General features: G+C 38.5%; 1 protein-coding gene across 3 annotated transcripts; it reads left to right on the top strand.

The window, feature by feature from the left end:
- Window positions 1–21,348: 21,348 nt before the first annotated feature.
- Window positions 21,349–28,313, top strand: LOC104233346 (meiosis-specific protein ASY3). 3 transcript variants are annotated; one of them, XM_009786738.2, is made up of 12 exons: window positions 21,349–21,576; window positions 22,104–22,150; window positions 22,521–22,934; window positions 23,010–24,347; window positions 24,443–24,581; window positions 25,550–25,684; window positions 25,831–25,891; window positions 26,032–26,181; window positions 26,256–26,314; window positions 26,839–26,973; window positions 27,304–27,395; window positions 28,022–28,313. In XM_009786738.2, the coding sequence occupies exons 2-12, from the start codon at window positions 22,118–22,120 to the stop codon at window positions 28,091–28,093; spliced, it is 2,628 nt and encodes an 875-aa protein (XP_009785040.1). In that variant the 5' UTR covers window positions 21,349–21,576; window positions 22,104–22,117; the 3' UTR covers window positions 28,094–28,313. The 3 variants fall into 3 exon arrangements, with proteins under 3 accessions (XP_009785040.1, XP_009785039.1, XP_070012808.1); XM_009786737.2 differs by having other exon boundaries at window positions 22,521–24,347; XM_070156707.1 differs by lacking the exon at window positions 21,349–21,576 and having other exon boundaries at window positions 22,067–22,150; window positions 22,521–24,347.
- The last annotated feature ends 32,635 nt before the right edge of the window (window positions 28,314–60,948 follow it).

Here is a 60,948-nt window from a genome sequence, read left to right as displayed (position 1 = left end):
CAGTGGGGCGTCGGGGCGATGGGGAAGGTGAGGGAGTTGGTGTTTTTGCTGGACGTGAGGAGGAGGGGGTTCGACGAGCAGGTGGGTTGGTTGAAGGTGGTGTTTGGGAGCTGAAGGTTTGACGACGAAGGCGAAGCAGCAGTACTCGCCGGATTTAATGGAGGATGGAAGCGATGGTCGTTCGGACGTGAGGGAGTGGCGTCGCGACTGGTTTTGGGTTGCGACGGGTGTGATGGAGCTGGGTGGCGTTGATGGTGACTTTGGACGTGGGGGGGGGTGCTGGTTATGGAGTTCGTTTGGTGTTGGGTTTGGACGCGGGGAGGTAGGGTTTTTGGTCGTCCGTTTTTCTGGTTTTTCCGGGGTAGGGAAGAAGAAGCCGGGGAAGGTGATGGACTGGTTGCGGACGTGAGGGAGGAGGTGGTTTCCGGTGGGTTTTCGACGCTGGGTGGGGGGCAGTAGGGTTTTCTTCCTTTCTTCGTTTTGAAGAAGAAAGAGGTACAGTAGCTTCTGCCTTTTAAAAATTTTCCAAATCCTTTTTTGTTTTTCCTTTGCCTTTTGGCCCTTGTCCGTGTTTTGTACTGGGTTTTGCCCAGAAAAATGAGCCCCACGCGTGGTGGGGTTCAAGGTTTATGTCCCCCACGCGTGGTGGGGTTCCCCATGTGTCCTGGACACGGTTTATTATGGGTTAGGTCCGAAATTAGGCCTAAAACCGGGTAGTTTGAACCCGAATATTATTCTTTTGCCCGGACCCGAGAAATAGGAACACGTTGCTTAAATAGTCCTATGTAAGTAAAATAGCTACTAAAACAAGACTAATTATTTAAAACAAAACTATATTATTTTCTTAATATTTTTCAAGATTTAAAATAACTACAAAATATTAATAAAACTATTTTTTGTAATTTTCGTTTTTTATATAAAGATAAAATATAAAGTAATATTTTTGTATTTTTCCAAAATTAAAACGACTATAGAATATTAATAAAACTATTTTTTTTTGTAATTTTCGTTTTTTAATAAAGACAAAAATATGAAGTAATATTTTTTGTACTTTTCAAAATTATAATGACTGCAAACATTAATAGAACTATATATTTTTTATAATTTTCGAATTTATATAAAGTACCAAAATAAAGTACAATTTTTTTTTGTATTTTTCAAGTTTATGAGAGATACATAAACTAAAATTATATATATATTTTGTGATTTTCTTTTTTTGCAACGAAATAAAGTAAAAATAGTTAAAATAGCTATACTAGTCCTAAATTAGATATTTAAACTTAAGAACGTAAAAATTCCCGGGGAAGGTCAAAAATCACGTGCTTACAGATAGTACTAATATATCGTCACTTGGTGCTTTCTTGAGCCGAGGGTCTCCTGGAAACAGCCTCTCTGCCCCTCGGGGTAGGGGTAAGGTCTTGTACATATTACCCTCCCCAGACCCCACTTGTGGGATTATACTGAGTTGATGTTGTTGTATTAAAATTAATATCTTTTCTAAAGTATTTTTTAAAAAGCACTTTTGAGAAAAATACATTTAAAACTCGTTTGTCTAACCTGCTAAAAATTACTTATTTTGATAGTATTTTTGCTTAACAGTACTTTCCAAAAAAGTACTTTTGAGAGTTACAGTTTGTGTTTGGCCAATTTATTTAAAAAGTATTTGTTATAATATTTGATAAGTAAATTGTGTTTGGATAATCTTTTTAAAAAGTTACTTTTGAATGTCAAATTACAAAAAAAAAAAAAAAGAATAGTAAATGTTGAGTTCACAATTAGTATATTATTTAAAAGAGAGAAATCAATTTACATATTTATTATTAAAAGTTAATTTTTCTTCTTATTTAATTAGAATATAAAACATAAAGTAAAAATATATATTAAAATTTTTAACTAATTTAAAACATAGTTATCCAAAGCAAAAACATTAGGTATCCAGTATTACCTAGTTTAGATAACGATTTAAATATATCAAAATATAATCATTCAGTTTGCATTAATACGCTATATAGCGAGATTGGTGTTTCCTTTAAGCTCTACACCGTGCTGGAATCTACTTCATTGATCCTATATAAAAGAAGAAATCTATTCATAGTATAGAGATTATTTCAAAGAAGAATAGGAAAAGGAGAATAAAAATACGATAGAAATATAATAAAAAGGCAAAATAAATGAAGGATAACTTGAAAAATATAAATCTATAGTAAGAATACTTTTATCATAAAAAAATATTTTTTTGCTTCTACTTCTCCATCTTGGAAGAACCTAGAATTTGTAACTTCTTCCCAAAAGCAGAAAAATTGCTTATACAACTGCTCAAAAATACTTCTCCATCTTGACCAACACACATCAAATTTTCAAAAAAGTACTTTTTCTCTAACAAAAAGTACTTTAAACCTTTGAAAGCTTGGCCAAACAGGCTATTAGAATCACTTTTAAAAGCTGGTTCAAAAACAAATTGTTGTTCAAAAATACATTTTAAATTAATTAAGCAAACATAAATTATTTTAATATTTTTTTAAAAAAAGTATTTTTCAAAATAACGTGATTTTAGAAGTTTAGCTGAACAAGCTACTATTAGTTATTAGTTTGACCCGAAAATTCAATGTTCAAACCCAAAAAGCTATTTTTAATAACCAAAAATTTGCATAACCCAGTGTGATAATGAAACAATCCAGTAATCTACAATATCCGTGAAAGATTCAAAGTTCATTTGGGTAGAGTTAGAGCAATTGCCATTTGTGCTTTGCCTATTTGAGCCTAGCCAATAAGGTAGCAGGCAGTCAAAATAAGAATATTAGGAAATCGATAAGTCAATTTCTGACGCTCAAGTAATTAATGATATCAACAAGACAACAACAATGATAACCAAGTGTATAGGTGGGGTTTGAAAAGGGTAGTGTATACGCACGTCTTGCCCCTATCTTGGAAAGGTAGCGAGAAATCATTTCCGATAGACACTCAACTCAAGAAATAATAAAAATAAAGCAACAAATAATAATAACAATAATATAATAGAGTAACAGAAGCGAATGATACAACAAATAATAATAAAAAAACAGAAATGAAAAAATACAAGAATAGTACTAGTACTACTGATAAGTCTAGGAGTAACTCACGGTTATCTGTCAACCTTCAACTCTAGTCCTCGACCTCCACACCTTCCTACCATGGGTCTTGTCCTCGGTAAGCTAAAGCAATGACATGTCATGCCTAATCACCTCTCCCCAGTACTTCTTTGGCAGACCACTACCCTTTCTCAGACTCGTCATGGTTAACCTCTCACACCTTTTAATCGGGGCATCCATGTCTCTCATCTTCACATGTCCGAACTATATCAGCCTTGATTCCCCCGACTTGTCCTCCACAAAGGCCACTCTCACCTTGTTTCTAATAACTTCATTCCTAATCTTGTACTACTAAAAAAAGAGGAAAACCGACCGATGTTGGTCGGTAATTGGCAAAAATCTATCGAAAACCGACCGTTTCATGTAGGTCGGTAATCGTGTGGTCGGTAGAGCCAACCGACCGACTTTGGTCGGTATTTTTTGACTGATTTCGGTCGGTCAATTATTTTCACAAACGACCCAAAAAAGAAAAAATCTGCCGAAAAAACGATTGAAGCCGGTCGGTATTTTTAATTATATAATTTAAAAATACACTATCTGAGAATCAAACCGGGTCTACTATCTGAGAATCAAACCGGGTCTATACTGTGGCATAATATTATTCTACCACTAGACCATTGTTGTATTTTGGTTTAAGACTCTCTTTTATTTTATTTATACTTTTTAATAGTATTTTCGCACGAAAATAACAGATCTATTTCAGTCAGTTTTATTTAAAAATAAAATTATCGATCGAAATCGGTTGGTTTTATAAACTTACCGACTGAAATAACCGACCGATATTTTTTTGAATATTAATTTTAAGTTATTTTAAATGAAAAATCGATCAAACTTGGTCGGTTTCTTGAAAAAAAAAATTTGGGGGATGCAAAAATAGTTTTCCACATTTTTGCGCCCAAAAAAATCGACCGAAGTTGGTCGGTTTTGTAAAAAAAATTGAAAAATAAAATATTTTGAAAAACGACCGACTTCGGTTTTTTGACCGACCAAAGTCGGTCGGTCAGCCACGGTTAGTTTTGGATGAATTTCTAGTACTGTCGTCTTTCCTAATATGCCCACACATTCATTTCAACTTCATCATTACACTGTCGTCTTTGGCTGAATCTTTGTTTTCTACCGATTCAACTTGAAATCTTTAGACTCCAACGTCTATCTCCAAACTTCCAACCTAGCACTAACTCTGCCTTATGCCTCGTCAATCAGTACTATATCATCATCCAATAGCATACACCATGACACCTTCCCTTGTATGTGTCGAGTCAGCATATTCAACGCTCGGGCAAAAAAAAAAGGGCTAAGAGCCAGTCCCTAATATAACCTCATCTCTAGTGGGAAATGTTCCAAGTCTCCCCCCGCAATACTCACCGGAGTCTTAGCTCCCTCATACATGTCCTTAATCACCTTAATGTACTATGTCATCATCCAATAGCACTAACTCCGCCTTGTGTCTCGTCAATCAGTACTATGTCATCATCCAATAACATATACCATGGCACCTTCCCTTGTATGTGTCGAGTCAGCATATTCAACACTCGGGCAAAAAAAAAGGGCTAAGAGCCGATCCCTAATGTAACCCCATCTCTACTGGGAAATGTTCCGAGTCTCTCCCAGCAATACTCACCGGAGTCTTAGCTCCCTCGTACATATCCTTAATCATCCTAATGTATGCTATCGGAACACCGTTAACCTCCAAACATCTCCACAGAACCTCCCTCAGGACTTTGTCATAGGCTTTCTCTAGGTCAATGAACACCACATGCAAGTCATTTTTCCTCTTCTTATACTACTCCACCAATCTCCTCACAAGGTGAATGGCTTCTATAGCTGACCGTCCTGGCGTAAATTCGAGCTGGTTCTCAAAAATAGATACACTTCTTCTCACTCTCATCTCCACTATCCTCTCTCAAACTCTTATAGTATGATTCAATAAGTAATTAGTGATATGTGAATAAAATTGTAGTGATGATAACAAACATGTAATGGGAAATTGATAAAAGCTTACAGAACTAGATGTTTACCCTTAAAATCGGATAACAATTAAACTTATAAATGGTTTTAAAGATATGAAATTTCACTTAGCACCAGTTGATAAATGCGATGATTAATAGTAGAAATAAACAACAAAGTAAAGCAAACCAATATCGAAATGTAATTTAGCCCTAGAGCTAGGTCGCCCTCGAACTGAGTGAGTGAGAGTATAATTATGAAATAAGCTGATGAACAAGAGAGTATGAGAGAAAAAGAGTATTGTATTGCTTTGATATGCATGAATGTAAGATGATTAGAAATTGTTAAGACCCTATTTATATAGTAGAGGAAATCATATTTACGGTATAATTCTAATCTCATAAGGAAATCCCACGATTAGCTAAATAATCATTCTTGATTTGAACTATTCTGAGATTTCTGCCGCGATTCTCGACCAATAATGGATATCTCGCCTTTTCGTTATTATGTTATCTTCGATCTCGCTTGATGTCTATCCCGTTCGACCTTTATCATTACTGATCTCGACCTCGAGTCCCGAGCTAGTTACTTTATCATCATTCCTCAGTCTGATATGATATGAGGCTAATCCTCAATCTGTCCCCCTGGTCTCGGTTAATCGGTAAAATCGGGCCGTATACATATAGTCCCCTCATTTTTTGGAATGTAATGACAAGAAATGAATTAAATTTACGAATGAGACCTTGGTTTATCATTGCGTAAGCATTGTGACGTAAGCAGTAGAGGTGACTGAAACATCCCATTAGTTCAATTTCCCAGGCATTTAAGGCGCGTCAATTGCTAGTCGGTCACTAGAAACGTTGAACTGTCGCCGTGAAACCCATAAATAGTCCTTTTTTCTATTCTTTCAAACTTTACTTTAATCTCTTCTACTATAATCTTCTAATCTCTTTGCATTCTTCAAGTTCTTCTTTTGCAAACCTTCAAGTTTCATCGCTAGCCTCTTCTTAAAATGCCATATAACCTAACCCTTGTTCTTCCTCATTCTCAAAAATGGCTATGACCTCTAAAACTTTCCCCTACAAATAAATCACCTCTTCATCACAGTCCGCCGCCTCCGCGGCGGAACATCCCCTTGCATACTTCGTTCCGACGAAATGTCCCCCTGCTGACGATTTCAAGGTGGAGAATACACCCCCCCGACACCGGGTCGATATGAACCAATGTCGAGGTACATGTGTACGATCACCAAACATCTTCTCGAGAAGGTGGAAGAGGAGTGCAACTGGGTAGGCAAGGATGTAGTAGTGCCTAGCTCCGAAGAATCCATCACAACTTACAAGGAGGGGTATATGAGTGTCTATACCTACCCCTTCACGATAAGTCCTTTAGACCCTATCAACGTTGCCTTTTGCAAGATGTACGATATCACTCTAGCCAAATCCACCCGTCGTTTTAGAGAATCGTGATTCTCCTTCGATTCTTTGTAAGCAAGATCGAGGGGCACCCTTTTACCCTCGCCTCATGCGCCTCTACGCCCCCTTCTTTATCGTGGAGGCATGATCAAGCTCCAATGTCGAGCTACCAAACCCCCATTCTCGAGTATAGATGAAACTCGAAACAGAGGATGGATGTGCAGATTTGTCCGAATAAAGACTTCGGATCTAATTCCTGTCGAAGACATGTCGTTCCCTGAAAAGTGGAACATGAAACGTAAGTACCGTTTTGCCTCTGAATATTTATTTTTGCCGTCTTACTTATTGTCTTCCCCTTATCTAAATTTTTGTGTTGCAGATGTGGTTGTTGTGCCGGAAGTGATCCCCGACTTGAGGCAATGGGTCGAGTGATTGGTGTCACAAAAAACTTATTCCGAGCAAGCTTGGATGGAGTTGTCAAGGGGTCGATGGGAGTCCCGTAACCATGGTAAATTTCTTTCCTTGGAAAGGTTTTCAGTCGGGCTTTGTTAGTGTACTTACTCGTCTTTTTCATTTTGTAGGCCTTGGGAAGGATGTGCCAATGAGGCCTTCCTCTACTGAAGAAGAGGCACTCCTTCCCTGTCAGCCTCGAAGCAGGGCAAAAAGATGAAAATAAAGAAGGCTCCGAGTTCACCAAGCTCGAAAAAGAAAAGGCCGACCAGAAGGCCCCGTAAGCCTAAGGGGAATGTTATCCACGTAACTCTGGAATCCGCTCACCAACTATTGGATGAGACCAAGGATGAAGACGTAGAAGAAAAAGACTTCGGGTTGGTGCCTCGAGTGCGAGCTAGCATCGAGGTTCAAAGTACCATTGGACAGGCGGGAGCCGTAGCTGCTTCGCCCCGATCTGATGAGTTCGAGCCAGAAAGAGTTGAAGATGCCTCATCTCAAGGTGGGGAGGACAATGAAGAGGTGGTTGAGACTGGTGTAGAAACCAAGCTCGAGGCTCCTCGGAATGAAGATGATGCCTCTAAAGACCCACCTGGGGCAATAGTGATCGGGGACTCCTCCTTGTTCCCTCCAGTTCCAGATTCGATGATACGTGACACTCAGGCTGCAGAGTCTTGTCACGGAGAGGGGGCCCACAGAGGGGAAGATTTTTCCGTGGCTATTTCGCTGATGTGGAAGATATCATCGGTTTGGGTGATTTGAACATACCAAGGAAGAGCTCGAATGAGGCTTCCTCGAGCTATACACTAACCAACCAATTCCCGACTCCCAACGTTGACCCCGATCGTAAGCAACCTCTTATTATCTCGATCCTGGAAGATACTCATGTTTTCTCTGCCCCCACAGGGGTGGTGAGCTATCTTCAATGCTTGGTCACCGAAGAGGATCAAGCAAAAATGGGTGCAGTGGACATTGCATGTTTGTTCAACGAGTCCTGGTATGCTATGAATCGGGTAAGTTCAAGGGCCGTTATCTTTTTATGACTTTGAATTATATGTATCTCTAACACTTTCTTTCTATCTCGTAGGCTTCGGTGCTGCATCATGAAGCCTTTCTCCGAATCCGAGAGGAACGCAAGGTCGAAGTCCAGGGTCTCACTGAGAAATGCAATACTTACAATCTTCTTTGTGAGAAGTTTCAGGTAGACCTGGTGGAGGCTCGAAATGCACGTGAAGAAATGGCTGAGCAAGTATTCTGAGTTCTTCATGATAGTGAAGACGAGATGGAGATAACAACTAATAATCCCATTATGCAGGTTCGATAGAGGCTAGAACAGATCAAGGGCCTTCAAGAGCAAATAGATAAAGTGTGAGCCGAGGCCGAACGGTTCAAGGGGTGTATGGATATTTTGGTTGTAAAAAAGAAGATCGTTCAAGCAGATCTGGATTCCGCCAAGTCACAACTTCAATATGTAAGGGACAATGCCTCGATCCAGGCAAAGAAGGTCGAAGAGCTCGAGTCCAATTTGGCTAACTTGGCCAAGGAGCTCGAGGTTGCTAGATCTGAAGTGGCCGCGGCAAATACTAAGGCCCAGGCTACTACGACTCAATACAAAGTCGATGCCGAAGCCACCCTCGATCAGGCTAAGGGCATGGTAGATCATTCGAAGTGGAAGGCTCGAAGGGAGACTCTCGAGGGAGTTCTTGCTTAGAGTTTCGACATATATGTTGAACTCGAGATTGCCAAGGATGAGGAAGCAAAGACTCAGAAGTTGGCATTTCCCGATGAGGATTTCGAGGATGTGAGGGGATATGGTAGAGAAGACTATGAGGGTGAAGGAGCTGCTCCCGAAGAAGACTAGGCCTTTAGGATTAATAATATTTCTTTTAAGGTTGTTTTGGCCTTTGTAAAGGGTTCAGATCGGGACATGCCGCCCCTGTAAATGATTTTTGATATATAAAAGATCTTTTATTTCCCTTTATGTCTTGTCTTTACTTTATTTTATTTATTCCTTATGAAATTGCATTCATAGGTTCGAGGTTTAGGCAATTTGGACCGAAATCAAACTAGTGTCGAGTGAGTACTTGCTCGAACTCGAAGTAGGGTAACCTTTATGTTTTTATTGAGCGAGGATGATTCCTCGAACTCAAAACAAAATATTGCCCTTAGGCTTTTGTATTAGGCCGATGTGGCCTTTGTAAAAAAAGACTGGATTTTCCCCATTTTCGGCTTAAAAAGTTTATTGTTAGTTATACCAAATTTGTTATGCCTTAGCATGAAATAAGGAATTGTTCGAGAGTTCGAACAATTTTGTACCCTTTAGGGTTATTGAGGTTTGATATTATCGAAGTCCTTTGTGATTTTGCCGAGGGTAACCTTTTTAACAAGTTTTTGATAAAATTTGAAAGCCTGTTTTATTATAGAATTCGGACGTCTCTGAACCGTGTTAATTCGGCCGTAGACTTTTTATTTGGGACTTGCCCTTTGGGCTTATTTTCCCATTTTACTTCGAGCTTGCCCGAAGTGTCAGTACCCGAGTGGGGTACCGTGGCCTGTAAAAATCGAGGGTCGCCTATTAAGGTCTTATGGTCTCGAAGTTTTTATAATTCGATCTCATTTGTTTTTCGGACAGCAGTCCCCGAGCGTGGGGTTCTGTTATGATCGACCCTTAAGCCTTTTTACACAATAGATTAAGAGTATGAAAGTAGAAAAAAAATTCTAAGGCATGAGATATTGGCAAGGGAAAATACTTCTTTCAATAGATGATTATACTTGCGTACATGTTTGATGTTAGGGCTCGGGTAACCTATATGAGCATGGTTCATTCAACTGTTTGGCCATTACAGAATTTACCTATCGAGACCCCGCTATTACGAAGTAATTTCCTTGCAACAAAGTGACATTCGAGGATAATGCCCCCAGTATTCGAGGTTAATTATAAAGAAGTCTCGGATACTGTTGAATTATTTTAAGTTAGCATGATCAATGGTTGTCTCTTTAAAAACCTCGCCGGAAAACCCAATTGGGACAAAACCAGTCTAAGGAAAAAAGAGTGTAACGTGTGCTTTCAGACCTAAAGACTTCGTGCTGAAGGATCCATCGTCATTCCTGATCGAATACCTGCAATTGGTTAGCTTAAAATATAAATGAAAATAGAGAAGGTCGTACCTTATCAGTAGTATCACTTTAAGAGTGATACGTTCCAATTGTCTGGTAGCTGCTCGCCGTTCATCGTGCCGAGTTTGTATGATCCCTTTCCGATAATATCGAGGACCTGATATGGTCCCTCCCAGTTTGGACCCAGTTTTCATTCTTTCTGGTTTCGAGTGTTGAGGGTGACTTTTCTTAGCACCAAGTCTCATATTTTAAAGTGTCAAAGATTGGTCCTTCGATTGTAGTTAAGGGTGTTAAACGACTGGCCCGCTGGACGGTCCGAGTTAGGAAAAAATGAAACCGGCCGGGTTCCAATCCGGGACGGTTACGGGTTAGGGTTTATCGGGTAAAAAATGAACTGTAAGGGATACGGGTCCAAGAGGCCGGGCCGGGCCGGGTTAGTGTTAATTATTTTTTGTATTTTGTATAACTATTGTAATTTATATTAATATAAAGTAAAAATATAAAGAATACAATAAAGATGGGAAAACAATTGCACTTATAAATTGCAAGTGCTACATTTATTTTAAAAGTCAAACTTATAAATTGAAAGGTTTACATTTAACAAGTAAATCAACGAAAAAAGAGTAAATTCAAAGGTTTTGCATTGCCTTAGTAAGTTCTTCATAATCAATATGAACTGATTGGCCTTCTTCTGGAGTGTTAAATTTAGACGGGTTACCATGTGTTAATATATCTCCAAGTTCCTCATCTTCTGGGCTATCAACATCGTTACGTCCTTGATTTCTTCGTTCTGATCTAATCCAATCTTTGAAACATACTAATACTTTCAAAGCATTGCTTCCCAATAATAGTACTTATAAACACAACAGTATGACTCTGATCTTCATCATATTTAAAAGCGATAATACGTTTTTGCATACAATAATTATCATCTATCCAATGACATGTAATTTCCAAATAATCATTTCCATTAACAGCATGGCCAATATCAGAAGTTAGAGAAACTTTACAAGGAAGGTGGCTAAACAAATAATGTATGTATGTTTGATATTGTCTATGAAGTCTAACGATATCAGATCTATGTAGTACCTATTTTTCTATTTCCCCGATTAGTAACCTTATTAGAAACTCTTTTTGCAGCATTAAAAATATCGTGAAAATTTAATTACTAGCAAAAATTAAATATGCAAATAAAATAGTAAATAAGAGAAAGAGTTGGAGCGAGTGCACCGAATTCGGCAATAAATTGAACACTTGATGATTTCGCAACTCCAATGTTACCACGAAGAAACGTCAATTGTTCAAACTTCAAACTTCAAATAATAAATAATAAGATAAATTAAATTCCAAAAAAATGAGACCCAAATACTTGATTGCACTTTAGGAGAAGAATGAGAGAATGATAATTGAGAATATGAGTTTGAAAATGAGAGATGAGTGAAGAAATGAAGAAGAGGGGGATGTGGTGTATTTATAGTTTTTCAAATGGCTAAATTAGTAATTACAAAAAGTGTTAATTTTAAAAAAAAAATGGCCCAAATAGGGCTATTTGTGCAAAACAGTCATTGGGCAACGGCCCTTTGGCCCAGCTGACCGTTGCCAACGGTCAGAAACATTTTTAAAAAAAGTTTTGAAAGAATAGCCGTTAAACCGGTCTGGGCCGATTCGGGCTAGGCCGGTTAACTGGTTCTACAGTGATTTAAGTTGACAAGGTTTGACTGGTCCGGTTAATCGGTTGAACTAATGTGAATGGACCAACCCCCTTACCCTAGTAACCTAGCCCACCCGGCCCCCTATGTACCGGTCCGAGCCAATTCGAGTTTCAACCGATCCGGGCCGATCTAGAAACTGGTTGACCCGACCTATTTAACACCCTTAGTTGTAGTACCTTTTGATCCGCTATTTTTGTCTGGCCAATCAAACGAGGGCGGCCTCACGTCTTTCATCCAACAATTCTAGGCTCGTGTTCATAGCCTCGTTATTTGATTCTTCTGTCGCATATCAAAACCTGAGGCTAGGTTCCCCGACCTCGACCGGGATAAGAGCTTCATCACCATAGACCAAAGAGAATGGTGTTGCCCCCGTATTTGATTTCGACATCGTGTGGTATGCCCAAAGAACCTCGGGCAATGTTTCTCTCCATTTCCCTTTAGCGTCAGTCAATCTTTTCTTGAGATTTTGAATGATGGTTTTGTTGGTCGATTCAGCTTGACCGTTCCCGCTGGGATGGTATGGCGTCGATAGAATCATTTTGATCTTGTGATCCTCGAGAAATTTAGTTACTTTACTGTTGATGAATTACTTTCCGTTGTCGCACACAATCTCGGCAGGCATCCCGAATCGACATACAATGTGGTCCCAAATGAAGTCTATGACTTCTTTTTCTCTAACTTTCTCGAAAGTCTGTGGTTCAACCCACTTAGAAAAATAATTAGTCATAAATAAAATAAACTGAGCTTTACCTGGGGCCGAAGGTAGAGGGCCGACGATATCCATTTCTCATTTCATGAACGACCATGGGGATAAGACCGAGTGGAGCTGCTCCCCGGACTGGTGAATCATCAGTGCATACCTCTGACATTTGTCGCACTTTTGAATGAACTCTTTTGCATCCTTTTCCATATCATCCCAATAATACCCTGCTCTAATAACTTTGTGGACCAGTGATTCGGCATCAGAGTTGTTCCCACAAGTGCCTTCGTGAATTTCCCATAGGACGTAGTCGGTGTCTTCTGACCCCAAACATATCACCAATGGCCTATCGAACATCCTCCTAAATAGCGTTCCATCTTCGGCCAAAGTGAATCGTGTTGCCTTCGTGCGTAGAGTCCTCGACTCATTCGGATATTATGGGAGCTTCCCATTCTTCAAATATTTAGTGTACTTGTTTCTCCAATCCCAAGTCAAACTTGTAGAGTTTATTTCGGCATGGACCTCTTCGATTATTGGTCTCGAGAGTTGTACGATTGTCCTCGAGTTAAGCTCGTCATCTTCGACCGACGACCTCAAGTTTGCAAGCGCATCGGCCTCGTCGTTTTGCTCTCGAGGTATGTGTTGTAAGGTCCACTCCTTAAATCGATGTAAAGTTACCTGTAGCTTGTCCAATTACCTCTTCATTCGATCTTCTCGTACCTCGAAGGTTCTGTTGATTTGGTTTACCACAAGTAGGGAATCACATTTGTCCTTGATGACCTCTACTCCCAAGCTTTTAGCCAGCTCGAAACCTGCAATCATGACCTCATACTCTGCCTCATTGTTAGCTAACTTTGAAGTTTTGATAGATTGTCTAATTATGTTACCCGTGGGCGGCTTCAAAACGATGCCCAACCCTGACCCTTTCACGTTCAAAGCCCCATTCGTGAAGAGGGTCCATACCCCTGATGATGTACCTGATTTTAATAACAACTCTTTTTTGACCTTGGGTATGAGGGCTAGCGTGAAGTCATCCACGAAGTCTGTCAAGATTTGAGACTTGATGGTTGTTCAGGGTTAATACTCAATGTCGTACCCGCTGAGTTCTATGACCCATTTGGCCAATCGACCCAAAAGTTCGGGTTTATGCAAAACATTTCGAAGGGGATAGGTAGTTACAACACATATCGGGTGACATTGGAAATACAATTTTAATTTCCTAGAGGAGCTTATTAAAGCAAACACTAATTTTTCTAAGTGAAGATACCTAGTTTCGGCCTCGTCTAAGGTCCGACTAACATAGTAAATAGGGAATTGCGTACCTTGTTCTTCTCGGACTAGGACCCCACTTATTGCTATTTCCGAGACCGCCAAGTATAAGTAGAGTTGCTTGTCCGCCTTCGGGGTGTGAAGCAGTGGAGGGCTTGACAGGTATCGTTTTAGTTTTTCTAAGGCTTGTTGTCATTCCGGGATCCATGCAAAATTTCTCTTCTTCTTAAGTTGTGAGAAGAACCGGTGACTTCTATCTGAGGACCTCGAGATGAATTGCCCTAGGGCGGCTATGCGCCCGGTCAGCCTTAGCACGACCTTCACATTATCTACGACTTTGATATCCTCGATAGCTTTGATTTTGTCGGGGTTGATCTCGATCCCCTGGTTTGACACCATGAAGTAAGGGTGTTAAACAAGTCGGATCAATCCATTTCCGAACTGAACCAGACTGGTTAAAACCCGGCCCGGGCCGGTACATAGAGGGCTGGATGGACTGGGTTACTAGGGTAAGTGGGTTGGTTTGTTCACATATTTGTGCGGTCTGCACTTCCTTTGAACTGGATATGCAACTCTCTGAACTTTTGCTCTCGCTTAGCTTCTGCGGTCTCACATTTCATGTGCGGACCGCAGAAAATGAGAGATGCGGCCGCAAAATCCAAGTCCTGTTAAGCTGAAGCAAAGTACGGACCGCACATGGAATTATGTAGACGCTGAACCTCTAAAAGGGCATTTTTATCTGAAAATTCCATGATTGTATAAATAGAATAGTTTCACTTTTTAGGTCAAGTTTTAAATATTCAAAGTGCTGTAGCCGTTTCTCTTTGCTTCTTTAGGCAACTTTAGCTTATTTTGGTGATTTAACATTGGATTTCTCTAGTTTAATCCTTTAATATGAGTTTTATTATTTTTTCTTCTATACCCACTATGAGTAACTAGATTTTTACTAGGGTTGTGACTCAACCCTAGTGAGTGAACCTTATAAGTAATTAATTTTATGCTTGTTTATGAGTGAGTGTTTGTTATTTAGCTAGGTTTATGCTTCAATTGTGAAATTAATAATTGCAAACATTGGTTTATCCTTATTTGACTTAGTCTCTTCTTGAGAAAGAGAGACTTAGTCTAAGTTAGCTTAGCTACAAGAAATTGAGTCAATTGAGAGATTAATTAACTCAATTAAAGTGTTTCAACCAGTTAACCGGACCGGTCAAACCCGGTCAACTTAAATCACTGTAGAACCGGTTAACCGGCCCCACTCGGACCAGCCCAGACCGGTTTAGCGGCTAGTCTTTCAAAAAAAAAATAATTGTTTCTGACCGTTGGCAACAGTCAGTTGGGCCAAGGGGCAGTTGCCCAACGATTGTTTTGCACAAATAGCCCTTTTGGGGCTATTTTTTTTTAATTAACACTTTTTTGTAATTAATAATTTATCCCTTTGAAAAACTATAAATACACCTCCCTCTTCTTCATTTCTTCACTCATATATCATTTCTCAAACTCATATTCTCAATTATCATTCTCTCATTCTTCACCTAAAGTGCAATCAAATATTTGACTCTTATTTTTTTGGAATTTAGTTATCGTATTATTTATTATTTGAAGTTTGAAGTTTGAACAATTGACGTTTCTTCGTGGTAACATTGGAGTTGCGAAATCATCAAGTGTTAAACTTATTGCCGAATTCGGTGCACTCTATCTAACTCTTTCTCTTATTTACTATTTTATTTGCATATATAATTTTTGCTAGTAGTTAAATTTTCACAATATAGTTAATACTGCAAAAAGAGTTTATAATAAGATTACTAATCAGGGAAATAAAAAAAGAGGTACTACATAGATATGATATCTTTAGACTTCATGGACAATATCAAACATGCGTACGTTATTTATTTAGTCACCTTCCTTGTTGAGTTTCTCTAACTTCTGATATTGGTCATGCTGTTAATGGAAATGATTGTTTGGTAATTACATGTCATTGGATAGATGATAATTATTGTATGCAAAAACATATTATCGCTTTTAAATATGATGAAGATCAGAGTCATACTGCTGTGTTTATAAGTATTACTATTGGGAAGCAATGCTTTGGAAGTTTTAGTATGTTTCAGAGAGTGGATTAGATCAGAACAAAGAAATCAAGGACGTGAAGATGTTGATAGCCTAGAAGACGAGGAACTTGGAGATATATTAACATATGGTAACCCATCTGAATTTAACACTCCAGAATAAGACCAATCAGTTTATTGATTATGAAGAACTTACTAAGGCAATGCAAAACCTTTGAATTTACTCTTTTTTTTGTTAATTTACTTGTTAAATGTAAACCTTTCAAATTTGTAAGTTTGAATTTTGAAATAAATATAGTACTTGCAATTTATAAGTGCAATTTTTTTTCTATGTTCATTGTATTCTTTATATTAATATAAATTACAATAGTTATACAAAATACAAAATACAAAAAAAATTATACTAACCCGGCCCGGCCCAGCCCGACCCCTTGGACCCGTAACCCTTACGATTCATTTTTTACCCGGATGGATCCGGACCCGTTAAGCCCGGTAAACCCTAACCCGTAACCGGCCTGGATTGGAACCCGATCGGTTTTATTTTTTCCCAACCCGTCCCGGCCCACCCATTTAACACCCTTACCATGATGCCGAGAAAATTGCCCGAGCCGACCCTGAATGCACACTTTTTTGGGTTGAGCTTCATGTTGTACCTCCTTAGTATATCGAAAGTCTCCTGCAAATGTTTTAAATGGTCCTCTACTCGCAGGGACTTAACTAGCATGTCATCAATATAAACTTCCATAGATTTCCCTATTTGTTCTTCGAACATTCGATTAACTAGGCGTTGATAAGTTGCACTAGCATTTTTTAATCTGAATGACATTACGTTATAACAATAGGTGCCGTATTTAGTGATAAAAGAAGTCTTTTCTTGATCCTCCGGGTTCATCTGTATTTGATTGTACCCGGAGTAGGCATCGAGAAAATTGAGAATCTTGTGGCCGGTCGTGGCATCGATCATGCGATCGATGTTCGGCAAAGGAAAAGAATCCTTAGGGAGGCCTTGTTCAAGTCCTTATAGTTTATGCACATTCTAAGTTTATTTCCCTTCTTAGGGACTACCACTACATCTGCTAACCATTCGGAATATTTTACTTCCCGAATGGACCCTATTTTGAGAAGTTTGGTTTCCTCGTCCTTGATGAATGTATGCTTAACCTCGGACTGGGGTCTTCTCTTTTGCTTTGCTGGACGGAACTTCGGATCCAAGCTTAATCGATAGGTGGTGATCTCTGGTGGGATCCCTATCATATCGAGATTGGACCAAGCAAAACAATATATGTTAGCTAAAAGGAATTGAATAAATTTTTTCCTGAGCTCAGTAGTTAACCCCGTGCCCAGGTATAGTGGTATACCTTTCGACCGGGCAGATGCTCGATCAGTATGATTTGTTCCAGCTCTTCGACCGTCGACTTCGTTGCGCCAGAATCATTGGGGATTATGAAGGTTTGAGGTATCATATAATCATCGTCCTTGATAGTTTCATGTTCCTCCGATCGGGCTGAGGCTGTGGCTGTGGTTGCTATTTGACTTCCTGCTTTCCCTTTGAATTAGATCCCTTTTTTGATGAAAGTGTTGACACTGGTATCACTTTGTAGATTGCGAACATCTCCTTGGCGGCAGGCTGCTCTCCGTATACCGTTTTGATTCCCTCAAATGTCGAGAACTTTAGAATATGGTGAAGGGTCGAGGGTAGCGCCCTCATGTTATGGATCCAAGGCCTTCCGAGTAGGGGGTTGTACCTCATGTCACCCTCGATTACATGGAACTTTGTTTCCTGTATGGTTCGACCATGTTTACCGGCAAAATAATTTCCCCTTTGGTGGTTTCACTTGATGTTGAAGCCGTTAAACACTCGAGTTGCGGGCACAATTTGATCTTGTAGGCCGAGCTGCTTTATGACCCTTAATCGAATAATGTTGGCCGAGCTACCTGGATTTAACTTGAATTTTATTTATCAGGATAGATATTACCAGTGCGTCGTTGTGAGGTTGTTCGATCCCTTCTGTATCATCGTCATTGAAAGATAAGGTCTCTTTTGGTAAGTAGTCCCGAGTTCGTTTTTCTCCTGTGATTATCACCTTGGTGCATTTGAATATCGGTCCTTAAGGAATATCGACCCCTATAACGATCATGTGAATCACGTGTTGTGGCTCTTCTTGCTCGTTCAACCTATTTGAATCTCTATTTTTGAAGTGGTTTTTGGCCCGATCACTTAAGAATTCTCGAAGGTGCCCCTCGTTGAACAGCCGGGCTACTTCCTCCCTTAGTTGTCTGGAATCTTCCGTTTTATGGCCATGGTGACATGATACTTGCATCTTGGTTTGGGTTTATCTGGGCCGGATCAGTGTGCAGAGGTCGAGTCCATCTGGTATCTTTGATACGCCCAATGGCCGATACTATGGCAGAATCATCTACGTTGAAGTTATATTATGACAGTCGAGGTGCTTCTTTGGACCCGTCATCCCTATCGAAACCACTTTTGCTCATGAGCCCTCGGAAGCTTTATCCTCGATCATTCCTTCTATCATTCCGAATGGGGTTGTGCCCAGACCCGCTATTTCTCCGATCTTTCTCGTACGACTGATATCAGTCTCTGTTCGATCGTGGTTCTTGATTGACATCCCTTTTAACTCTGTCTACGGGTCTGTTGCTATACATCGAGCCAATTGGAGCCCCTAGTTGATCGTCTTCGACCCTAATCTTCGACTGATAGCGATTATGTACATCGGACCAAGTGACGGCTGGATATTCGATCAAGTTCTGCTTTAATTATTGCGAAGCTATGGAACTCCGTTCGTTGAGACCTTGAGTGAAGACTTGAACAACCCAATTGTCGGTGACCGGTGGCAAATATATCCGTTCTATTTGAAATCGAGATTTAATTCCCTGAGCATCTCGTTTTCTTTTTGCCTTACCTTGAATAAATACGATTTTCTAGTTGCAACCTTAATGGCTTCAGCGTGCGCCTTCACAAAAGAATCTGCAAGCATATCAAATGAATCAATAGAATTAGGTGGTCAATTATGGTACCATATCATGACACCCTTTGATAGAGTTTCTCCGAATTTTTTCCAGTAACACAGATTCAATCTCGTCATCTTCCAAGTCATTTACCTTAATGGCACACGTATATGAGGTGACGTGTTCGTTTGGATTTATAGTCCCGTTATACTTCGGAATCTCGGACATACAGAACTTCTTTGGGATTGGCTTCGAAGCCACACTGGGGGGGAGGCTTTTGGACAAACTTTTTGGAATCAAGTAGTCCTTTTAATATTGGTGGTGCCCTTAGGATCTGGTCGACCCTAGAGTTATAAGTTTCCACATTCTTATAATTTTCCTCGATCTTCTTTTCCCCTGACTCATTTCTTTTCATCAATTCCTCGAGCGTTTTTACGATAGTGGGATTAGTCTCCGTTTCTCTTTCGTTTGATCTCTTTGGCACCAATTCGGCTCTATGAACAACTTCTTGCGATGGCTCGAGTTCAATTCTGCTTGGTACACGATTCTGATTTTGGAGTTGTGCTATTGCAGCTTGTTGAGTCTGCAACATCTCGAATATTATTCGAATGATAATTCCGCCTTTTTCACCGCTCTATGCATTTTGAACGGTTGATTGAGCATCTCTGTGGATGCTATTTGCAGGGTCGACGCCCAAATTCCCATTAATGGCAATATGGGAGCTGGCGGCAATTGGGTCCATGGCCGGGGGTCCATCGGGGTTAACTGGAGGCACTCCATTTACCGGGGCGATTAAGTTGTAGTTTTCACCGTGGAAACCAAGGCCATTATTTGTATGTGTGGGTGCTACTTAAGAGTTTAATATGTTAATCCTGAAATCAAATACACTTACGAGAACAAGTGTAAAGCAGTGTGTGTTATGAGAATTAGGCAATCACTATTACCTTAGCCCCACGGTGGGTGCCAAACTGTTTGCCCTTAACAATGCGATGATTAATAGTATAAATAAACATCAAAGTAAAGCAAACCAGTATCGAAATGCAATTCAGCCCTCGAGCTTGGTCGCCCTCGAATTGAGTGAGTGAGAGTATAATTATGAAATAAACTGATGAACAAGAGAGTATGAGAGAAAAATAGTATTGTATTGCTTTGATATGCGTGAATGTAAGATGATTACAAATGGTTAAGACCCTCTTTATATAATAGAGGAAATCCTATTTACGGTATAATTCTAAGTACAAAAGAAAATCCCACAATTAGCTAAATAACCGTCCTTGATTTGATCTGTTCTGAGATTTCCGCCGTGATTCTCGACTAGTCACGAATATCTCGCCTTTTCGTTATTATGCTATCTTTGGTCTCGCTCGATGTCTATCTCGTCGATCTCGATCATTACTGATCTCGATCTCGAGAAGTACCTCGAGTCCCGAGCTCGGTACTTTATCTTCATGCCTCAGTCTGATATGCTATGGGGCTGATCCTCGATCCACCCCTGGTCTCGATTAATCAGTAAAATCGGATGGGCCCGGTTTTAACCGTATACACTGTACATGAGGTTCGTTGCGTGTTACAACAAATTTATGCACTTGTCTTTCTCCTCCCTTCTTATGATCAAAATTCTTTTGTGATTTGATACAGCCAATTGCATGCTTAAACGTCTATGTAAAAAACATGGAGTTTAATTATTCAGCTCTCGCAAATCTTAAAATGTTTTATGTAACATCATGTATTCTCATTTTATAGAGATGTAAAAGTAATTCAAATGAATTATTCTTGGATCTTTAAACTTAAAGCACCTAACCTTTGATTGAAGATGCGAGATTAAAAAAAAGAGATGCAAGAGAGACATAGACCATTGAGAATCTCTTTTGGGCACTTATATGCTTGTTTACTTATGATGAGACTCCATATCCAATTAGTTATTTAGGGCGGTAAGCTAATATGATACTTTTTGTCATAACTAATATGATGAAGAGCTATAGGAACTCTGGATAGTTGTTTGAACAAAAAACTTTTATTTATTTACCATTAGTGCTATAATTGACATTGATGAGACTTGTAATGGTCATATTCTCCTTTGAAGAGGGAATGACCTGTCTTCTCAATGTTTGGTATAAAAATAATAACAATTGTGGTATAAATAATTTCTAACTATTTATATTGGAATGAGAAATTCATTTATATGTAGGATAAAATAATCCATATTTTATCATGAAATTATTATCAATAATTTCTAACTATTTATATTGGAATAAGAAATTCATTAAATGTAGGATTAAATAATTCACATTTTATCACGAAATTATTATCCCAGTAACCAAAGTCCTAAACATGATGCTCACGTTAGTGTAAAAATATTCAATGATTACATCAACTCTATGTTTGTATTTTTGGTCATCTTATTTAATTAATTTTAGTAACAGTAAAAGTGCTCTGTCAAATACTCATGCACGTTTACAAGACGTGATTATAATTATCAATTTCCAAAACACCAACAAAAGAATTAATGAAACAAAATACAAACATTTGAAGTGCTTATACGAAAATTTGGATGCTCAATTTCCAAAAACACCAAACCGGAGACGTCAGAGTTAGTGGGCAGTGTGAAAGTAAAAGGGAATGCTCCGTACTTTCGTTTTTCCCGCCTTTTCCTCACACGCGAATTCACCCGTACGCTACCCATTTCCTAAATTTCAAAAAGCACCCAAAATCCTCTGCTGATTGTGGAGCGTCAACTCGAGCTTATTTTCTCACAAGTCGGAAACGAAAGGAGGCGCGCATGGTAAATCTCGTTTCTATTTAGTGGTAAGGTTACAACTCTATGCTCAATTTCTATTAGTAGTAGCCGGCTGGCTATATTTGATTCACCAGATTTTGGATCATTCACTGATAGATTTGAAATTTTTAATCTCTGATTCATCTTCTTCTCTAATAGAGCTTTAGCGTTTCGTTTTTGAAAAAGGAAGTAGTAGTACCGGAAATTGTTCTAATAAAGCAATTTGGAATTCGGGGTGGATATTGAACTTCTGGAAGTTTCATCTGTAATCTTCTAGAATTAGCGTTAACTAACTATTACAAGTTCTTTTGGAAGATCAGTTCTAAAAGTTGTGTGTGAGAGAGAGACGCAAAGTTATTCTGTGCTCTGCGTGTGTGTGTGTGAGAGAGAGGTGTTTGTGTGTCCGTGTGTGAGAGAGAGAGACGTGTTTGTGTGTGTGTTTTGAATGCAAGCAATAATTATAAAAGTTTGACGGTGGAATTTGTTGCTAAACTTGATTAATCTCTCTTTCTGCTTACATATTCGGCACTCACGGAATCGGTTCATTTTGGATCAGCTGAATTTGCGACTATGGAGGTCAACAGGAAGCCAAATTCACGAGATGTAAGTGGTCAGCTCTGTAATTGGAGTCTGAGTTGCTTAATTGAAGCAATTTAATTTGCAGATTTTCATCTGAATGCTATAATGGGATCTCGCTGAAGCATATTTGCTCTGTCCCTACTGATTTTTCCATAGTTTTATCTCTCTAATTTCGTCGGTGCTCTGTATTTTTTACCTGCTACCTCAACAGGTAGATAATTCCGTCCGGTCAAGGCTCGGACAGATGAGAAGAATCACCTAGTGTTTTGACTCCATTGGGGTTTAAACTTGAGACCTCATGGTTCTCAAGCCACTTCATTGAATGAGTGCAATTTTCATAAAGTTTTAATTAGTAAGATAGATGTTAGAATCACTTTTATTTTTTCCTTGATAGGACCCTATGAGTGACGCTTGGAGTTTTGGCAGCAATTATCACCCATCGAGTCAATCTAGAAAAATATCAGTTGGAATTGTGATAGATTCAGTTGCAAAATGCAGAACACAAAAAGCAAAGCAAGCTGAAAATCACGCGCACGTGGCTGCACTTAAAACTTCTAACAAAGGGACATCTGCTGAAAATGGTGGGACAACAGTGGCTCGAAACAAGCGGAATTTTACGAATGACAGAAAGAAGAAGGAAATAGGGAGCACTTCTGCTACCAGAGAGCCCACGGAGCAGCAGATATCTCCTTGGATATCAACTAAAACCCTCCACCATGAATCAACTTTAGAGCCTGTTACTCCAGCAGAGAAACCTTCAATTGTTCAGGGCGTAGTTGAGATGTCCAACAGATCAAACAGAGTGGAGGTAGGACCAGTAGAGTGTTCTTTAAGGGCTTTCTTAATCCAGACAAGGACTTTACAGTTTGACAAATCAAAGCAGGTGAAGGAGAATGCTGCAGTGGAAGAAATGCCTGAGAAAGAAGTCAAAGGAAAAAATGCCAAACCAGAAAATGCAGGCAGTGAAACTTTAAGGTTGAAGCTTTGGGAGATCTTAGGAAATGTTTCTTCCCAAAACAAGCAGTGTCCAAATTCTCCAGTTCTCGAGCAGGATGCAAACGCCTCTCACCCAAAGCACAAAGACACAGGATATCATGTTGATGAGCCTAGGCAAAATTCAGATACTATAGAAAGTGATACTCAAAGTCATGAGTACGCTATTAGGAGACCGGTTACTCGTTCTTTAGCTCGAAAAAGAGCTCCTGCTAAGTTGAAATCATACAGTAGAAAAAGGCCACCGGCATGTAAGGAGGATGGCTTAGAGAAAAATCCCTTCCTTTCAAAAGATCGGTGGTCTAGAACATTATGTGATGCTGGCACTGATAGCTCGTTGATGGAAAATGGAAGGAGAGGCAAGAGGAAGAGTCACCAGATGGATGCATCCAAGATTTGCAAGCAGAACAATGTAATGAAAGGTGAAGACGCAAGCAATAGTCATAAAAGAGTACTACTTGCTGAGAAATTTGTATTTCCTGGTGTTGCAGCTGGTAATGGTACTACTTTGTTTGAGGAGAAAAAAGACGAGATGGACCAGCCAAATGCTGATAACCTAGAATCCCCTGTTGTAGAGATGACTGAGCAGCTTAGAAATCTGCAAGAACATGTAGATCAGCATGGAGACTCAGCAGATAAATCCAAGAGGAAAGCATTGGATTCGGACTCTGACGAACAAATCCCAACTTTGGCAATGAAAACACCTAGCAGAAAATCGTTTCCTGGATTTGCACCAAGAAGCGATCAGGGGCAACCGCATGGTAATGTTCATGAACATATAACATCTAAAACTGAGGGAATCTCTAATGTCAAGAGCTCTGATTCTGGCGGAAGATCTTTTCCTGGATTTGCGCCAAGAAGCAATCTGGGGCAACCACATGGTGATGTTCATGAACATATAACATCTAAAACTGAGGGAATTTCTAATGTCAAGAGCTCTGATTCTGGCAGAAAATCTTTTCCTGGATTTGCACTAAGAAGCAATCTGGGGCAACCACCTGGTGATGTTCATGAACATATAACATCTAAAACTGAGGGAATTTCTAATGTCAAGAGATTTGGTCCTGGCAGAAAATCTTTTCCTGAATTTGCACCAAGAAGTAATCTGGGGCAACCACATGGTGATGTTCATGAACATATTACATCTAAAACTGAGGGCATTTGTAAGGTCAAGAGCTTTGATGGACTTAAACGAGAATACAAGTCCAATGCACTGGATGAGTCATCTGTATCCTTCTTCTGTTGACTCAACAGTTGTAATCTAGTGATGATTGTCATAGTATTATAGTAATGAGTTCTTGCTTTTCCTTATCGAATGTACAGGATGATGCAGGGAAATTGGGAAGTTCTCCTTTTTCTGAATCAAGGCCTATCAAGGAAGAAGATACACAGCTTAGGTTTTCTAGACCGTCATCCATGGAAAGTGATGCTGAGGGCTCTGAAGACAGTTCAAACATTCAAGGTTAAATTGATGCTTTAGGATTCATGTCCATATATTTATTCATTGTGGTCTTTTTCAGTTCCTGTAGTTTCTTTCAAAAGTAATCGTAGATCTCCAGATGTTCCGTACTGGACATAAATTACATTTGCTGCTGATCTATGACTTTTACATCTGATTTCCCCATTTGTGGTGGTTGTTTGCCCAATGTTGAAATAGATTTTGCGTGTATATAGAAATGTGTCACATTTGATGGCCAAGGTGCATGGAGGCAGGAGCTTCAAGTAAACATTTTGCCTGGCTGTGGAGGAGTGATGTCATTCTTTCTGTGTATTATTAATGGGACCAAATTCCCTTCTAAACTTTGTAATTGGTGTAACTTACTGCTGTTGATGAGATAGAGTTTCAAATTCTTATGTGTTCATTCAATTTATATCTTATTATGAGTGAGGGTGTAGTTTGAGAGGTAAGATAAAGTCAAAAGTTTGCTTGAGTATTAATACCCATTCGGCATTTATCGTGATCTGCTCTTGTTTAGAAATGATTATTTGTTGCTGAAATTGAAGAGATGCATATAGATGTCTCTTATGCATCAACTGCTTAAGGAAAAAGTAGAAAATGCACAGTAAAATTGAACTTGGTATCTTGAGGTACTTCTAAGATCCAGAGAGTGTTACTTTTTCCACTGGAAATTTTGGAGATTCTTCACCAAAAGCAGACAGAATTTAGTACTTGGTGCCTGTTAACATGAAAAAGTGATATGGCAAAGTATTGATCTTCATTCAAAATGAATATTATTTGATTGATTTTCTGCTTGACTGATGGAGCACTGTGTGGGAACTTCGAACTGACCTTTTATTAGTAAATAGGTTGTTGAGCTAGCCGTCTTAACATAGAATGAATTTTCTTAGAAGTATGCGACCTCTTGATCAAGCGCCTGCTTTGACTGAAGCAAAATCATTTGTTCTCATTACTTTATGATATCTATGTAGGTGGTATACAGACACAACTGTCTCCTGAAATCGGTAATACCAAGGAACAAGAGGCTCCTCGACCAAACAAAAGACTCTTCAACAAAGATGATGCTAATCTTTCTGGAGTTAATCTTGCTGCAGCCTCTTCTAAAGGTTTATGTCCATTGGTTCAAAGTTCTCCACTTGTCTGATGGATCTTCGTTTTATTCCTTTAAAATTGCTTTCTTTTCCAGTTGATCATTCCCTAAAGACTGTCTCTTCGTCTCTCTTTCTCTCTTTCCTCCACATGAATTCAACAGGAATTGATTGTAGGAAGCTTGAGAGGTATTTAGCACAGAATGAAGAGGATGCGCTAACTAGGTATTTCTTGCATTTTCAGATTAAATAAAATTAAAAGCTTTCTTCAGCACTGAATTCTATTTCCCGAGTAAATGAATTAAAAGATCCTTCAGAAGTTTTTCTTTTTCAACATTTCATTGAGCGTCAATATCATTTTGCAGTGCCATGACCTTATTTGCTATCTCGTTGGAGAAAGTTAGAAGCAAAATGAAGTCTGTTACTAACCAACGATCTGCTGAGATTCTGGAGTCTGTTGCGGAGAATATACATACGCAGTTGCAGAATGCCGAGTTTCAGATTAAAGCAGACATGTAAGTAGAGCATAAAATGGCAGTTACAATTTGGAAGAGTCTGTCTCTTTAACTATGATTCTGCTCTATTCCAGGGGAAAGATAACCAGTCTGAATAAATCAAAGAGAAAGCATGTAGAAGAAGTGCTTCAAGGTAACACATTAAGAAAATATTAACAATTTGCTTGAGTCTACTGTGTTCTGTTGTTCTAATTGAACATGGTGTAGCATTTTGCTCAAAATTGAGTGCCTGAGGCAGCTTAATTCTGCTACTTTCTATTTGTTTATGTCATGGAAACGTTTTCCTATCAGTAACATGTTCTAACTTGTTCTTCCAGATGCCCTTGGGCTGAGGACTATTCTGCATGTTTGAGTTGTGTCACAAGTTTATTTTGTATTTACGTTGTTAACTACCACTTTGAAAGGATCCATCAGATTTGCGTGCCATAAATCCCAAAATGACTAGTCTCATATTTTAGTAGTACTATTCTTCTACAGAATTTTGTTTTCTTAACATGATGAGCTTGTGGAATTAATACTATCTTCCATAAATGCAAATTCACACGGAAATTTGGCTCTTCTACGTTTCTTTCCCGGATTTTCTGTGATTCCTCTTCTCCAAAGCTATGTGGTTCTTTTGCTTGTCTGAAAAATAAGTTACTCTGAAATTACTTACAGAGAAACAGCAGCATCTGAATGCCATATACGAAAGATTCAAAGAAGAGGTCAATCAGCATCTCCAGGATTGCAAGAGCACACTTGAATCTCTAGAAGCACACGAAGTTGAAGTGAAAGCAACTGTGGAAAAGAGAAGTATGATAAGATCTTCTATGGATTTTGTTAATGTATAATTATTTAGTCGGAGCCAGCAATTGTCTATATCTTGAATATTATTTCATCTACTGCATACTAGATCTTCCAGATGACAGAAGACTAGTAGTTGATGACATAACATGTTCTTTCTTTGCTAGTTAAACAAATATGTTAGATTCCCCATGACTTGTTGCTGCAATATGCTTTTGCTGCTCATACATTTTGTGGCAGCAAACATTGATGCGGTGCTACAGTTATATAATGGACCTGTCCCTTCTAATCATGAGTACAAGCTAACTTCCGATGTTTCTGTGGATTTTCATATTGTAGAAGCATCAAGTAGGAAACTACTTTTGGAAGCGGAAGAGGCAATTGAGACTCAGCTTGATTATGCTGAAAGAAGGATTAATTCGATCCACCATGTAAGTATCCTGCACACACAATTTGGAGAGCAGCTTTGCATTTAGCTTTGCTCCCCCCTCCCTCCTTAAACCAAAAAAGAAAAATAAAGCCAAGTCCTCCCCACCTGCTTTGCCGACTAGGATGTGGTATGAATGGTACTCATCACTCATCAGGTTTTCATTATACACCTTATACACCTGGATTGTGGCTTCGATTATCTATAATGTGTACTATTTCAATTGGCTGTTTTCATGTCAATCTGCTACGAGGTTAATTTCACATATTGTCATTAAACTTTACCTATGAATGGTGCTCATCACTCATCAGGTTTCCATTATACATCTTATACACTTGTATAGTGGCTTCAATTACCTATCATGTGTACTGTTTCAATTTGCCCTTTTCTTGTCAATTTGCTACGAGGTTAATTTTACGTATTTTTGTTAAACTTTACCTATTATAACAGTAAAGTTACGAAACTATGTTTTTCACATTAAAATAAATGAACTTTACCCACTAGAACAGTAAAATAAAAAGAGTCACTCTGTCACATTAGAATAACTAGAGACTTCATTGACCTTTTCAATTCCGGAGGAGATAAATGAGTATTACTTATGCTCTAACTGCAAGTTTTCCATTCACGTAGGTGGCAAGAGAGAAGATGTGTCAGCTGAAACTTGTGGTTGCTGAATGTTTAAAAGAGGGTGTCCTTGGTTGATATAGGGTATTGTTCAACAATCTCGAGGTTTCAGAAGACCACCGTTCTAGGCATATCTGCCTCTAATGCGTGGTAAAGAATAGCTATTACATTATTTCCCAAGGAGTAGATTTTTTTACTTTCTTTTCAGGGCTTATGGCGTCTATTTTTCCTATAGTTCACTAGTACTTGGATAGATGCACTTATCAACATTTTCTTTAAGAGACGCACTTTCTCGGAATCCTTCTGTGTAGCTTGTCGTGACAAGTTTAAAGTTCTCCCGATTTATGCTTCTTGGAGGGAACACAGCAAAATTTCTCGTTGGTTAAGAGAATAGGCTCCTCAATTTAGCTAATGACTCGGACCGATGGTCATCGTCCTGTTATACTTTCACGAGCCAACCAAAGAAAATGACTTTGGTTCATGATCCTTGAATTATTCAATTGAGGTTTGTATAGAGAGAGAAGGTTATATTACGCCTTATGTACTCAGAATAGAAGTACTCATTTCATTTGAAAATCTGATTCTTTAATTGTCAAAATAGCTTCTTTCATTAATTGAATCAAAAGTGAGCTTGAAATAATCCTTCTGAAAAATAGAACGACTCAAACGCAAAACCTCGTAGGATATTGTAGTAGTATTCTTATTGATTAGTCATGTAGTTGCTGTTTCGGCAAAAATGCAGCGCATCAATGGTTATCTGTACTTAAATATTACGCAGAACCATTAATACAAGGGTCATTAATAAGACATTCAAATGTTTGTGACCAATACAAGGTTAAAATTGGAGCAAATCGAAGTAGTCTCAAGTCAAAGTGTTAAACATAGTATTAGTTAAAAGTTGTATTTACTCCCTTAACAAGCATTTCCTACTGAGTTCGACAATGTAATAGCAGCTAGTAAGAAGATTTGACCAAAAAATATAACGAGTAATTCCAAATGAAGGAAGATGACTGAGAAATATGTTTTATATTATTGGGATTTTTACCTTCCTATACTACACATGAAACTTTATTACCCTTCCTAACCAAGTTTAACTTAGTTACATGGCCATATACAATTTATCAATTATATACAAATCTATATCTATATTTATTCTCTCTCTCTCTCTCTCTCTCTCTCTCTATATATATATATATATATATATATTAAAGCAAGAACGTTACCATATATAATTGCATTGTGGTAAGCCAAGTGGCAAGCTAATAAATGCAAATAGTATATGATAACTTTATTTTATATTTGACTATGTTAGTCATACATACATACACACACACATATATATATGAATTATATATAAATTACACATTCTTCAATTTTTTAATTTAAGTGGTAAGTCGAGCACTTATTTAGGTTAATTAGATAAAACCAAAAGAAAAATATGGAAGAATTTCAACTAAACACTAAAAATATAAATAAAGTTTTATGTAGGCAATTTCTATTTAAACTCATCTTTTTATAGAGAAATAAATTAATTTTTTGTAAAAAAAAAAAAGAAAGACATAAAAAATAAGATAAAAGAAAATAAATATAGAAAAGATGTTTGAAAAATCTAAAAACCAGAAATAAGAGATGACAACGAATTTATTCTTCTGTTTCATCTATGTTAAGTATAAAAAATTTGGAAGTTGATATTATCGATTTTAAATATTTTTTCAACTCAAATACATAGACTATAAGACAAGGATATCTTAGATTTTTTTTAATTTAAATTGTGTGTCGTTTTAAAAAAATTACTATTACTAACAAACTGATATGATATCTGAATTTGAATATAAATGCAATTTGAGTAGTTTGCATTGAGGTTAAGCCAAGTATAGTGTTGAGAAAAAACTACTTGGCAATTTCAAAATAATATATGCAATGTTATACAATAACAATCAACTAATTTAACATTTAGTGATTCAAAGAATAAAAAAGTTGTATATATATAGGCAAATGCAGATGTAGAGTGTTGACAACAGGTTTAATTGAACCCATAACTTTTCACGCTGAGCAAAAATTTATATGTAAAACATTCTTAAAATTATAAAAATAGTAGATATGAACTCATAACTCTAAAAATATAATGAGTTCAATGCTAAAACCTTAAAAATTGAATCCATAAAGTATAAATCCTAGATCCACCTCTGTATATAGGGTATTCCAAATTCAAAATATGTGGCTAGAGATATCGATAAACTCAAAATAACGTCATATTGAAATAAAATTTTACCGGCTAAAGAATTATTTAAATTATTAGATAGCCGACTAAAGTGAATTTTAAATTAAAGATAATATCTTCACTTGCATCATTATATATATATATATATATATAAAGTTTTAGAAATTGGAATGTCAACATAGAAATATTTTTTGAAAGATAACAACATACCAAATAAGAGTTCAAGTCGTAGTAAAAGAGTCATGTCGTAACCAAAGATTCGTTCATATTATGTCAACCTTTGTGCTTTGGCATAAATACGAGTATTATTTCACTTTTTGGCTATTTTTAGATTCCAATGACACCAATGAGAATGGTGCAAAAATAAAATTATCACTACGAGATTTGAGAAAATGTTAGTCTTTTTCAGGTACTGTTTCGTAACTGATATCTAACGATTATCTAGAAGGTTTAAATTTTAAGGTTATTTACATATCATTCAAAAAACTCGGATATTTAATATGGTTAATGTCAAATATCAAAATGGAGTCACACTGGAAAAAAAATTACTGGCTAAACAATTTTTTAAATTCTTAGATAGCCAACTAAAATTAGTTTTGAATTAAGGATAATATTTTCACTTACATTATTATAAAATAAATTATTATTTAAAAATAATGTTTTAGAAACTGAAATTTTAAAATAGAAATAATTTTTGAAAGATATCAACACACAACATAAGAGTTCAAGTAGTAGTAAAAGAGTCAAGTCGTATCCAAAGAATCCTTCATAGCTCAACCTTTGATTGTTTTGTTATACAAATGAGTTATTATTTTGCTTCCCGGCTAATTTTAGGATCCAATGACACCCGCGAGAATGGTATCAAAAAATAAAAATAGAATTATATCTAGGAAATTTGAGAAATGGTTAATCTTTTTCATGTAGTGTTTCTTAATTAATATCCAATGATTATCTATATTTAATAGAGAAAGTTTAAATTTTAAGATTATTTACATATAATCCAAATAACTCAAATATATTACATAGTTAGTGTCCGCGCATTCGCGCGGATGATAATACTAGTTAGTTTTAAATGAGTATCCCTTTAAATTAGGAATTGAATAAGGAATCAGTTATTTCTCATCCCTGTTCTCTCTCTCCTGCGCTCTCTCTCTCCGTCTCTCTATCTCTCATTCTCTATTCTTTCCCTAATTTTTCTTCCTCTGATATTCTCTAGTTTTTATCCTTTCATGTTGTATATATTTTTAATGGAATTCATCAATGGATTTCAATCGTTTTACTATAGAGTTTTAATTTAGCAATTTCCTTTCATGTTGCACAATTGGTATTCAAATTGAAATTGTCAATCAATAAATTTTGAATGTATTTTACTCTCCACCATTGACAGCCATTAAAAAGCTTTGAAGCTTTGAAATCGAATTTGGATTTTCAAAAATCATTATTTATTTGTATTGGGTGTTATTGCAAACAATTGAGAATATTGCTTGGAGTTTATATCTCAATTTTGATGGTGTTTGGTGAAGATTAAACTTGATTGTAGCTGAATTTTAGATTAAAACTCGAAGAAGAAGAAGGACACATGACATACAATATACTTACGAAATTATAGTAAAGTTGTATTATAATTGTATGTAAATTGTATTCTGTTGTAGTTATATATATTTTTATTTGAATGTTGTACGAAAGTTGAAAAATAGTTGTATAATGTATGAATCGTTGTATAAAATTTGTATTTAAGTTATATATATTATCTTTTTACATAAAGTTGTTGATATGTATCAAAATTATTTTAAGAAAGGAAGTTTTAATACGTTTTGATTGGAATTTCAAAGAGGGAGAAGAACACACCACTTACAAAATATATACAAATCATATACAAAATAAATACAAAAGGCATATTGTATAAAATTTGTATGAAAATTGTATTTAAGTTGTATGTTGTTGAAGTTATATTTAATTGGGTAAAAATAATGTAGCAAAATTGTATATAAGTTATATATAAGTTTTATACTATATAATTAGTTATATAAAGTAAATCTTTAGTTTATATGTTATTGTACATGTATCAAAATTGTATGTTTATATTTTAATTTGCATGTTACTGTTGTCACTTAAAATATGGTTTATCACATGAAATATTTTTTTTATTTCATTAGTAAGTGGTAGAATAAAATATAACAACAACAACATACCCAGTATTATCCTGCACCGTGGGGTCTGGAGAAGGTAGTGTGTACGTAGACCTTACCCCTACCTTGTGAAGATAGAGAAGTTGTTTCCAATAGACTCTCGGCTCAGGAAAGCATAAGAAAGTGGTAGAATAAAATAAAAATAATATTTTAAGTATTGGAGCTCTATGAAATTAAGTACAGTTTGTCTTAAACTACAAGCTGGTTTAATTTTTCACATAATACAGATCTGATCAAGTGCATCAAAATGTATAGTGTATTGCCAAATTGTAAAATTACAGAGTGGGGGCTCTTTCAACAGTTCCAGCAATAACAATGAGCAAGTTGTTGCCAAAGGGATCACTTAAATAACTAAATAATGTGTAATTAATGGATCAAAAAAATTAACCAAAAACCAAGAAAGAATTATATGCAATATAATTAATAGCTTTGTCATTCTTTTGAATTTTACATGCATTATTCAAACATAATACAGTTAATTCCTTTCGTATTTGGATTCAGTCAGCCTCACGACATAATCAGAGCGAGACTTTGGTTATCGACAAACGCTTCTCCAAAGGTGCCCTCTCGAGTTCTGGGCTATACCTGTACAACTAGGGATTGAGGGACGAAGAAAGATATCCTTAAAGAAAGCATTACACATGAAGAAGAGTAGGCTTGCTTCTTTCAAGGGCACTCTACTGAATTCCTGACAGCAAATGAGCGGAATACTTGACCTTGGAAATACCCCGAGAAAGAGGGATCTCCGAGATCCAGGGGAGATATGTCTTTTGTAGGTGATGAAAAGGTGTAGTTAATTCACTACAAATAGACTGAACACCGTAGTAGGAGATACATCTCTCAAAGATTGACTTGAATGTACCTGGTGTTTTAAGCGTCAATAACACACAAGAGGGGGGGGTGATTTGTGTGGTAACCAATTTTTCGCTTAAACTGTTTATGGAAAGACCTGGTTCTTATATGTGTTCCAACTACTACTGTTGCGTAATAATAAATATAGAAAGCAAAGAACACAAGTATTTTTACGTGGAAAACACTCGGCTCAAAAGGTGAAAAAATCACGACCTACAACTCACTAGAATTTTCCCCAATAGTTCACTATATCACTGAGCCAAAACAACATTTACAAAACTCTTTGTAAATCTAAGGATTATCTCTAATCCCATTGTAGAAACCAACCTCTAACTGTTGCGACAACTTCAAGTTAACTCTAACTTGAATACTCAAAGTACCTATTACAATTGCTTCTAAATAAAGCTGAAAAGCACAATATGAAAACACCTACTACAATTGAACTAGAAATAAAGAAAGACACATAAAACTCTTTATAGAGCTGGTTCTTCAATCTAGTTCATGTAGCTTCAGATTTGCACACTTGAATTACATACGAACTGCTTGCAAAAAGCCTTGTTTGCTCTCAATTCACGTTTAACTTCTGCGTTTTTGTGCAACACTTGTAATGTGAGAACATCCTGCAATTTATAGAGTTAGTAGATGAAGAAATAACTAGAGTTCTGATGCAACTCTTCCTTGGTGGAAGAGTTCTAGTTGATTTCAACTTCTAACTCCTTCCTTATCTTGGATAATGTTCTCTTTGATTAAGGAGTCCTTATCCTTATCAATTATGCAACCTTTTCGATCAGGAGATATTAAATACACCAAATTAAGCTTATCTCCTTCACGTGCAACCCACATGCTCGAATCTGCCCATTTTTGTGCACCTGAGGGATGGACCTGAGAGATGGACCTGGTTCATCCTGAGTTCCTTTGTTAGTCTTCAAAACTAACCTTTACTTAGGCCAACAAATTCCCCCTTTTTGATGATGACAAACTCTATGCTCTTCATAAGCTTAGGCCCTGTTTCAACTCAGCTCAACATCAATACAATGTTAGAAACATTTTTCCTTTTTATCACTTATCATCAAGGACCAGGTACATTAGGTTATAAACATCACTGTTCAAAGTGTAAACATCACTTGTTTAAAGCACAACCTTTTCCCCCTTTTGGCATCACCGAAAAGTTGCTTAAAAATGTGAGATAACCAGATTTCCAAGCTTACTCATGGCCTCTGGGGCTACTACAAATGCAATCATGGATTAATCATCATAGATCAAGCTAATAATTTTAACCATCAAAGAAATATAAACAAATAGTTAGAGCAAAAGACAGTGAATTTCATTGATGATTGATAAGATTCTACCACAAAGCATAAGAAGAAATACAAATACTGAAAACATGAGCAAAAGAAACAAAAATCCCGAACTGGGTCACTGGTTAATCTACACTAGGCTAAGAGGCTTAAGGCTGGGAAGAACTAGGTGTTTAGTTTTTGACTTGGAGGATTTTCAGCATACCTTGAAGAATGCCATGATTTTTCTCTTTTTCTATTGTCAGCTCAGTTCTGAGAGCATCTCTCTTAGTCTCCACCTCAACTAACATCTTCTTCAGCCTTTCAATCTCAGCATCCCTAGCCCCACTTTCTTGCACCAAGGCTCTGACCTTGCTATTCACTGGTACCTTTGGATGAATGAGGTTCTTTAGGAGTGACATTGACTTCATATCGCAAGCAAGCAGAGTATTAACCCAAAAATGATCCATGCTTGTACTAACCTCCCACCTTTTCATAGGTACATTGAAATGTGCAAGCACAGTTGTGAGAATGAAGACATAGGGAATGGTATGAGTTTGGTGCCATTAATAACTCTATCAAGAAGCTGGATTATAGCTTTCAGTCACTTTCTTCTGCAGGTCTTGCAAGAGTTTCCTCTACAGATGAACCAGGTTCATCAACCATTGCACCTGCATCTTTAGTTAAACTCACAGGGGTGGATGAAGAATCATCCACTCTTGTCCCCTTTCCCCTCATAGTACTACTAGCAACCTTGCTCTCCTTTTTTCCTTTTTTATTTTTACCACCAACTTCTCCAGATTCTGTAATCTCAACACTTGCTATAGATCCTACAAATCTATTTTCCAAATTTGCAGCAACTTTAGAAATTGTCTCAGGAGAAACTTTAGAATCAGAAGATACCTGTTCAATTTCGGAAGAACCACTTTCTTCCCCCTGAATAACAGACTTAAAAGAATCTAGGTAGTTTAATATGGTCAGGAGTCTTGAACGTAACTGGTTCACTTGTAACAGATAAGTTACAAGAACTTTGGTATTTGGTAGGACTCTGCTCATGATCCAAATATAGTTATTTCAAATTATGCAGAGTGTAGAAAACATACCGTGTTATCTTGATGAACCAAGTTCTACACTGATAATTCTCTTGTATAAGTCTAATTTTTTCAAAATAGAGAAAATATCATTAGAGATTAATGAGTCATTGTAACACATGGCACAAGAGTATTCTATGGAAAGCATGAGACCGAGCAAGATTTACTCTAACTATACACAATTTACAAACTTTCTAACCAAATATATTTTTTTTTCAATTTTTTTCATTTTTTTTCGTTTAACCTTGAACTGGTCCTTTTAGGTGATCTTAATCATCCCTAATTCCAACATGTTCCTCTCAAAGTGATCTCTACTTAAGGCTTTTGTGAAGATGTCAGCAATTTGCTTGTCAGTAGCACAAAACTCCATAATGATCAAGCCTTTCTCATAGTTGTCCCTCAAAAATTGTGTCTAACATCTATGTGCTTAGTTCTCTTATGATGAATCGTATTCTTAGTCATACTAATAGCACTAGTGTTATCACAAAAAATAGGGATGCAACCAACTTCAATACCAAAATCCATCAACTGTTTCTTGATTCACAACAATTGAGCACAATCATGAAGTGGCAACAACATACTCAACTTTAGCAGTAGATAAGACCACTGAATTTGCTTTTTAGTAGCCCATGACACAAGACATGAACCAAGGAAGTGTGCCATACCTGAGGTGCTCTTCCTATCCACTAGGAAACCTGCATAATCAGCGTCAGCATATCCCACTAGGTTAAAATTACTACCTTTTGGATACCAAAGGCAAATGTCAGTGGTGCCTTTCAAGTATCTCAATATTATCTTTACATTAGTCAAGTAGGACTCCTTTGAATTTGCCTGAAATCGAGCACAAAGGCCTACACTGCACACAATGTCAGGTCTGCTAGTAGTGAGATATAAAAGAGAACCAATCATTCCCCTATACAACTTCTGATCAACAGATGAACCAGGTTCATCTATATGTTGCAATAGGAGTATCAATTTCTTTGGATGCTCATTCTTGGTTTTGTTACTGAGGAATAAGTTCACCTGAGGTTTGAGGATCAGTTCCTCTCTAGTCAGTTCCCCCTGTCATGTTGCCCTAGGTGGAAGGACTTGTTCCATCACCTATTCCTTCATGTGATGCATATTCAGGATGGACTGTGGTTTCACCATTTGAATTTCTTATCAACCCAATCTCTTCATTATCTTGTTCGTGCCTCTTAGAAAGAATGTTAGTTTTTCAATAAAATAACATATACACTTTTTTTCTACACACATATTTCTTTTACTGTATATCTTATAAACTTTACTATGTGAAAAGTATCCCAAGAATACTCCCTCATCACTTTTGGGATCACACTTACCTAGGGAGTCTTTGCCATTGTTGTGCATAAAGCACTTGTATCTAAATGCCTTAAGATGGGATATATTTAGCTTTCTCCCTTTAAGTGACTCATAGAGAATCTTCTTAACAAGAGGTCTAGTCATGCAACTATTTATGATGTAGCATTAAAAAATTCAGCAAACTTAGCATTTTCAAATTTAGTTCCATGATCAGACCTAATTGATGCAAGTTGATTACCTAGTTGTTTCTGAGTTTTTCTAACAAAAGAAGTAAACATGTCAAATGCTTCATCTTTAGATGTTAAAAACAATGTCCAAGTAAACCTAGAGTAATCATCAACAGGCACCATCACATATCTTTTACCACCCCTGCTTAATATTCTCATTGGACCACAGAGATCCATATGGACCAGTTCCATCGTTCTGCTGGTGCTTATCACTTTCTTGCATTTAAAAGAGGATCTTACCTGCTTCCCCCTTGCACAAGCCTCGCAAACTTTGTCTTCCTTGAACTTGATGTTAGGCAGCCCTATCACCAGATCCTTGGAGACTAATTTGTTGAGTTGACTTAGACTTGCATGTCCAAGTCTCTTGTGCCAAAGGAGGGGATCATTGTCCAACACACTTAAGCAAGTGAGTTCATTTTCTGAAAGCGTGGACAAATCTACAATGTATGTATTGTTTACTCTTTTTCCCTGCAAAACAATCTTGTTAGTAGTAAGATTAATCACAAAACATTTGGTAGAGGTGAATGCTACCAAGTTACCTCTATCACACAATAGTGATTGTCTTATTGGGCTGTATTTTAGGCCATCTATCAAGTAGACATTCTCAATAGAGTGAGAATCAGTCTTACCTACCTTTCCAACCCCAATGATCTCACATTTCTTCCCATTTCCAAAGGAGACATTACCTCCTTTGAGGTTCTCAAGTGAAATGAACTGGTTCTTGCTTCCTGTCATATGCTTTGAGCAGCTACTATCCATGTACCATATTTGGCTGCTCCCCTTCACTTGGACCCGCAAAATAAAATTAGGGGTTAGTCTTAGGAACCCAAACTAGTTTGGGCCCCTTTCTATAGGCAAAAGGGTGAATCAGATTCTTTTTAGCCCAACCTGGTAGCCTATTTTTCCCTTGAACAAATTCTTTATTCTTTTGACTAGCCTTTTCTTTTGCAATACATTCAGATTTATAGTGACCAGTTTTACCACAGTGTGTGCAAATTATGTTCTCAGGAAGTGTGAGGTACTTGCTTTTGGGATCCCACTTAGGTGCAGGGGGTCTCGTAGCCAAGTCCTTTCTTATTGCTACTATGGTGTTCATGTAGCCATGAAAGTGCATCAGAGGACCTATTCCGTTTACAGGTTCTGTCTAGCTCGTGCTTAACCTTATTTAGATCCTCCTTAAGGACTCTTATCTGCTCATCTCTTTTGTACAACTCATCTTTCATTTTTCCTACATTTTCTTCTAATGTGAGTTGTGTGTGATCAGCTTTCTTTTTACCAGTTCCTAATTTCAGTTTTAGATTTTTAGATCTAAGCTATAGGATAGTGGTGTCAAGTTCATGAACCTGGTTCTTTAACTCAGCATTTTTACTTTCACTTTCACTAGCCCTAAGTTCCAGATTTTTGCACTTAGCTTTCAAAATCACACTCCTTAGACAACTGTTCCTTTTCATTATTTAGATCCTCAGATTCATCAATGAAATCCAGGAGTAACTCAGATAGCCTTTGTTTAGACAAAAACTTAATCTTGTCTTTGAGATGAATTATACTTACCTTAGATTTCTCATCGAATTCTCCAATTGCGATAAGTGCTTGTTCATCTCCATCTTCACCCTCTTAGTCCTCATCTGAGATTTCTCCCCAGGCAGCAACCATAGCCTTTGTTGATCCTTTGTTCTTCTTGGGTTGAACCTGTTCCTTCTTCCCGTTCCTTCGTTCAACTCTTTCCTTCTTCCATTCAATTTCCCATTGAGGGCAAATTTTGATGTGGTGATCAGTCTTCCCACACTTGTAACACCCCTCATTGGTTTGTTTTTCAGGAACCCTTGGTGTGTTTTAGCTTCCACTTCTTGAAGGACCCTTCCTCTCATTAGGTACTTCTTGAAGTCCTTTGTGATCATGGTCATTTCATCCTCCTCTAGATCAGCACCTTTAGTGATTCTGAATGCCAGGATCCTTTCCTTCTTGGGTGCATTCATCTTCATGGTTTACCTTCAAAGTTCATAGGCAGTGAGATTTCCAATTAGCTCATCCAACTTAAGAGTGACAATGTTCTTTGATTCTTGAATGGCAGTGATTTTGCTTTCCCAAGTGACTGGCAGAACCCTTGTCAAAATTTTCTCAACTTTGTCCTCTTCAAGAATAACCCTTCCAAGAGACTAAAGTTCATTTGTCAGTGTGGTAAACCTTGTATATATCTCCTGGATGGTTTTCCCTTCCTCCATGGTGAAATTCTCATATTGAGAATACAACAGTGTTCCTCTAGACCTCTTCACTTGAGGTGTTCCTTCATGAGCCACTTGCAAAGTATCCCAGATTTCCTTAGCAGTGGTACAACTTTAAATTCTACTGTACTCGTCTGGACCCAGTCCACACACAAGCTATTTCTTGGCCTTGACATTCTTCTCCCATTTCTTCAAATCTTCAGCAGTGCAGTCAGCTCTTGTCTTTGGCACATCCTCTCCTTTAGCATTCTTCTTTGTAGTTGCCAGAGGACCATCTGTGACTATGTCCCAGAGTTCATAGTCTTCTCCTATGATGTGATCTCTCATCCTGTTCTTCCACCAAGAATAGTACTGACCATTAAAGAGTGGAGGCCTAGTAGTGGATTGCCCTTCCCAGTTCCCAGGTAGTGCACTCATTTTGATCTTTTCCTAAGGTGTTAGCCTCTTCAAGGATAACTCGCTCTGATACCAATTGGTATTTTAAGTGTCAATACCACACAAGAGGGGGGTGATTTGTGTGGTGACCAATTTTTCGCTTAAACTGTTTATGGAAGGACCTGGTTCTTCTATGTGTTCCAACTACTACTGTTGCAGAATAATAAATATAGAAAGTAAAGAATACAAGTATTTTTACGTGGAAAACACTCGGCTCAAAAGGTGAAAAAATCACGACCTACAACTCACTAGGATTTTCCCCAATAGTTCACTAAATCACTGAGCCAATACAACATTTACAAAACTCTTTGTAAACCTAAGGATTAACTCTAATCCCGTTGTAGCAACCAACCTCTAACTGTTGCGACAACTTAAAGTTAACTCTAACTTGAATACTCAAAGTACCTATTACAATTGCTTCTAGATAAAGCTAAAAAGCAAAATATAAAAACACCTACTACAATTGAACTAGAAATAAATAAAGACACATAAAACTCTTTATGGAGCTGGTTCTTCAATTTGGTTCATGTAGCTTCAGGTTTGCACACTTGAATTACACACGAATTGCTTGCAAAAAGCCTTGCTATTTTGCTCTCAATTCACGTTTAATTTCTGTGTTTTTGTGCAACACTTGTAATGTGAGAACATCCTGCAATTTATAGAGTTAGTAGATGAAGAAATAACTAGAGTTCTGATGCAACTCTTCCTTGGTGGAAGAGTTCTAGTTGATTTCAACTTCTAACTCCTTCCCTATCTTGGATAGTGTTCTCTTTGATTAAGGAGTCCTTCTCCTTATCAATTATGCAACCTTTTCGATCAGGAGATATTAAATACACCAAGTTAAGCTTATCTCCTTTCACGTGCAACCCACATGCTCGAATCTGCCCATTTTTGTGCACATGAGGGATGGACCTAAGAGATGGACCTGGTTCATCCTGAGTTCCTTTGTCAGTCTTCAAAACTAACCTTTACTTGGGTCAACAGTAGCCATACTTATCTTACGATATAAGTTGACTACCCGCCAGAGTCTGGGGCAGAAAAACCTTCCCGTTTTCCCAATGAAAGATAAAGTACAGGTTTTAAGGTACCATACCAAAGGGAAGTTATCATGACGTTATTAACCCCCTTTTCCTAATCCTCGGGCATAAGCCTAATCTCTCTTCACGGTACCGGGAAGAAAAGAAATACGATAACAACTAAGTCAGAAAAAATTGATTCTTAAATTTACCCTCCTTCAGCTAGGACAGGAACGAAAAATGAGATGTTGCTTAAAACTTCCTAGTAGTTAAATCTCAAGATGCTTGCAGCTCAACTATATTAATCTCCTCAAGCCATAAGGCGTAGGGCCTTGTATTCGAATAGAAACATCAATCTTTCATATAAAGCGGCAAGTCTGTCCTCGACTTCCTCCCGGGTAAGATGAAGAACAACCAGATACTGGAATTAGAGTAGAATTATTGATTCAAAACTATCTATCGCTGCACCCCTTTTTAACTATCTCAAATAGCGCACTGGTCATAAGAGAAAGAGGTGTCGAATACGGCCACTCATCCGCTGAGCTGGCCGAAAAAATTTACCCAAGGTATTCAAAAGGATAAGAAAACATCAATTGAAGATGAACCCAAAAAAATATGCATTCGGGATCGGGCGGAGGCCTTAAATCAGTAGGGCGATAACATAGCTATTATTGACCTGACCCCTATTGTTGATACCCAATTTTTTCCTCATATATTTTTAAATATGCATATTTATTTTCAAAATAGTGCACATGCATTTACAAACATGCACAAGTATTTCTATAATTTTAAGGGCTTTAAATCAATTTATTTCTGTATTTTTATTATATAAATATCCAATAATTATTCCTAATATTATTTTTATGATTATTTAATCATCTAAATTTATCATTTATGCCCATATATTGCTTAAATATTTTAATTACATTTTTATAATTATATTTTGCATTTTTAAGGCTAGAATTGCACATTTTGCAATAATAACACATATATGCATAATTACATTATTTACACAAAAAATGACTTTTTATATTTTTATAATATTAAGTAATTATTTTAAATTATTTTCATATACAAATAGAATTTTTATCATTTATTAATTATTTTAGTAATTTAAATGAGTATTTAAAACATAGCCCTTTTTAATTGATTTTTTTGGACCTACCCCATCCCAATACCCAATACATCCCAATAATCCAATACCCAATACACTAATCCATCTACCCATACCCATACCCGTTCAATTAAACCCGCCCCACCTAAAAGCTAATCCTGGTCATTGATCTCAGAAGATCAACGACCCTAAATCATTCACCCCTTCTAAATATACCAAACACCCCCAAACCCTAATTCAATTCTTCTCCCCACCCGCCGTCTTCTGATCCTCTCATCTCCTCACCTCTTTCACTCTCAAACCCTAGCCCGCAGTTACACTTTCTCTTTCGATTCATGAGATCTTCCCTTTATTCCCTGCCTTATTTGGCTTTGTTTCTTTATTGGCTACCCGATCTTGATGTTACTTGATACATTCGTCTCAAATGACAAGTAAATCTCAAGAGACTCGAACTAGATCTGGTTCAAAGTCTCTCATATCTTGGCTATTTTCGTCTATGTTCATCCCAATACCTGTGAGTACGAATATTTTCGTATCTTAGGGTTTCAAATCTCTGGTTCAAACCAGATTTGGTTCAACTTCTGTTTATTTTTATGAATCTGGCTATTTTTTGGTTGAATTTGTTTAGATCTTCCCAGATCTGAAACGATTTTATGTTCGTTTTAGTATTTCTCCTTTAAAATTTCAGTACTTCTGTCTCTATATTTTCTAGTCCTTTTCTATTATTATTTCTGATCGATCTTGTCTACACTAGAATTAGGGTCTTGATTCAACAGACTTTTTTGCAAAAAATGTTTAACCTTTAAACGTTTTTTGTCTCTAGGTATCTATTAGGGTTTCCTTATTTATTTTACTTATTATATGTCTTTATATTTCTGCCTATTTTCTAAGGATTCCGATTATTTAACTGTTAATTTTACTGTTTCTGCTTGTTTGCCTTTAACTTTGTCGATTAATTGCTAATTGTTTTACTTACCTAAATTAGTGTTTGAAATTGCCTTTCCTTTAGTAGTGGTGTTTACTTATTCGATTTACCCGTTCTTACCTTATTTGGACCAGTATTTGATTAATAATTTGTGCTGCTTCCCTTAACTTAACCTTACTGGCCTGATTTTATGTTCTGATTATTAAAGTCGACCTCTAATTGATTTTGGAATTATTTCTTACCTTATTCAATTTAGTACTTGACTACTGATTGATTCCATTAACTGATGCCAACCTAATTTTTTGCCTGTTAATTGATTTATGCCTATTCTAATTGTTGTTAATTTATTCTCATACCTTATTTGTGTAGGTCTGGTTCATTACCTTATTTGTTTACTTCATTGAGTGCTATTTAAACCCCTTCCTCACTCCCTTTAAGACAACTCTACAAGTCTCGAACTCTCTAATTCTCACTAAAAATCTTAAGCTCTCTCTTGCTCTATTGTTCTGATTTCTGTGCTAAGCATCTCTTAATTTTGGCCGGCTGAAAGCCAAGGCCCAAATTATTATGGAACCTTATTGCTGTGGTATACTTACTTGCTTTCTCACTTAACTGGTATGCCCTAACTCTTGCTATTCAGTTTCTTTATGCTTTATTCGATTAGTCTATTTCAATCCTCAACATAATTCTGCTTTCTATATGACTACGTGATCCTATTTAGTAACCATGTTAAGCTAAGTTAGTTCAATAATGTGACCCCTTTTCCTAAGTTAGTTTTAATGTTAAGTCTATTTTTTTCTTTCTAAACCTTGCCAGATACTGTAAGTATGTAATCAAATATGTTTATGGTTTAATTTATAGGTCCAATCTATTTCTTTCTCTATGTTTAAGCTATGATTGCTTTAATATTCAGCCTAATTAAATGCCAATTTGTTTGAACTATGTGCTGAACATGAACTTTATTTGTTTCTTGGTGCAGTTCTGTCTGTAACTCTGTGTCACGACCCTAAATCCGGACCCGGTCGTGATGGCACCTCCCGTGAAGACAAGGCCGGCCGACACATTCCCATTTCAATTTTTAAGCAATTAAGTAATAAAACTAAGTCTGAATCATAATCATAAATCCCAAAAGAAGGTAAATAAAACAGTATAATTTGCAGAAAAACAAACCCAACACAACCTAAGGGTGTATTGTGGGCCGGGCCCAGCCCGGGACTACCCCGAGACTGCTAACAAACGGGCCAAATGGGCTGGTTCAAACGGGCCGGTCCTTAACGGTCCTAAAAGCCCACTATGGTCCGGTCCTCCCCAAATAGACCACGAGCCCGGGACCGTTTAGCCCGGGAACGGCAGGCAGGCCTGGGCCGGTTCAACCGGGCCTAACGGGCCAAATGGGCCCAACAACTATTTTTCATTTTTTTTTAAAAAAGGCCAATGGTTAGAAGTTTAAAAATTAGCAGTTGTCCTACAATTTTAGTCGTTTGGCTTTTTCAAAAATAGCCATTTGGCCCCCAAACTTTTTATAATTACACTTTTTCGCTATTCTCAACTATTAATACCCCCTCATTCTTTCATTTTTACTCATAAATTCATCAATCTCTCTCTAATTTTCTTCTATAATTGCTTACTTTATTATTGCAATTTTGTGAAAAATTGTGAAGTTGGTGAATTGAAGTATTCAAGTCTTCAACGATATACAATTTTCAAGAAGTTGTTCGTAAATTCGGTAAACTCGTTCCAACTCTTAAGTTTTAATATTATAATTTTGTTTGTTTTAGTTTGTATAATTATAATTAATATGACATTTTCTTTGAAAAAAATGTTTGGTGGGAAGGGAAAATCTAAAATTGGTGAATCTAGCTGCCAAGCTACTACTCCTCTCCCGGCTCTCTGACCCAGACCTATTACCTGTCCTCCTCCACATGTTATTGTTGATGGTGATAACCCTTGTTTTTAATTTTCCGATAGTCAATTTTGCCATGATGTTACACCAGGCCAACAATTAAATGATGAAGTTATGAATGCTCTTTATCCTAATCAAACTATCTTTGAAAATGATGATTTAGAAGAAACGCAACCGGATTTAGATGATACACCTACTAGTCCTGTTAATAACCCAATGATTCCCCGCCTGACCCTCTTGTAGTAACCCCTACTTTTAATAGACAACCTTCTAAACGGACCGAAACATTTCTTGTTTGGCACTTTTTTACTCAACTAAGAGAACAAAATAAGGCTAAGTGTAAAACTTTTGGGTTTTTGATGGCTCATAAATATACTGGAGACTGTAGCGGTACAGGTACTTTGACTAGACACATAAAGAAACACCCTAGATATAAAGCTAGATATCTACAAATGAAAGCTGCGCAAGAGGGGAGAAGTGTAGATACTGAGGTTAAAACCCTAGTACAGGGTCAAATCTAGTTCAACCGGAAATTAACAGTGTTACTGGTGGCATTTTATATTATGATCCAAATAAAGATCATGAAGAATTAGCAAAAATGGTTACTGTTATGTGCTTACCCTATAGTTTTCCTTCTAACCCTCACTTTGTGCATTGTATTAGAAGAGTTTTTAATCCTACTTATAAAGGATGGCCTCGCGCAACCGTAAAGAGCGATATTATAAATATAAACATGAATATGAATAATATTTGCGCTATTTATTTACTCATATAGATTGTCGCATTGCTATTACTACTGATATTGGTAGAAGTGGTAATGACTGTGATTATCTAACTGTCACGACCCGGATTTCCCACCATCGGGTGTCGTGATGGCGCCTACTATCGGAGCTAGGCAAGCCAAATATATAAAACATTTTTCCTGCTTTCTTCCAAACAATATAATAAACGAGACAAAATTTAAACGGAAGACTTTAAATCTAAAGCAACTGAGAACCAAAAGTGCGGAAGTTTGAACCAAAATGCTATCCAGAGTCTGGTTTCACTAGCTCACGGAGTACTACAGAATACTACAATCAATGTCTGAAGGGAAAATACATCATGTTTGTCTGATACAAGATAAACAAACAAAAAACATGGAAAGGGACTTCGGCCTGCGAACGCCAGCTAGGCTACCTCGAGAGTCCCTGGACTGAAGATAGCTCCCAGAAGTCCTACTGCTGCGGTCCGTAAGCTGCTCCCTGATCTGTGCACAAAAATGCACAGAGTGTAGCATCAGCACAACCGACCTCATGTGCTGGTAAGTGCATGACCTAACCCCAGCAAAGTAGTGACGAGGCTAGACAATACCTACCACAATTAACCTGTACAAATATATATACAACAAGTGCAAGAAAACAATAACAAGATAATACAAAGTAAAACTGGGAGGGGACATGATATCGGGGAGTAACAGATAAAAATGAAATATCGGAAATAAGTAGGAGAGACTCCGGTTTGCATGATATATATATATATATATATATATATATATATATATATATATATATAGTGGACGGCGTGCCACACGATCCCATAATATCATATATAAGTGGACGGCGTGCCACACGATCCCATAATATCATATATAAGTGGACGACGTGCCACACGATCCCATAATATCATATATAAGTGGACGGCGTGCCACACGATCCCATAATATAGTATATAAGTGGACGGCGTGCCACACGATCCCTTTTAACAATATATAGGTGGACGGCGTGCCACACGATCCCTATTTCCATATACCACGTGGTAGGCGTACCACCCGTTCCCATTTCATCTTTATCACAGTGCACAATATGTCACCGGCAACGGAGGCCAATAACCAAGTGGACGGCGTGCCACACGATCCCAATTCATATCATATAAAAGTGGACGGCGTGCCACACGATCCCATAATATCATATATAAGTGGACGGCGTGCCACACGATCCCATAATATCATATATAAGTGGACGACGTGCCACACGATCCCAATTCATAGCATATATAAGTGGACGGCGTGCCACACGATCCCATAATATCATATATAAGTGGAGGACGTGCCACACGATCCCATAATATAGTTCATAATATCCGACTCCATATAGTAGACCCCTTCAGGGGAGAATAACAACTCAATACCTTTAACTTGGCAAGGGTACAGCTAACAGCCCAAAATATCCCGACGAGGGAGAATATATATATCAGTCTACACATCCCGACAAGGGAGTATTCACAACACATTCTCCTTTTAAATCATTCTTTCTCAACCGTTCACATTATATGAAACTTATCAAATAAACAAGGAGCTTGTGTCACATTATTCGAATTAAAAGCAATCAAGACTCACGGTCATGCTAGACTTCGGTGCATAGATAACCGTCACCATGCCTATACACCATACTCCACATTAGAAAGTAGCAAATAACATCCAAATCCTAATCCCTCAAGCCAAAGTTAGAACAAACACTTACCTCGAATGCTCCAAACTCAACTCACGCTTCTAGTATAGCTTTACCTCTTGATTCCACCACCAATCCGCTCAAATCTAGTCATAAGTTACTAAATCACATTAATAATTACTATATGAATCACTCCCCATGCATGAAAAATAAATTTGACAAGGTTTTTCCCAAAATGGTCAAAAACACCCCCGGACCCACGTGGTCGAAACTCGAGGTTCGGACCAAAACCCGGTTACCCATTCCCCCATGAATCCAAATATATGATTTGTTTTTAAATCGGGCCCCAAATTGAGGTCCAACTTCTCAATTTGTAGAAAACCTAGGTTCTACCCAAAACACCCAATTTCACCCCTGAAAATCTTTGATTTGAAGTTGAAATTATGTTAAAGATGTTAAGGAATAAAGAAATTAAGTTAGAAATCACTTACCAATCGTTTTGGTGAAGAAAAGTTGTTTGGAAAATCGCCTCTTAGCTTTTGTGTTTTTGAAAAGTGAAAAATGACTGAGATTTTCCGAACTTGTATACCTTTCTGAGGACCTAGCGCGGACCGCACAAAAATGTGTTGCGGCCGCGCCGAGTGGGAGAAAAATTGGGGCTTTTCTGAACCCTTCCAGCGCGGACCGCACTGTTTTGGTGCGCGGCCGCGCTGGTTAACCTAAAACCCTAGCCCTCAGACTCAGCCACGCGGACCGCACAGAAAGGCATCGCGGCCGCGCGGCTCCAGCGCGGACCGCGCGAAAATGACCGTGGCCGCGCTGGTGTCTGCAACACCTGAACCTGCATTTTCTTAAGTCCAAGACCTCCCGGGCCCCATTCAAAACTCACCCGAGCCCTCGGGGCTCCAAACCAAACATGCACACAACCTTAAAAACATCTTACGGACTTACTCGTGCGATCAAATCGCCAAAATAACATCATATACATAGGATCAAGCCTCAAACACATGATTTTCTTTCTTCAACTTTCATAACTAAAATTCTCCATTTTTAGTTCGAAACACGTCATATGACGTCCGTTTTAGCCAAACTTTATAGATACTGCTTAACACATATTTAAGACTTGTACTGGGCATCGGAACCAAAATACGAGCCCGATACCTATATTTTCTAACTCCTTTTCATTTCAAATTTTCATATCAAATTTTAGAAAATAATTTCTTTCAAAAATTCATTTCTCGGGCTTGGGACCTCGGAATTTGATTCCGGGCACATGCCCAAGTCCCATATTTTTCTACGGACCCTCCGGGACCGTCGAATCACATGTCCGGGTCCATTACCCAAAATGTTGACCGAAGTCAACATTATGCATATTAATATCAAAATCCATCAAATTGTTTTCACATAATTCACATATTCTAACATAAAAACTTTCCGGCTATGCGCCCGAACTGTGCACGCAAATCGAGGCAACTAAAAGCGAGGTTTTCAAGGCCTTGGAAGCGCGGAACAAGGAAGAACTACGGTGATGCCCCTTTGGGTTGTCACACTAACTGTTACATGTCATTGGATTGATGAGGACTGAATGATGCAAAAACGCATTATTGCTTATAGAATAATTAATTCACGCCACACAAATAAGTTTATTGCTAACACAGTTGCAGATATTTGTAGATATTTTTGCATTAGAGATAAAATAATGTCAGTTTCAATGGATAATGCTTCTAGTAACACTAATGTTATAGGCTTGCTTACAACTACACTAAATCCTGCATTTAGAAATATTTTCCATGTTAGATTTTTGTCATATTTACCATTTAATCGTCAGTGATAGTATGAAAATTTTAAATGTGGAAATTGGAAAGGTTAAAATGGCTTTTAATTGGCTTTTTTATTCAAACCGTAGAAGTAGACTTAGAGATTTTTGTTTAAAATGTGATGAATTTGGCCTTCAATCTTCAACAGTGGCATTGGAGAGCGCTTTCAATCAAGCGAGACTTCAAATCGGTGATCATAGATCATCTATGAGGGAGAGCTTGGAAAAATCAGTACTCTTTAGAGATTGGATCCGTTCGGAAAGAAGAAATTTTGGACTTGCAGAATCACAACCGGAGATAGACGAAGCTTATGAAGAAATGCTAACGGAACTTGCGCAGGATGCTGCTTCGCCTGGAAACGGTGATGAACAAGCTTTTTTTCTGCCACCACCAATGGAAATTCCTCCGGACCTTGAAGGATTTATGAAATTTGTTAGAGATAATACATAGACTAATATATAACTTGTATTTTGGCACATCTTCCTTAGTTTTTTTTCCTTTTAATGGTGATATTAGTACCTTGTTGTGCTCATTCCATTGGGGGGAGGAAGACTAAGAAAGATATTGCTATTTTATTAATGTCGTAATAATAAAAATTATAAGACATTCCCTTGAATATTTCTTTGCAATTTATTTTGTGTTTAAATTTGATAGAGTATATATATATATATATATATCTTATAAAGATGGGAGTGGTAATATTACTAAAGCCATTTACCCTCATCAAACACCCTTTATTTTACCTAATAATACTGGTATCACTTTCACTGCTTTTCAAAAATTTGTTGATGAAAATGTTGCAGCTGTTAGTATCACGGAGATCAATAAATTGATTTCTCAAAATAATTATTTGGGTTTATACGTAAAAATTTTGGGAGGACATTTCGGTTCTCTTGATAAAAAACTTGATGATTTGACTGTTTTGATAAAAGAAATGAGTACCAACAAAGGAATAATTGATATTACCTCCACTTCAGGAAGCAAATCAGATGATCAAACTGTTCTTACTCATGTTCAAAGACCTCTTGAGATTCAGATACCATCTTAACTAGGATCGGGGTAGGCGGGCGGTAGTCCACACGACCATCCAGATCTAGCTGTTTTAGTACCTTTAAAGGTTGACGGTAGTCCGCACAACCAGTAAAGATTCAAAATATACGAGAATTTTATTATAGCTTTAATGACTGTATGGAAGGATCCATCCTTTTACCCAAGCAAGGGGCCTGTCTAGGTCCAATACATACTCTTATTGAGCTCATGTGTCTAGCGGTTCGACCAATTCAGCGTTCATCTAGCAAGGTCGAGATTTAGTAGGAATATCATTCTCGGAGAAGTTTTCTTCGTAGGGAAGAGTGACAATATGCCTTTTTGATTCCAAAAGGCACTAGGATGATCGACACAAATATCAACAACCATTCGTTCCGTAATCAATTTAATTTTTTGCTGAACTTTAGTAGCTTGTAAAGTATTGAATATATTCATACTCAATACTTCTAATTGTAAGGAATCAACATGTCTCTGCTTCATATTAATCAGAGTATTAATATCTCTAGTTACAGGATCTGTAACAAAAGAATAACTTATCCTTTTACCCTGATAAGTGGCAGAAAAACCATTCGAGTCTATGTTAGTAAAAGAATAAATAGCATTAATAAAAGGAGTTTCAAGTATAATTGGAGGGTATAACTGATTTTTTACCAAAAAGATGGTACATCAAATGTACTATTTTGATTGATAATAATTTTTCTATAACTGATATAGTCATGATTGATAGTGGAGCTGATGTAAGCTGCATTCAAGAAGGGTTAATACCCACTATATATTTTCAGAAAACCACTCATTTGGTAAAATCTGCTTCTGGTCATGCTTTAGATATAGAGTATAAACTACCAAATACTCATATTTGCCAAAATAAGGTCGTATTCCTCACTTCTTCTAGAACAGGAAAATACAGAAGGTCTAAATACTAAAAAGCAGGAATAGAAAGGGACTTCTCGGTCTTTGGACACGGCAGATGTACCTCAAAGTTTCTAGAGCTGTCACCTCCTCAAGGATAGTAGGCCTGAGTAGCGGTACCTAGATCTGCACATGAAAAACATGCGCAAAAGGGGCATGAGTACACCACAGCGGTACTCAGTAAGTGCCAAGCCTAACCTCGGTTGGGTAGTGACGAGGAAGGTCAGGGCCCTACTGAAGTTAAATAAATAATAAGATGACAGGATAAGATAAACAGTATAATTGAGAACCTACAGTAAGAATCTACACATGATAATAAGGAGTACAATAACGGAAACAGAAATAAAGGCAAACACCAGGAAGTACCACTCATAACAAGGATGATAGCCGGGGATCTCTTGGTATCCCGAGGATCTCTTGGTATCCTCAATGTATGCTAAGGATCTCTTGATATCCCGAGGATCTCTTGGTATCCTCAATATATACTAGAGATCTCTTGGTATCCTCAATATATGCTAGGGATCTCTCGGTATCTCGAGGATCTCTTGGTATACTCAATATACGTGCCAGGGATCTCTTGGTATCCCGCACCTTAGTTCAAATCATAAATACGTATAGGGGAATCTCCCGGGATGGCGTCCCATAGTCCCAAAGTAAAAACACACAACAACAACACAAGAATACCCAATTAAGCTAAATTTCATACCAAGTAAACAGTTAATTCTAGCCTAACATGCTTCACGTAATGAAATTAAGGCAGTTGAAGCAAATAGGCTATTAAGTCAACTAAACATGCTTTTCTAAACTACAACAGGCTAAATTCGCAAGTAGAATAAAACAGGAAAAAGGAACTCAATTGAAAGTAAAACCGGATTTTCAATAATTAGCTCAAGTACGCACTCGTCACCTCACGTACAAGGCATTTCAATTATCAAATATATCATATCCTAAGGGGAAGATCCCCCCACAAGGTTAGACAAGCCACTTACCTCGAACCGGCTCAAAATCAACCCGAAACCACGCTCTTGCCACGATTACTCGACTTCAAATGGCCCAAATCTATTCAATTCAATTGCATAATATAAATAGCACTTCAAGTAACTAATTCTACAATTAAATTCTAAGCTAATACACGAAATTATGTAAAATGACCAAAACGCCCCTCGCACTCTCACGAGTTCAGTCATATCAAAAGTACCAAAATCGGACCTCAATTTGTCCCTCAAATCATCACTCAAAGATCTCCAATTAGACAAGCCCTAACCCCCCCCCCCCAATTACCACTGATTTTCCTAAATATTTCGTGCTTAAATTGATAAAAATCATTCCAATAACGAGTTTAGGAACCAAAGACCTTACCCCAATGAACTCCTCTGAGAATATCTCTTGAAAAGTGCTCCCCAAGCTTCTTCCCGTTTTGGAAAAGATAAAAAATGGCTAATTTTCGCGAAGACAAGAATTTATATGTTCTGCCCAGCGATTTTCGCATTTGCGGCCCTGGGACCGCATCTGCGGAACTAATGTCGCATTTGCGACTTTTCATTTAATGCCCAATTTCCACATTTGCGACTCCCAATCTGCGATACGGTACCGCTTCTGCGGAAATACTACGGCTTCTGTGGTTCCTGAAGAAGTCCCCAATTTCTGCTTCTGCGGCCACTGAGCCGCTTCTGCAGCGCCGCACCTGCGGAACCTAAACCGCAGGTGCGGTTATGACAAAACCAGTAGCTGAAGCTGCAACTTAAATTCCAAAATCTTTCCGTCAATCATCCGAATATCCTGAGACCTCCAGGACCTCAACCAAAGGCACCAACAAGTAACAAACAACTATCCAAACTTGTACCAATCCTTAAAACACCTATAACAACATCGTAACCTCGAATTAACCATGAATTCAAGCCTAAGAACTCCAAAATTCTCAAAATACGCTTTCGATAAAAAAATCTATCAAACCTCGTCCGAATGACCTGAAATTTTGCACAAACGTCACATTCAATACTGCGGGGCTACTCCAACTTCCAGAATTCCATTTCGACCCTCGGATCAAAATCTCACTATCGGACCAGAAACTTCAAAAATTCAACTTTCGGCATTCCAAGCCTAAATTAGCTACGGACCTCCAAAACACAATTCGATCATGCCCCTAAGCCCAAAATCACCCAACGGAGCTAACAGAACCATCAGATTTCCATTCCGAGGACGTCTTCATACTGTTCCGATTACGGTCAACTTTCCAACACTCAAGCTATCATTTAGGGACTAAGTATCCCAAAACTCTCCGAAACTCAAAACCGAACATCCCGACAAATCAAAATAGCAGAATTAACCTTGGGGAAAGCAGTTAATAGGGGATCGGGGCATAAATTCTTAAGACAACCGGCCAGGTCGTCACATCACTTAAACATTTGTTCGTCCTCGAACGAGCATAAAGACATACCTGAAGTAGTGAAAAGATGAGGGTAACGGCTGCGCATATCTTGCTTGGTCTCCCAGGTTGCCTCCTCGATCGGCAGACCCCGCCACTGAACCTTCACTGACGCAATGTTCTTTGACCTCAGCTTTCTAACCTTCCTGTCCAATATTACCGCTGGCTCCTCAACATAAGATAGATCTTTGTCCAACTGGATTGAACTGAAATCCAACACGTGCGACGGATCACCGTGATACCTTCAAAGCATCGAAACATGGAATACTGGATGAACTCCGGCCAAGCTGGGAGGTAAGGCAAGCTCATAAGCAACCTCCCCAACACGCCTCAATATCTCAAAAGGGCCAATAAATCTCGGACTTAACTTTTCTTTCTTCTCGAATCTCATAACGCCCTTCATAGGCAAAACCCGAAGTAGAACCCACTCTCCAACCATATAGGAAACATCACGAACCTTCCTATCCGCGTAACTCTTCTGTCTGGACTGGGCTGTATGGAGTCTATCTTGAATCACCTTAACCTTCTCCAAAGCATCCTAAACCAGGTCTGTGCCCAACAATCTAGCCTCAGCCGGCTCAAACCAACCCACTGGTGATCTATATCGTCTCCTATATAAAGCCTCATATAGTACCATCTGAATGCTAGACTGATAGCTGTTATTGTAAGCAAACTCCGCCAATGGCAAGAACTGATCCCAAGACCCTCCAAACTCAATCACACACGCACGGAGCATATCCTCAAGAATCTGAATAGTGTGCTCGGACTGTCCATCCGTTTGAGGGTGAAATGTTGTACTCAACTCTACCCGAGTACCTAACTCATGCTGAACGACCCTCCAGAACCGTGATGTGAACTGAGTACCTCTATCTGAAGTGATGGAGACCAGAATATCATGCATACGAACAATCTCCCGGATATAGATATCCGCCAACCGCTCCGAGGAATAAGTAGTACACACAGGAATAAAGTGAGTGGACTTGGTCAGCCGATCAACAATCACCCAAATAGCATCGAACTTTCTCAAAGTCCGTGGGAGCCCAACTACAAAGTCCATGGTGATCCACTCCCACTTCCACTCCGAAATCTCTATCTGCTGGAGCAACCCACCCGGTCTCTGATGCTCATACTTCACCTGTTGACAGTTGAGGCACCAAGCTAGAAATCCAACTATATCCTTCTTCATTTGCCTCCACCAATAGTGCTGTCTCAAATACTAATACATCTTCATGGCACCCGGATGGATGGAATACCGCGAACTATGGGCCTTCTCTAGAATCAACTCTCGAAGCCCATCAACATTGGGTACACCGATCCGACCCTACATCTCAATACCCCATCATCACAAATAGTCACATCTCTGGCATCACCGTGCTGAACCTTGTCCTTGAGGACAAACAAATGATGGTCATCATACTGCCGCTCCCTAATACGATCAAATAAGGAAGACCGAGAAACCATGCAAGCTAGAACTCGACTGGGCTCCGAAAGATCCAATCTCACAAACTAGCTGGCTAAGGCATGAATATCCATCGCCATAGGCGTCTCCGATGCTGGTAAATAAGCTAAACTCCCCAAACTATTCGCCCGACGACTCAAAGCATCGGCCACCACATTGGCCTTGCCCGAGTGATACAAAATAGTGATATCATAGTCCTTCAACAACTCTAACCACCTCCTCCTGTGCAAATTTAGATCCTTTTGCTTGAACATATGCTGCAAGCTCCGATGGTCAGTATAAATATCACAGAGAACCCCGTATAAATAATGGCGCCAAATCTTCAGGGCGTGAACAATGGAAGCTAACTCAAAGTCGTGGACCGGATAATTCTTCTCATGTATCTTCAACTGTCTGGACGCGTAGGCAATCACCCTACCGTCCTGCATCAACACTGTACTGAGGCCAACCCTCGAGGCATCACAATAGACCGTATACGACCCCGAACATGTAGGTAATATCAAAATTGGGGTTGTGGTCAATGCTGCCTTGAGCTTCTGAAAGCTCGCCTCACACTCCTCCGTCCACTGGAACGGAGCACCCTTTTGGGTCAACCTGGTCATAGAGGCTGCAATCGATAAAAACCCCTTCACAAAATGACGGTAGTAGCCCGCCAATCCAAGAAAACTGTGGATCTCGGTAGTTTAGGAGGGTCTAGGCCAACTCTGTACGGCCTCCATCTTCTTCGGATCCACTTGAATACCCTCACTCAATACTACGTGGCCTAAGAATGCCACTGAATCCAACAAAAACTCACATTTCGAGAATTTGCATATAACTTCTTCTCTCTCAAAGTCTGAAGCACAGTCCTCAGGTGCTGCTCATGATCTTCCCGACTTCAGGAATACACCAGAATATCATCAATAAAGACAATGACGAAGGAGTCAAGATACAACCGAAACACACTGTGCATCAAATGCATAAAGGTTGCTGGGGCATTATTCAGCCCAAATGACATAACAAGGAGCTCGTAATGACCATATCGAGTCCTGAAAGCTGTCTTCATGATATCTAGCTCCCGAATCTTCAATTAATGGTAACCTTAGCGCAAATCAATCTTAGAAAACACCCATGCGCCCTGAAGCTGGTCAAACAGATCATCAATACGAGGCAAAGGATAACGGTTCTTAACTGTCACTTTGTTCAACTGGTAATAATCAATACACATACGCATAGAACCATCCTTTTTCTTCACAAACAAGACAGGATCACCCCAAGGCGATACACTAGGACAAATAACCCTTATCAAGCAATTCTTGTAACTGATCCTTCAACTCCTTCAACTCAGGAGGAGCCATATGATACGGAGGGATAGAAATGGGCCGAGTGCCCGGCAACAGACCAATGCCAAAATCAATATCTCTATCAGGCGGCATGCCTGGAAGGTCAGCTGGAAACACATTGGGAAAATCCCGTACTACTAGGACTGAATCAACTGAAGGGGTATCAATAGTGACATCTCTCACATAAGCTAAATACGCGTCACACCCCTTCTCAACCATACACTAAGCTTTAAGAAAAGAAATGACTCTACTGGGAGTGTGATCTAAAGTACCCTCCATTCAACACGTGGTACACCTAACATAGCCAACATTACGGTTTTGGCGTGACAATCAAGAATAGCATAATGGGGCGACAACCAATCCATGCCCAAGATAATATGAAAGTCAACTATGCTGAGTAACAATAAATCGGCTCTGGTCTTAAAACCACTAAGAGCAACCAAACACGATCGATAGATGCGGTAGACAACAAGAGAATCTCCCACAGGAGTAGAAATATAAACAGGGGAATTCAAAGAATCCTGAGATACACCCAAATGCGGAGCAAAATAAGAAGACACATAAGAATAAGTAGAACCTGGATCGAATAGAACCGATGCATCTCTATGGTAAACCAATATAATACCTGTGATGACAGAATCGGAGGCAACAACCTCGGTACGGGCAGGAAGGGCATAGTATCTGGCTTTTCCTCCCCCTCTAGGGCGACCTCTACCTCTACGACCTCCACCTCTAGCTGATTGAGCAGGTGGGGTAGCAACTGGGGCTATAATCATAGCCTGATAACTCTGTAGGGCACGCTGTGGCTGAGAAGTCCATGGAGGTGCACTCCTACCAAGTCTAGGGCAATCCCTCACCACGTGGCATGTATTACCACACTCAAAACAAGCTTTGGGAGGACGTGGCGGCTGTGACTGGCTCAGACCAAGTCTGCTGGACTGACCTATGAAAGCACCCCGCATAGGAGTCGCGCTAGAAAATGGAGGTGCATAATAAGGCTCCTGAGGCCTAGGAGGGGATGGAATACCACTAGTTGCTGGAAGAGCTGAATGAACAGGGCAAATCATATAACCCCTACCATGATGACCTGCAGCTGGGGTACGGGAACCAGAATAATGGCCCGACTCTCGAGAACTCTTGGCCTCCCTCTCCTCTCTCTCCCTAGCATGCATACCCTCAATCCTCCTAGCAATGCTCACCACATGCTGATAAGAAATATTCATCTCCAACTCACGAGCCATGCTAGATCTGATACTAGGAACAAGGCCCTCAATAAACCGGCGAACTTTCTCGCGGACAGTAGAAACTAAGGCTGGGACATGTCTGGCCAAGCTAGTGTAACGGACTGCATATTCTGAGATAGCCATAGCACCCTGGCACAAATGCTCAAACTCTATTTACCACACATCCCTGAGGCTCTGAGAAACATACTCTTTCAGGAACAGATCTGAAAACTGAGTCCAAGTCAGTGAAGCAACCTCATCTGGACTGTCTAACTCATAGGTGCGCCACCACTCATAGGTGGCTCCTCGAGGCTCGAAAGTAGTGAAGGAAACCCTGCTCGATCCTGATATGCCCATGGTACGGAGAATATAGTAACTCTCATCTAGAAATCCCAGAGCATCCTCCGATGCTAGACCGCTGAATACATGAGGCTTGTACTTCTTGAACCTTTCAAGCCTCAGCTGCTCCTCCTCGGAAGCCATTGCCCTACCCTCGGGCTGAACTGGCACTGTAGGCGGTACATGAATGATCTCAGGGACTTTCTCAACATGCACTCGATGCTAAGGAGTGCGAGTGGCGGGAGTCTGTGCTCCTCCCCCTGCCTGAGATGTGGCTGCAGCAAGGGGAAGCAACCCTGCCTGAGCCAGAGTGGTGTACATGCTCATGAACTGTGCCAAAGTCTCCTGAAGGGATGGAGTAGTGGTAACAATAGGCGTGTCAGGTGCCTGGACTCCGACGGGAACTGCTGGTGGTACCTCAAGGGCCGCTCGCGTAGATGCTCTGGCTGCACCACGTGCGCGTCATCGGCCTCTACCCCGGCTGACGGCTGCAGTAGGGGGCGCGAGTGCCTGATCATCTCGGGTATCACTGTCCTTACCATCTTTGAGAGAATAGAAGATAGAAGTTTAGAATTATGATATCAAAATATCACACGACAAGGAAATCAAATGAAGTAGAAATTTTCCTAACAGTTACATAAATGCTCGTAGATAAGTACAGACGTCTATGTACCGATTAGCGAGACTCTGATAAATTGGCTTGTGATCCATGACTCCTATGAACCTAGAGCTCTGATACTAACTTGTCACGACCCCGGTTCGCCCTCCTTGAACCATCATAATGACACGTAGTCTCTACGACTAGGTAAGCCTAAATTGCGGAAGAAAACCAAAATTTTACGGAAAGTAAAACAACTTTAAACAGTTATAAAGTAATAACAGTGTTAAAATGTGCCACCCGGCACACACATTATTCAACTCTCAATACCAAAACATAAATCGAAGACCCGAAAACCCACGAATCACAAGCTAAGAAGTACTACATAGCTTTAACTCCAGAATGTCTAAATAGAACAGGAAAATACAGAAGGGCTAAATACTAAAAAGCAGGAATAGAAAGGGATTTCTCGGTCTGCGGATGCGACATATGTACCTCGAAGTCTCTAGAGCAGTCGCCTCCTCAAGGATGGTAGGCCTGAGTAGCGGTACCTGGATCTGCACATGAAAAACATGCACAGAAGGGGCATGAGTACACCACAACGGTACTCAATAAGTTCCAAGCCTAACCTCGGTTGGGTAGTGACGAGGAAGGTCAGGACCTTACTGAGGTTAAATAAATAATAAGATGACAGGATAAGATAAACAATACAATTAAGAACCTACAGTAAGAATCTACACAGGATAATAAGGAGTACAATAACGGAAACAGAAATAAAGGCAAACACCAGGAAGTACCACTCATAATAAGGATGATAGCCGGGGATCTCTTGGTATCCCGAGGATCTCTTGGTATCCTCAATATATACTAGGGATCTCTTGGTATCCTCAATATATGCTAGGGATCTCTCGGTATCCCGAGGATCTCTTGGTATCCTCAATATATGCTAGGGATCTCTCGGTATCCCAAGGATCTCTTGGTATCCTTAATATAAGTGCCAAGGATCTCTTGGTATCTCGCACCTTAGTTCAGATCATAAATACGTATCGGGGAATCTCCCGGGATGCCGTCCCGTAGTCCCAAAGTAAAAACACACAACAGCAACACAAGAATACCCAATTAAGCTAATTTTTGTACCAAGTAAATAGTTAATTCTAGCCTAACATGCTTCACATAATGCAATTAAGGCAGTTTAAGCAAATAGGCAATTAAGTCAACTAAACATGCTTTTCTAAACTACAACAAGCTAAATTCGTAAGTAGAATAAAACAGAAAAAATGAACTCAATTGAAATACTTAAAGTAAAACCGGATTTTCAATAATTAGCTCAAGTACGCACTCGTCACCTCATGTACAAGGCATTTCAATTATCAAATATATCATATCCTAAGGGGAAGATTCCCCACACAAGGTTAGCAAGCCACTTACCTCGAACCAGCTCAAAATCAACCCGAAACCTTGCTCTTGCCACGAGTACTCGACTCTAAATGGCCCAAATCTATTCAATTCAATTGCATAATGTAAATAACATTTCAAGTAACTGATTCTACAATTAAATTCTAAGCTAATACGCGAAATTATATAAAATGACCAAACTGCCCCTCGGGCCCACATCTCAGAATTAGGTAAAATTTATATTTCCAGAACCCTCGCACTCTCACGAGTTCAGTCATATCAAAAGTACAAAAATAGGACCTCAATTTGTCCCTCAAATCATCACTCAAATGTCTCCAATTAGACAAGCCCTAACCCCCCAATTACCACCGATTTTCCAAAATTTTTCATGATTATATTGATAAAATTCATTCCAATAACGAGTTTAGGGACCCAAGACCTTACCCCAATGAACTCCTCTGAGAATCTCTCTTGAAAAGTGCTCCCCAAGCTTCTTCCCGTTTTGGAAAAGATAAAAAATGGCTAATTTTCGCGAAGGCAAGAATTTATATGTTTTGCCCAGCGATTTTCACATTTGCGGCCCTGGGACCGCATCTGCGGTCCCGCTTCTGAGGAACTAATGTCGCATTTGCGACTTTTCATTTAATGCCCAATTTCCACATTTGCGACTCCCAATTTGCGATACGGTACCGCTTCTGCGGAAATACTACGGCTTCTGTGGTTCCTGAAAAAGTCCCCAATTTCTGCTTCTGCGGCCACTGAGCCGCTTCTGCGGCGCCGCACCTACGAAACCTAAATCGCAGGTGCGGTTATGATAGAACCAGCAGCTGAAGCTGTAACTTAAATTCCAAAATCTTTCCGTCAACCATCCGAATTCATCCCGAGACCACCGATACCTCAACTAAAGGCACCAACAAGTCACAAACAACTATCCAAACTTGTAGCAATCCTTATAACACCTAAAACAACATCGGAACCTCGAATTAACCATGGATTCAAGCCTAAGAACTCCAAAATTCTCAAAATATACTTTCGATCAAAATGTCTATCAAACCGCGTCCGAATGACCTGAAATTTTGCATACACGTCACATTCAACACTGCGGAGCTACTCCAACTTCCGGAATTCAATTCCGACCCTCGGATCAAAATCTCACTATCGGACCGGAAACTTCAAAAATT

Source organism: Nicotiana sylvestris, chromosome 9, assembly GCF_000393655.2.
Source record: "Nicotiana sylvestris chromosome 9, ASM39365v2, whole genome shotgun sequence".
NCBI classification, from domain to species: domain Eukaryota; kingdom Viridiplantae; phylum Streptophyta; class Magnoliopsida; order Solanales; family Solanaceae; genus Nicotiana; species Nicotiana sylvestris.
The sequence above is the reverse complement of the archived record's forward strand: the minus strand, read 5'-3'. Positions and strand labels throughout refer to the sequence as shown.

Excerpts from the sequence above, each read along its gene's own strand:
- LOC104233346 (XM_009786737.2), top strand. The coding sequence starts at position 22,118 with ATGGAGGTCAACAGGAAGCCAAATTCACGAGAT. Across the intron at positions 22,151-22,520 it reads GGAAGCCAAATTCACGAGAT|GACCCTATGAGTGACGCTTG; the intron begins GTAAGTGGTCAG and ends TTTCCTTGATAG. Across the intron at positions 26,182-26,255 it reads TTTCAGATTAAAGCAGACAT|GGGAAAGATAACCAGTCTGA; the intron begins GTAAGTAGAGCA and ends GCTCTATTCCAG.